Source organism: Diplotaxodon limnothrissa, linkage group LG19, assembly GCF_057381915.1.
Source record: "Diplotaxodon limnothrissa isolate DT_005_m linkage group LG19, D_limnothrissa_male_GT1.1, whole genome shotgun sequence".
Classification (NCBI taxonomy): Eukaryota; Metazoa; Chordata; class Actinopteri; order Cichliformes; family Cichlidae; genus Diplotaxodon; species Diplotaxodon limnothrissa.
The window spans coordinates 3,556,920-3,629,008 of record NC_140614.1 but is presented as its reverse complement, the minus strand read 5'-3'; positions in this window follow the sequence as shown (position 1 = coordinate 3,629,008).

The window sequence follows — 72,089 nt, the reverse complement described above, 5'->3', positions numbered from 1 at the left end:
CATAATGAAAACCTATACTTTGTCTCGGGCCAGTTTCCCATTCAAATGCATGTAACAGTGAGAAACACATTGTCTTGGCGAAATAAAGCGTTTTTGCACAACTTTATATAAATCGGTGCAACTTTTGATAGACGACTCAGACACACATGTCTATGGCTTCATCTTAAAGAATTCAATATCCTCGTGCTGGGCAAACAGGTTTTGCAGCCGATTGAGCTAAGATTTTAAAATTATTCACATAATGAAAACCTATACTTTGTCTCGGGCGAGTTTCCCATTCAAATGCATGTAACAGTGAGAAACGCATTGTCTTGGCGACAGAAAGCGTTTTCGTACAACTTCATATAAATCGCTGTAACTTTTGATAGAAGACTCAGAAACACATGATCATGGCTTTATCTTATAGAACTCAATATCCCCGTTCTGGGCAAACAGGTTTTGCAGCCGTTTGAGCTAAGATTTTAAAATTATTCACATAATGAAAACCTATACTTTGTCTCGGGCGAGTTTCCCATTCAAATGCATGTAACAGTGAGAAACACATTGTCTTGGCGAAATAAAGCGTTTTTGCACAACTTCATATAAATCGCTGTAACTTTTGATAGACGACTCAGAAACACATGTCTATGGCTTCATCTTAAAGAATTCAATATCCTCGTGCTGGGCAAACAGGTTTTGCAGCCGTTTGAGCTAAGATTTTAAAATTATTCACATAATGAAAACCTATACTTTGTCTCGGGCGAGTTTCCCATTCAAATGCATGTAACAGTGAGAAACACATTGTCTTGGCGAAATAAAGCGTTTTTGCACAACTTTATATAAATCGGTGCAACTTTTGATAGACGACTCAGACACACATGTCTATGGCTTCATCTTAAAGAATTCAATATCCTCGTGCTGGGCAAACAGGTTTTGCAGCCAATTGAGCTAAGATTTTGATATTATTCACATAATGAAAACCTGTACTTTGTCTCGGGCGAGTTTCCCATTCAAATGCATGTAACAGTGAGAAACACATTGTCTTGGCGAAATAAAGCGTTTTTGCACAACTTTATATAAATCGGTGCAACTTTTGATAGAAGACTCAGAAACACATGATCATGGCTTTATCTTATAGAACTCAATATCCCCGTGCTGGGCAAACAGGTTTTGCAGCCGTTTGAGCTAAGATTTTAAAATTATTCACATAATGAAAACCTATACTTTGTCTCGGGCGAGTTTCCCATTCAAATGCATGTAACAGTGAGAAACACATTGTCTTGGCGAAATAAAGCGTTTTTGCACAACTTTATATAAATCGGTGCAACTTTTGATAGACGACTCAGACACACATGTCTATGGCTTCATCTTAAAGAATTCAATATCCTCGTGCTGGGCAAACAGGTTTTGCAGCCGATTGAGCTAAGATTTTAAAATTATTCACATAATGAAAACCTGTACTTTGTCTTGGGCGAGTTTCCCATTCAAATGCATGTAACAGTGAGAAACACATTGTCTTGGCGAAATAAAGCGTTTTTGCACAACTTCATATAAATCGCTGTAACTTTTGATAGACGACTCAGAAACACATGTCTATGGCTTCATCTTAAAGAATTCAATATCCTCGTGCTGGGCAAACAGGTTTTGCAGCCGTTTGAGCTAAGATTTTAAAATTATTCACATAATGAAAACCTATACTTTGTCTCGGGCGAGTTTCCCATTCAAATGCATGTAACAGTGAGAAACACATTGTCTTGGCGAAATAAAGCGTTTTTGCACAACTTTATATAAATCGGTGCAACTTTTGATAGACGACTCAGACACACATGTCTATGGCTTCATCTTAAAGAATTCAATATCCTCGTGCTGGGCAAACAGGTTTTGCAGCCGATTGAGCTAAGATTTTAAAATTATTCACATAATGAAAACCTGTACTTTGTCTCGGGCGAGTTTCCCATTCAAATGCATGTAACAGTGAGAAACACATTGTCTTGGCGAAATAAAGGGTTTTTGCACAACTTTATATAAATCGGTGCAACTTTTGATAGACGACTCAGACACACATGTCTATGGCTTCATCTTAAAGAATTCAATATCCTCGTGCTGGGCAAACAGGTTTTGCAGCCGATTGAGCTAAGATTTTAAAATTATTCACATAATGAAAACCTGTACTTTGTCTCGGGCGAGTTTCCCATTCAAATGCATGTAACAGTGAGAAACACATTGTCTTGGCGAAATAAAGCGTTTTTGCACAACTTCATATAAATCGCTGTAACTTTTGATAGACGACTCAGAAACACATGTCTATGGCTTCATCTTAAAGAATTCAATATCCTCGTGCTGGGCAAACAGGTTTTGCAGCCGTTTGAGCTAAGATTTTAAAATTATTCACATAATGAAAACCTATACTTTGTCTCGGGCGAGTTTCCCATTCAAATGCATGTAACAGTGAGAAACACACTGTCTTGGCGAAAGAAAGCATTTTCGTACAACTTCATATAAATCGCTGTAACTTTTGATAGAAGACTCAGAAACACATGTTTATGGCTTTATCTTATAGAACTCAATATCCCCGTGCTGGGCAAACAGGTTTTGCAGCCGATTGAGCTAAGATTTTAAAATTATTCACATAATGAAAACCTATACTTTGTCTCGGGCGAGTTTCCCATTCAAATGCATGTAACAGTGAGAAACGCATTGTCTTGGCGACAGAAAGCGTTTTCGTACAACTTCATATAAATCGCTGTAACTTTTGATAGACGACTCAGAAACACATGTTTATGGCTTTATCTTATAGAACTCAATATCCCCGTGCTGGGCAAACAGGTTTTGCAGCCGTTTGAGCTAAGATTTTAAAATTATTCACATAATGAAAACCTATACTTTGTCTCGGGCGAGTTTCCCATTCAAATGCATGTAACAGTGAGAAACGCATTGTCTTGGCGACAGAAAGCGTTTTTGTACAACTTCATATAAATCGCTGTAACTTTTGATAGACGACTCAGAAACACATGTTTATGGCTTTATCTTATAGAACTCAATATCCCCGTGCTGGGCAAACAGGTTTTGCAGCCGTTTGAGCTAAGATTTTAAAATTATTCACATAATGAAAACCTATACTTTGTCTCGGGCGAGTTTCCCATTCAAATGCATGTAACAGTGAGAAACACATTGTCTTGGCGAAATAAAGCGTTTTTGCACAACTTTATATAAATCGGTGCAACTTTTGATAGACGACTCAGACACACATGTCTATGGCTTCATCTTAAAGAATTCAATATCCTCGTGCTGGGCAAACAGGTTTTGCAGCCAATTGAGCTAAGATTTTAATATTATTCACATAATGAAAACCTGTACTTTGTCTCGGGCGAGTTTCCCATTCAAATGCATGTAACAGTGAGAAACACATTGTCTTGGCGAAAGAAAGCATTTTCGTACAACTTCATATAAATCGCTGTAACTTTTGATAGAAGACTCAGAAACACATGTTTATGGCTTTATCTTATAGAACTCAATATCCCCGTGCTGGGCAAACAGGTTTTGCAGCCGATTGAGCTAAGATTTTAAAATTATTCACATAATGAAAACCTATACTTTGTCTCGGGCGAGTTTCCCATTCAAATGCATGTAACAGTGAGAAACGCATTGTCTTGGCGAAATAAAGCGTTTTTGCACAACTTTATATAAATCGGTGCAACTTTTGATAGACGACTCAGACACACATGTCTATGGCTTCATCTTAAAGAATTCAATATCCTCGTGCTGGGCAAACAGGTTTTGCAGCCGATTGAGCTAAGATTTTAAAATTATTCACATAATGAAAACCTGTACTTTGTCTCGGGCGAGTTTCCCATTCAAATGCATGTAACAGTGAGAAACACATTGTCTTGGCGAAATAAAGCGTTTTTGCACAACTTCATATAAATCGCTGTAACTTTTGATAGACGACTCAGAAACACATGTCTATGGCTTCATCTTAAAGAATTCAATATCCTCGTGCTGGGCAAACAGGTTTTGCAGCCGTTTGAGCTAAGATTTTAAAATTATTCACATAATGAAAACCTATACTTTGTCTCGGGCGAGTTTCCCATTCAAATGTATGTAACAGTGAGAAACGCATTGTCTTGGTGACAGAAAGCGTTTTCGTACAACTTCATATAAATCGCTGTAACTTTTGATAGACGACTCAGAAACACATGTTTATGGCTTTATCTTATAGAACTCAATATCCCCGTGCTGGGCAAACAGGTTTTGCAGCCGATTGAGCTAAGATTTTAAAATTATTCACATAATGAAAACCTATACTTTGTCTCGGGCGAGTTTCCCATTCAAATGCATGTAACAGTGAGAAACACATTGTCTTGGCGAAATAAAGCGTTTTTGCACAACTTTATATAAATCGGTGCAACTTTTGATAGACGACTCAGACACACATGTCTATGGCTTCATCTTAAAGAATTCAATATCCTCGTGCTGGGCAAACAGGTTTTGCAGCCAATTGAGCTAAGATTTTGATATTATTCACATAATGAAAACCTGTACTTTGTCTCGGGCGAGTTTCCCATTCAAATGCATGTAACAGTGAGAAACACATTGTCTTGGCGAAAGAAAGCATTTTCGTACAACTTCATATAAATCGCTGTAACTTTTGATAGAAGACTCAGAAACACATGTTTATGGCTTTATCTTATAGAACTCAATATCCTCGTGCTGGGCAAACAGGTTTTGCAGCCGATTGAGCTAAGATTTTAAAATTATTCACATAATGAAAACCTATACTTTGTCTCGGGCCAGTTTCCCATTCAAATGCATGTAACAGTGAGAAACACATTGTCTTGGCGAAATAAAGCGTTTTTGCACAACTTTATATAAATCGGTGCAACTTTTGATAGACGACTCAGACACACATGTCTATGGCTTCATCTTAAAGAATTCAATATCCTCGTGCTGGGCAAACAGGTTTTGCAGCCGATTGAGCTAAGATTTTAAAATTATTCACATAATGAAAACCTATACTTTGTCTCGGGCGAGTTTCCCATTCAAATGCATGTAACAGTGAGAAACGCATTGTCTTGGCGACAGAAAGCGTTTTCGTACAACTTCATATAAATCGCTGTAACTTTTGATAGAAGACTCAGAAACACATGATCATGGCTTTATCTTATAGAACTCAATATCCCCGTGCTGGGCAAACAGGTTTTGCAGCCGTTTGAGCTAAGATTTTAAAATTATTCACATAATGAAAACCTATACTTTGTCTCGGGCGAGTTTCCCATTCAAATGCATGTAACAGTGAGAAACACATTGTCTTGGCGAAATAAAGCGTTTTTGCACAACTTTATATAAATCGGTGCAACTTTTGATAGACGACTCAGACACACATGTCTATGGCTTCATCTTAAAGAATTCAATATCCTCGTGCTGGGCAAACAGGTTTTGCAGCCGATTGAGCTAAGATTTTAAAATTATTCACATAATGAAAACCTGTACTTTGTCTCGGGCGAGTTTCCCATTCAAATGCATGTAACAGTGAGAAACACATTGTCTTGGCGAAATAAAGCGTTTTTGCACAACTTCATATAAATCGCTGTAACTTTTGATAGACGACTCAGAAACACATGTCTATGGCTTCATCTTAAAGAATTCAATATCCTCGTGCTGGGCAAACAGGTTTTGCAGCCGTTTGAGCTAAGATTTTAAAATTATTCACATAATGAAAACCTATACTTTGTCTCGGGCGAGTTTCCCATTCAAATGCATGTAACAGTGAGAAACACATTGTCTTGGCGAAATAAAGCGTTTTTGCACAACTTTATATAAATCGGTGCAACTTTTGATAGACGACTCAGACACACATGTCTATGGCTTCATCTTAAAGAATTCAATATCCTCGTGCTGGGCAAACAGGTTTTGCAGCCGTTTGAGCTAAGATTTTAAAATTATTCACATAATGAAAACCTGTACTTTGTCTCGGGCGAGTTTCCCATTCAAATGCATGTAACAGTGAGAAACACACTGTCTTGGCGAAAGAAAGCATTTTCGTACAACTTCATATAAATCGCTGTAACTTTTGATAGAAGACTCAGAAACACATGTCTATGGCTTTATCTTATAGAACTCAATATCCCCGTGCTGGGCAAACAGGTTTTGCAGCCGTTTGAGCTAAGATTTTAAAATTATTCACATAATGAAAACCTATACTTTGTCTCGGGCGAGTTTCCCATTCAAATGCATGTAACAGTGAGAAACACATTGTCTTGGCGAAATAAAGCGTTTTTGCACAACTTTATATAAATCGGTGCAACTTTTGATAGACGACTCAGACACACATGTCTATGGCTTCATCTTAAAGAATTCAATATCCTCGTGCTGGGCAAACAGGTTTTGCAGCCAATTGAGCTAAGATTTTGATATTATTCACATAATGAAAACCTGTACTTTGTCTCGGGCGAGTTTCCCATTCAAATGCATGTAACAGTGAGAAACACATTGTCTTGGCGAAATAAAGCGTTTTTGCACAACTTTATATAAATCGGTGCAACTTTTGATAGACGACTCAGACACACATGTCTATGGCTTCATCTTAAAGAATTCAATATCCTCGTGCTGGGCAAACAGGTTTTGCAGCCGTTTGAGCTAAGATTTTAAAATTATTCACATAATGAAAACCTATACTTTGTCTCGGGCGAGTTTCCCATTCAAATGCATGTAACAGTGAGAAACACATTGTCTTGGCGAAATAAAGCGTTTTTGCACAACTTTATATAAATCGGTGCAACTTTTGATAGACGACTCAGACACACATGTCTATGGCTTCATCTTAAAGAATTCAATATCCTCGTGCTGGGCAAACAGGTTTTGCAGCCGTTTGAGCTAAGATTTTAAAATTATTCACATAATGAAAACCTATACTTTGTCTCGGGCGAGTTTCCCATTCAAATGCATGTAACAGTGAGAAACACACTGTCTTGGCGAAAGAAAGCATTTTCGTACAACTTCATATAAATCGCTGTAACTTTTGATAGAAGACTCAGAAACACATGTTTATGGCTTTATCTTATAGAACTCAATATCCCCGTGCTGGGCAAACAGGTTTTGCAGCCGTTTGAGCTAAGATTTTAAAATTATTCACATAATGAAAACCTATACTTTGTCTCGGGCGAGTTTCCCATTCAAATGCATGTAACAGTGAGAAACACATTGTCTTGGCGAAATAAAGCGTTTTTGCACAACTTTATATAAATCGGTGCAACTTTTGATAGACGACTCAGACACACATGTCTATGGCTTCATCTTAAAGAATTCAATATCCTCGTGCTGGGCAAACAGGTTTTGCAGCCGTTTGAGCTAAGATTTTAAAATTATTCACATAATGAAAACCTATACTTTGTCTCGGGCGAGTTTCCCATTCAAATGCATGTAACAGTGAGAAACACACTGTCTTGGCGAAAGAAAGCATTTTCGTACAACTTCATATAAATCGCTGTAACTTTTGATAGAAGACTCAGAAACACATGTTTATGGCTTTATCTTATAGAACTCAATATCCCCGTGCTGGGCAAACAGGTTTTGCAGCCGATTGAGCTAAGATTTTAAAATTATTCACATAATGAAAACCTATACTTTGTCTCGGGCGAGTTTCCCATTCAAATGCATGTAACAGTGAGAAACGCATTGTCTTGGCGACAGAAAGCGTTTTCGTACAACTTCATATAAATCGCTGTAACTTTTGATAGACGACTCAGAAACACATGTTTATGGCTTTATCTTATAGAACTCAATATCCCCGTGCTGGGCAAACAGGTTTTGCAGCCGTTTGAGCTAAGATTTTAAAATTATTCACATAATGAAAACCTATACTTTGTCTCGGGCGAGTTTCCCATTCAAATGCATGTAACAGTGAGAAACGCATTGTCTTGGCGACAGAAAGCGTTTTCGTACAACTTCATATAAATCGCTGTAACTTTTGATAGAAGACTCAGAAACACATGATCATGGCTTTATCTTATAGAACTCAATATCCCCGTGCTGGGCAAACAGGTTTTGCAGCCGTTTGAGCTAAGATTTTAAAATTATTCACATAATGAAAACCTATACTTTGTCTCGGGCGAGTTTCCCATTCAAATGCATGTAACAGTGAGAAACACATTGTCTTGGCGAAATAAAGCGTTTTTGCACAACTTTATATAAATCGGTGCAACTTTTGATAGACGACTCAGACACACATGTCTATGGCTTCATCTTAAAGAATTCAATATCCTCGTGCTGGGCAAACAGGTTTTGCAGCCGATTGAGCTAAGATTTTAAAATTATTCACATAATGAAAACCTGTACTTTGTCTCGGGCGAGTTTCCCATTCAAATGCATGTAACAGTGAGAAACACATTGTCTTGGCGAAATAAAGCGTTTTTGCACAACTTCATATAAATCGCTGTAACTTTTGATAGACGACTCAGAAACACATGTCTATGGCTTCATCTTAAAGAATTCAATATCCTCGTGCTGGGCAAACAGGTTTTGCAGCCGTTTGAGCTAAGATTTTAAAATTATTCACATAATGAAAACCTATACTTTGTCTCGGGCGAGTTTCCCATTCAAATGCATGTAACAGTGAGAAACACATTGTCTTGGCGAAATAAAGCGTTTTTGCACAACTTTATATAAATCGGTGCAACTTTTGATAGACGACTCAGACACACATGTCTATGGCTTCATCTTAAAGAATTCAATATCCTCGTGCTGGGCAAACAGGTTTTGCAGCCGATTGAGCTAAGATTTTAAAATTATTCACATAATGAAAACCTGTACTTTGTCTCGGGCGAGTTTCCCATTCAAATGCATGTAACAGTGAGAAACACATTGTCTTGGCGAAATAAAGGGTTTTTGCACAACTTTATATAAATCGGTGCAACTTTTGATAGACGACTCAGACACACATGTCTATGGCTTCATCTTAAAGAATTCAATATCCTCGTGCTGGGCAAACAGGTTTTGCAGCCGATTGAGCTAAGATTTTAAAATTATTCACATAATGAAAACCTGTACTTTGTCTCGGGCGAGTTTCCCATTCAAATGCATGTAACAGTGAGAAACACATTGTCTTGGCGAAATAAAGCGTTTTTGCACAACTTCATATAAATCGCTGTAACTTTTGATAGACGACTCAGAAACACATGTCTATGGCTTCATCTTAAAGAATTCAATATCCTCGTGCTGGGCAAACAGGTTTTGCAGCCGTTTGAGCTAAGATTTTAAAATTATTCACATAATGAAAACCTATACTTTGTCTCGGGCGAGTTTCCCATTCAAATGCATGTAACAGTGAGAAACACACTGTCTTGGCGAAAGAAAGCATTTTCGTACAACTTCATATAAATCGCTGTAACTTTTGATAGAAGACTCAGAAACACATGTTTATGGCTTTATCTTATAGAACTCAATATCCCCGTGCTGGGCAAACAGGTTTTGCAGCCGTTTGAGCTAAGATTTTAAAATTATTCACATAATGAAAACCTATACTTTGTCTCGGGCGAGTTTCCCATTCAAATGCATGTAACAGTGAGAAACGCATTGTCTTGGCGACAGAAAGCGTTTTCGTACAACTTCATATAAATCGCTGTAACTTTTGATAGAAGACTCAGAAACACATGATCATGGCTTTATCTTATAGAACTCAATATCCCCGTGCTGGGCAAACAGGTTTTGCAGCCGTTTGAGCTAAGATTTTAAAATTATTCACATAATGAAAACCTATACTTTGTCTCGGGCGAGTTTCCCATTCAAATGCATGTAACAGTGAGAAACGCATTGTCTTGGCGACAGAAAGCGTTTTCGTACAACTTCATATAAATCGCTGTAACTTTTGATAGAAGACTCAGAAACACATGATCATGGCTTTATCTTATAGAACTCAATATCCCCGTGCTGGGCAAACAGGTTTTGCAGCCGTTTGAGCTAAGATTTTAAAATTATTCACATAATGAAAACCTATACTTTGTCTCGGGCGAGTTTCCCATTCAAATGCATGTAACAGTGAGAAACGCATTGTCTTGGCGACAGAAAGCGTTTTCGTACAACTTCATATAAATCGCTGTAACTTTTGATAGACGACTCAGAAACACATGTTTATGGCTTTATCTTATAGAACTCAATATCCCCGTGCTGGGCAAACAGGTTTTGCAGCCGTTTGAGCTAAGATTTTAAAATTATTCACATAATGAAAACCTATACTTTGTCTCGGGCGAGTTTCCCATTCAAATGCATGTAACAGTGAGAAACACACTGTCTTGGCGAAAGAAAGCATTTTCGTACAACTTCATATAAATCGCTGTAACTTTTGATAGAAGACTCAGAAACACATGTTTATGGCTTTATCTTATAGAACTCAATATCCCCGTGCTGGGCAAACAGGTTTTGCAGCCGTTTGAGCTAAGATTTTAAAATTATTCACATAATGAAAACCTATACTTTGTCTCGGGCGAGTTTCCCATTCAAATGCATGTAACAGTGAGAAACACATTGTCTTGGCGAAATAAAGCGTTTTTGCACAACTTCATATAAATCGCTGTAACTTTTGATAGACGACTCAGAAACACATGTCTATGGCTTCATCTTAAAGAATTCAATATCCTCGTGCTGGGCAAACAGGTTTTGCAGCCGTTTGAGCTAAGATTTTAAAATTATTCACATAATGAAAACCTATACTTTGTCTCGGGCGAGTTTCCCATTCAAATGCATGTAACAGTGAGAAACACATTGTCTTGGCGAAATAAAGCGTTTTTGCACAACTTCATATAAATCGCTGTAACTTTTGATAGACGACTCAGAAACACATGTCTATGGCTTCATCTTAAAGAATTCAATATCCTCGTGCTGGGCAAACAGGTTTTGCAGCCGTTTGAGCTAAGATTTTAAAATTATTCACATAATGAAAACCTATACTTTGTCTCGGGCGAGTTTCCCATTCAAATGCATGTAACAGTGAGAAACACATTGTCTTGGCGAAATAAAGCGTTTTTGCACAACTTTATATAAATCGGTGCAACTTTTGATAGACGACTCAGACACACATGTCTATGGCTTCATCTTAAAGAATTCAATATCCTCGTGCTGGGCAAACAGGTTTTGCAGCCGTTTGAGCTAAGATTTTAAAATTATTCACATAATGAAAACCTGTACTTTGTCTCGGGCGAGTTTCCCATTCAAATGCATGTAACAGTGAGAAACACACTGTCTTGGCGAAAGAAAGCATTTTCGTACAACTTCATATAAATCGCTGTAACTTTTGATAGAAGACTCAGAAACACATGTCTATGGCTTCATCTTAAAGAATTCAATATCCTCGTGCTGGGCAAACAGGTTTTGCAGCCGTTTGAGCTAAGATTTTAAAATTATTCACATAATGAAAACCTATACTTTGTCTCGGGCGAGTTTCCCATTCAAATGCATGTAACAGTGAGAAACACACTGTCTTGGCGAAAGAAAGCATTTTCGTACAACTTCATATAAATCGCTGTAACTTTTGATAGAAGACTCAGAAACACATGTTTATGGCTTTATCTTATAGAACTCAATATCCCCGTGCTGGGCAAACAGGTTTTGCAGCCGTTTGAGCTAAGATTTTAAAATTATTCACATAATGAAAACCTATACTTTGTCTCGGGCGAGTTTCCCATTCAAATGCATGTAACAGTGAGAAACACATTGTCTTGGCGAAATAAAGCGTTTTTGCACAACTTCATATAAATCGCTGTAACTTTTGATAGACGACTCAAAAACACATGTCTATGGCTTCATCTTAAAGAATTCAATATCCTCGTGCTGGGCAAACAGGTTTTGCAGCCGTTTGAGCTAAGATTTTAAAATTATTCACATAATGAAAACCTATACTTTGTCTCGGGCGAGTTTCCCATTCAAATGCATGTAACAGTGAGAAACACATTGTCTTGGCGAAATAAAGCGTTTTTGCACAACTTCATATAAATCGCTGTAACTTTTGATAGACGACTCAGAAACACATGTCTATGGCTTCATCTTAAAGAATTCAATATCCTCGTGCTGGGCAAACAGGTTTTGCAGCCGTTTGAGCTAAGATTTTAAAATTATTCACATAATGAAAACCTATACTTTGTCTCGGGCGAGTTTCCCATTCAAATGCATGTAACAGTGAGAAACACATTGTCTTGGCGAAATAAAGCGTTTTTGCACAACTTTATATAAATCGGTGCAACTTTTGATAGACGACTCAGACACACATGTCTATGGCTTCATCTTAAAGAATTCAATATCCTCGTGCTGGGCAAACAGGTTTTGCAGCCGTTTGAGCTAAGATTTTAAAATTATTCACATAATGAAAACCTGTACTTTGTCTCGGGCGAGTTTCCCATTCAAATGCATGTAACAGTGAGAAACACACTGTCTTGGCGAAAGAAAGCATTTTCGTACAACTTCATATAAATCGCTGTAACTTTTGATAGAAGACTCAGAAACACATGTCTATGGCTTTATCTTATAGAATTCAATATCCCCGTGCTGGGCAAACAGGTTTTGCAGCCGATTGAGCTAAGATTTTAAAATTATTCACATAATGAAAACCTATACTTTGTCTCGGGCGAGTTTCCCATTCAAATGCATGTAACAGTGAGAAACACATTGTCTTGGCGAAATAAAGCGTTTTTGCACAACTTTATATAAATCGGTGCAACTTTTGATAGACGACTCAGACACACATGTCTATGGCTTCATCTTAAAGAATTCAATATCCTCGTGCTGGGCAAACAGGTTTTGCAGCCGATTGAGCTAAGATTTTAAAATTATTCACATAATGAAAACCTGTACTTTGTCTCGGGCGAGTTTCCCATTCAAATGCATGTAACAGTGAGAAACACATTGTCTTGGCGAAATAAAGCGTTTTTGCACAACTTCATATAAATCGCTGTAACTTTTGATAGACGACTCAGAAACACATGTCTATGGCTTCATCTTAAAGAATTCAATATCCTCGTGCTGGGCAAACAGGTTTTGCAGCCGTTTGAGCTAAGATTTTAAAATTATTCACATAATGAAAACCTATACTTTGTCTCGGGCGAGTTTCCCATTCAAATGCATGTAACAGTGAGAAACGCATTGTCTTGGTGACAGAAAGCGTTTTCGTACAACTTCATATAAATCGCTGTAACTTTTGATAGACGACTCAGAAACACATGTTTATGGCTTTATCTTATAGAACTCAATATCCCCGTGCTGGGCAAACAGGTTTTGCAGCCGTTTGAGCTAAGATTTTAAAATTATTCACATAATGAAAACCTATACTTTGTCTCGGGCGAGTTTCCCATTCAAATGCATGTAACAGTGAGAAACACATTGTCTTGGCGAAATAAAGCGTTTTTGCACAACTTTATATAAATCGGTGCAACTTTTGATAGACGACTCAGACACACATGTCTATGGCTTCATCTTAAAGAATTCAATATCCTCGTGCTGGGCAAACAGGTTTTGCAGCCAATTGAGCTAAGATTTTGATATTATTCACATAATGAAAACCTGTACTTTGTCTCGGGCGAGTTTCCCATTCAAATGCATGTAACAGTGAGAAACACATTGTCTTGGCGAAATAAAGCGTTTTTGCACAACTTTATATAAATCGGTGCAACTTTTGATAGACGACTCAGACACACATGTCTATGGCTTCATCTTAAAGAATTCAATATCCTCGTGCTGGGCAAACAGGTTTTGCAGCCGTTTGAGCTAAGATTTTAAAATTATTCACATAATGAAAACCTATACTTTGTCTCGGGCGAGTTTCCCATTCAAATGCATGTAACAGTGAGAAACGCATTGTCTTGGCGACAGAAAGCGTTTTCGTACAACTTCATATAAATCGCTGTAACTTTTGATAGAAGACTCAGAAACACATGATCATGGCTTTATCTTATAGAACTCAATATCCCCGTGCTGGGCAAACAGGTTGCAGCCGTTTGAGCTAAGATTTTAAAATTATTCACATAATGAAAACCTGTACTTTGTCTCGGGCGAGTTTCCCATTCAAATGCATGTAACAGTGAGAAACACATTGTCTTGGCGAAATAAAGCGTTTTTGTACAACTTCATATAAATCGCTGTAACTTTTGATAGAAGACTCAGACAAACATGTTTATGGCTTTATCTTATAGAACTCAATATCCCCGTGCTGGGCAAACAGGTTTTGCAGCCGTTTGAGCTAAGATTTTAAAATTATTCACATAATGAAAACCTATACTTTGTCTCGGGCGAGTTTCCCATTCAAATGCATGTAACAGTGAGAAACACACTGTCTTGGCGAAAGAAAGCATTTTCGTACAACTTCATATAAATCGCTGTAACTTTTGATAGAAGACTCAGAAACACATGTCTATGGCTTTATCTTATAGAATTCAATATCCCCGTGCTGGGCAAACAGGTTTTGCAGCCGATTGAGCTAAGATTTTAAAATTATTCACATAATGAAAACCTATACTTTGTCTCGGGCGAGTTTCCCATTCAAATGCATGTAACAGTGAGAAACACATTGTCTTGGCGAAATAAAGCGTTTTTGCACAACTTTATATAAATCGGTGCAACTTTTGATAGACGACTCAGACACACATGTCTATGGCTTCATCTTAAAGAATTCAATATCCTCGTGCTGGGCAAACAGGTTTTGCAGCCAATTGAGCTAAGATTTTAAAATTATTCACATAATGAAAACCTGTACTTTGTCTCGGGCGAGTTTCCCATTCAAATGCATGTAACAGTGAGAAACACATTGTCTTGGCGAAATAAAGCGTTTTTGCACAACTTCATATAAATCGCTGTAACTTTTGATAGACGACTCAGAAACACATGTCTATGGCTTCATCTTAAAGAATTCAATATCCTCGTGCTGGGCAAACAGGTTTTGCAGCCGTTTGAGCTAAGATTTTAAAATTATTCACATAATGAAAACCTATACTTTGTCTCGGGCGAGTTTCCCATTCAAATGCATGTAACAGTGAGAAACGCATTGTCTTGGTGACAGAAAGCGTTTTCGTACAACTTCATATAAATCGCTGTAACTTTTGATAGACGACTCAGAAACACATGTTTATGGCTTTATCTTATAGAACTCAATATCCCCGTGCTGGGCAAACAGGTTTTGCAGCCGTTTGAGCTAAGATTTTAAAATTATTCACATAATGAAAACCTATACTTTGTCTCGGGCGAGTTTCCCATTCAAATGCATGTAACAGTGAGAAACACATTGTCTTGGCGAAATAAAGCGTTTTTGCACAACTTTATATAAATCGGTGCAACTTTTGATAGACGACTCAGACACACATGTCTATGGCTTCATCTTAAAGAATTCAATATCCTCGTGCTGGGCAAACAGGTTTTGCAGCCAATTGAGCTAAGATTTTGATATTATTCACATAATGAAAACCTGTACTTTGTCTCGGGCGAGTTTCCCATTCAAATGCATGTAACAGTGAGAAACACATTGTCTTGGCGAAATAAAGCGTTTTTGCACAACTTTATATAAATCGGTGCAACTTTTGATAGACGACTCAGACACACATGTCTATGGCTTCATCTTAAAGAATTCAATATCCTCGTGCTGGGCAAACAGGTTTTGCAGCCGATTGAGCTAAGATTTTAAAATTATTCACATAATGAAAACCTGTACTTTGTCTCGGGCGAGTTTCCCATTCAAATGCATGTAACAGTGAGAAACACATTGTCTTGGCGAAATAAAGCGTTTTTGCACAACTTCATATAAATCGCTGTAACTTTTGATAGACGACTCAGAAACACATGTCTATGGCTTCATCTTAAAGAATTCAATATCCTCGTGCTGGGCAAACAGGTTTTGCAGCCGTTTGAGCTAAGATTTTAAAATTATTCACATAATGAAAACCTATACTTTGTCTCGGGCGAGTTTCCCATTCAAATGCATGTAACAGTGAGAAACGCATTGTCTTGGCGACAGAAAGCGTTTTCGTACAACTTCATATAAATCGCTGTAACTTTTGATAGAAGACTCAGAAACACATGATCATGGCTTTATCTTATAGAACTCAATATCCCCGTGCTGGGCAAACAGGTTTTGCAGCCGTTTGAGCTAAGATTTTAAAATTATTCACATAATGAAAACCTATACTTTGTCTCGGGCGAGTTTCCCATTCAAATGCATGTAACAGTGAGAAACACATTGTCTTGGCGAAATAAAGCGTTTTTGCACAACTTTATATAAATCGGTGCAACTTTTGATAGACGACTCAGACACACATGTCTATGGCTTCATCTTAAAGAATTCAATATCCTCGTGCTGGGCAAACAGGTTTTGCAGCCGATTGAGCTAAGATTTTAAAATTATTCACATAATGAAAACCTGTACTTTGTCTCGGGCGAGTTTCCCATTCAAATGCATGTAACAGTGAGAAACACATTGTCTTGGCGAAATAAAGCGTTTTTGCACAACTTCATATAAATCGCTGTAACTTTTGATAGACGACTCAGAAACACATGTCTATGGCTTCATCTTAAAGAATTCAATATCCTCGTGCTGGGCAAACAGGTTTTGCAGCCGTTTGAGCTAAGATTTTAAAATTATTCACATAATGAAAACCTGTACTTTGTCTCGGGCGAGTTTCCCATTCAAATGCATGTAACAGTGAGAAACACACTGTCTTGGCGAAAGAAAGCATTTTCGTACAACTTCATATAAATCGCTGTAACTTTTGATAGAAGACTCAGAAACACATGTCTATGGCTTTATCTTATAGAATTCAATATCCCCGTGCTGGGCAAACAGGTTTTGCAGCCGTTTGAGCTAAGATTTTAAAATTATTCACATAATGAAAACCTATACTTTGTCTCGGGCGAGTTTCCCATTCAAATGCATGTAACAGTGAGAAACACATTGTCTTGGCGAAATAAAGCGTTTTTGTACAACTTCATATAAATCGCTGTAACTTTTGATAGAAGACTCAGACAAACATGTTTATGGCTTTATCTTATAGAACTCAATATCCCCGTGCTGGGCAAACAGGTTTTGCAGCCGTTTGAGCTAAGATTTTAAAATTATTCACATAATGAAAACCTATACTTTGTCTCGGGCGAGTTTCCCATTCAAATGCATGTAACAGTGAGAAACACATTGTCTTCACGAAATAAAGCGTTTTTGCACAACTTTATATAAATCGGTGCAACTTTTGATAGAAGACTCAGACACACATGTCTATGGCTTCATCTTAAAGAATTCAATATCCTCGTGCTGGGCAAACAGGTTTTGCAGCCGATTGAGCTAAGATTTTAAAATTATTCACATAATGAAAACCTGTACTTTGTCTCGGGCGAGTTTCCCATTCAAATGCATGTAACAGTGAGAAACACACTGTCTTGGCGAAAGAAAGCGTTTTCGTACAACTTCATATAAATCGCTGTAACTTTTGATAGAAGACTCAGAAACACATGATCATGGCTTTATCTTATAGAACTCAATATCCCCGTGCTGGGCAAACAGGTTTTGCAGCCGATTGAGCTAAGATTTTAAAATTATTCACATAATGAAAACCTATACTTTGTCTCGGGCGAGTTTCCCATTCAAATGCATGTAACAGTGAGAAACGCATTGTCTTGGCGACAGAAAGCGTTTTCGTACAACTTCATATAAATCGCTGTAACTTTTGATAGAAGACTCAGAAACACATGATCATGGCTTTATCTTATAGAACTCAATATCCCCGTGCTGGGCAAACAGGTTTTGCAGCCGTTTGAGCTAAGATTTTAAAATTATTCACATAATGAAAACCTATACTTTGTCTCGGGCGAGTTTCCCATTCAAATGCATGTAACAGTGAGAAACACATTGTCTTGGCGAAATAAAGCGTTTTTGCACAACTTTATATAAATCGGTGCAACTTTTGATAGACGACTCAGACACACATGTCTATGGCTTCATCTTAAAGAATTCAATATCCTCGTGCTGGGCAAACAGGTTTTGCAGCCGATTGAGCTAAGATTTTAAAATTATTCACATAATGAAAACCTGTACTTTGTCTCGGGCGAGTTTCCCATTCAAATGCATGTAACAGTGAGAAACACATTGTCTTGGCGAAATAAAGCGTTTTTGCACAACTTCATATAAATCGCTGTAACTTTTGATAGACGACTCAGAAACACATGTCTATGGCTTCATCTTAAAGAATTCAATATCCTCGTGCTGGGCAAACAGGTTTTGCAGCCGTTTGAGCTAAGATTTTAAAATTATTCACATAATGAAAACCTGTACTTTGTCTCGGGCGAGTTTCCCATTCAAATGCATGTAACAGTGAGAAACACACTGTCTTGGCGAAAGAAAGCATTTTCGTACAACTTCATATAAATCGCTGTAACTTTTGATAGAAGACTCAGAAACACATGTCTATGGCTTTATCTTATAGAATTCAATATCCCCGTGCTGGGCAAACAGGTTTTGCAGCCGTTTGAGCTAAGATTTTAAAATTATTCACATAATGAAAACCTATACTTTGTCTCGGGCGAGTTTCCCATTCAAATGCATGTAACAGTGAGAAACACATTGTCTTGGCGAAATAAAGCGTTTTTGTACAACTTCATATAAATCGCTGTAACTTTTGATAGAAGACTCAGACAAACATGTTTATGGCTTTATCTTATAGAACTCAATATCCCCGTGCTGGGCAAACAGGTTTTGCAGCCGTTTGAGCTAAGATTTTAAAATTATTCACATAATGAAAACCTATACTTTGTCTCGGGCGAGTTTCCCATTCAAATGCATGTAACAGTGAGAAACACATTGTCTTGGCGAAATAAAGCGTTTTTGCACAACTTTATATAAATCGGTGCAACTTTTGATAGACGACTCAGACACACATGTCTATGGCTTCATCTTAAAGAATTCAATATCCTCGTGCTGGGCAAACAGGTTTTGCAGCCGATTGAGCTAAGATTTTAAAATTATTCACATAATGAAAACCTATACTTTGTCTCGGGCGAGTTTCCCATTCAAATGCATGTAACAGTGAGAAACACATTGTCTTGGCGAAATAAAGCGTTTTTGCACAACTTTATATAAATCGGTGCAACTTTTGATAGACGACTCAGACACACATGTCTATGGCTTCATCTTAAAGAATTCAATATCCTCGTGCTGGGCAAACAGGTTTTGCAGCCGATTGAGCTAAGATTTTAAAATTATTCACATAATGAAAACCTGTACTTTGTCTCGGGCGAGTTTCCCATTCAAATGCATGTAACAGTGAGAAACACATTGTCTTGGCGAAATAAAGCGTTTTTGCACAACTTCATATAAATCGCTGTAACTTTTGATAGACGACTCAGAAACACATGTCTATGGCTTCATCTTAAAGAATTCAATATCCTCGTGCTGGGCAAACAGGTTTTGCAGCCGTTTGAGCTAAGATTTTAAAATTATTCACATAATGAAAACCTGTACTTTGTCTCGGGCGAGTTTCCCATTCAAATGCATGTAACAGTGAGAAACACACTGTCTTGGCGAAAGAAAGCATTTTCGTACAACTTCATATAAATCGCTGTAACTTTTGATAGAAGACTCAGAAACACATGTCTATGGCTTTATCTTATAGAATTCAATATCCCCGTGCTGGGCAAACAGGTTTTGCAGCCGTTTGAGCTAAGATTTTAAAATTATTCACATAATGAAAACCTATACTTTGTCTCGGGCGAGTTTCCCATTCAAATGCATGTAACAGTGAGAAACACATTGTCTTGGCGAAATAAAGCGTTTTTGTACAACTTCATATAAATCGCTGTAACTTTTGATAGAAGACTCAGACAAACATGTTTATGGCTTTATCTTATAGAACTCAATATCCCCGTGCTGGGCAAACAGGTTTTGCAGCCGTTTGAGCTAAGATTTTAAAATTATTCACATAATGAAAACCTATACTTTGTCTCGGGCGAGTTTCCCATTCAAATGCATGTAACAGTGAGAAACACATTGTCTTGGCGAAATAAAGCGTTTTTGCACAACTTTATATAAATCGGTGCAACTTTTGATAGACGACTCAGACACACATGTCTATGGCTTCATCTTAAAGAATTCAATATCCTCGTGCTGGGCAAACAGGTTTTGCAGCCGATTGAGCTAAGATTTTAAAATTATTCACATAATGAAAACCTGTACTTTGTCTCGGGCGAGTTTCCCATTCAAATGCATGTAACAGTGAGAAACACATTGTCTTGGCGAAATAAAGCGTTTTTGCACAACTTCATATAAATCGCTGTAACTTTTGATAGACGACTCAGAAACACATGTCTATGGCTTCATCTTAAAGAATTCAATATCCTCGTGCTGGGCAAACAGGTTTTGCAGCCGTTTGAGCTAAGATTTTAAAATTATTCACATAATGAAAACCTGTACTTTGTCTCGGGCGAGTTTCCCATTCAAATGCATGTAACAGTGAGAAACACACTGTCTTGGCGAAAGAAAGCATTTTCGTACAACTTCATATAAATCGCTGTAACTTTTGATAGAAGACTCAGAAACACATGTCTATGGCTTTATCTTATAGAATTCAATATCCCCGTGCTGGGCAAACAGGTTTTGCAGCCGTTTGAGCTAAGATTTTAAAATTATTCACATAATGAAAACCTATACTTTGTCTCGGGCGAGTTTCCCATTCAAATGCATGTAACAGTGAGAAACACATTGTCTTGGCGAAATAAAGCGTTTTTGTACAACTTCATATAAATCGCTGTAACTTTTGATAGAAGACTCAGACAAACATGTTTATGGCTTTATCTTATAGAACTCAATATCCCCGTGCTGGGCAAACAGGTTTTGCAGCCGTTTGAGCTAAGATTTTAAAATTATTCACATAATGAAAACCTATACTTTGTCTCGGGCGAGTTTCCCATTCAAATGCATGTAACAGTGAGAAACACATTGTCTTGGCGAAATAAAGCGTTTTTGCACAACTTTATATAAATCGGTGCAACTTTTGATAGACGACTCAGACACACATGTCTATGGCTTCATCTTAAAGAATTCAATATCCTCGTGCTGGGCAAACAGGTTTTGCAGCCGATTGAGCTAAGATTTTAAAATTATTCACATAATGAAAACCTGTACTTTGTCTCGGGCGAGTTTCCCATTCAAATGCATGTAACAGTGAGAAACACATTGTCTTGGCGAAATAAAGCGTTTTTGCACAACTTCATATAAATCGCTGTAACTTTTGATAGACGACTCAGAAACACATGTCTATGGCTTCATCTTAAAGAATTCAATATCCTCGTGCTGGGCAAACAGGTTTTGCAGCCGTTTGAGCTAAGATTTTAAAATTATTCACATAATGAAAACCTGTACTTTGTCTCGGGCGAGTTTCCCATTCAAATGCATGTAACAGTGAGAAACACACTGTCTTGGCGAAAGAAAGCATTTTCGTACAACTTCATATAAATCGCTGTAACTTTTGATAGAAGACTCAGAAACACATGTCTATGGCTTTATCTTATAGAATTCAATATCCCCGTGCTGGGCAAACAGGTTTTGCAGCCGTTTGAGCTAAGATTTTAAAATTATTCACATAATGAAAACCTATACTTTGTCTCGGGCGAGTTTCCCATTCAAATGCATGTAACAGTGAGAAACACATTGTCTTGGCGAAATAAAGCGTTTTTGTACAACTTCATATAAATCGCTGTAACTTTTGATAGAAGACTCAGACAAACATGATCATGGCTTTATCTTATAGAACTCAATATCCCCGTGCTGGGCAAACAGGTTTTGCAGCCGTTTGAGCTAAGATTTTAAAATTATTCACATAATGAAAACCTATACTTTGTCTCGGGCGAGTTTCCCATTCAAATGCATGTAACAGTGAGAAACACATTGTCTTGGCGAAATAAAGCGTTTTTGCACAACTTTATATAAATCGGTGCAACTTTTGATAGACGACTCAGACACACATGTCTATGGCTTCATCTTAAAGAATTCAATATCCTCGTGCTGGGCAAACAGGTTTTGCAGCCGATTGAGCTAAGATTTTAAAATTATTCACATAATGAAAACCTGTACTTTGTCTCGGGCGAGTTTCCCATTCAAATGCATGTAACAGTGAGAAACACATTGTCTTGGCGAAATAAAGCGTTTTTGCACAACTTCATATAAATCGCTGTAACTTTTGATAGACGACTCAGAAACACATGTCTATGGCTTCATCTTAAAGAATTCAATATCCTCGTGCTGGGCAAACAGGTTTTGCAGCCGTTTGAGCTAAGATTTTAAAATTATTCACATAATGAAAACCTGTACTTTGTCTCGGGCGAGTTTCCCATTCAAATGCATGTAACAGTGAGAAACACACTGTCTTGGCGAAAGAAAGCATTTTCGTACAACTTCATATAAATCGCTGTAACTTTTGATAGAAGACTCAGAAACACATGTCTATGGCTTTATCTTATAGAATTCAATATCCCCGTGCTGGGCAAACAGGTTTTGCAGCCGTTTGAGCTAAGATTTTAAAATTATTCACATAATGAAAACCTATACTTTGTCTCGGGCGAGTTTCCCATTCAAATGCATGTAACAGTGAGAAACACATTGTCTTGGCGAAATAAAGCGTTTTTGTACAACTTCATATAAATCGCTGTAACTTTTGATAGAAGACTCAGACAAACATGTTTATGGCTTTATCTTATAGAACTCAATATCCCCGTGCTGGGCAAACAGGTTTTGCAGCCGTTTGAGCTAAGATTTTAAAATTATTCACATAATGAAAACCTATACTTTGTCTCGGGCGAGTTTCCCATTCAAATGCATGTAACAGTGAGAAACACATTGTCTTGGCGAAATAAAGCGTTTTTGCACAACTTTATATAAATCGGTGCAACTTTTGATAGACGACTCAGACACACATGTCTATGGCTTCATCTTAAAGAATTCAATATCCTCGTGCTGGGCAAACAGGTTTTGCAGCCGATTGAGCTAAGATTTTAAAATTATTCACATAATGAAAACCTATACTTTGTCTCGGGCGAGTTTCCCATTCAAATGCATGTAACAGTGAGAAACACATTGTCTTGGCGAAATAAAGCGTTTTTGCACAACTTTATATAAATCGGTGCAACTTTTGATAGACGACTCAGACACACATGTCTATGGCTTCATCTTAAAGAATTCAATATCCTCGTGCTGGGCAAACAGGTTTTGCAGCCGATTGAGCTAAGATTTTAAAATTATTCACATAATGAAAACCTGTACTTTGTCTCGGGCGAGTTTCCCATTCAAATGCATGTAACAGTGAGAAACACATTGTCTTGGCGAAATAAAGCGTTTTTGCACAACTTCATATAAATCGCTGTAACTTTTGATAGACGACTCAGAAACACATGTCTATGGCTTCATCTTAAAGAATTCAATATCCTCGTGCTGGGCAAACAGGTTTTGCAGCCGTTTGAGCTAAGATTTTAAAATTATTCACATAATGAAAACCTGTACTTTGTCTCGGGCGAGTTTCCCATTCAAATGCATGTAACAGTGAGAAACACACTGTCTTGGCGAAAGAAAGCATTTTCGTACAACTTCATATAAATCGCTGTAACTTTTGATAGAAGACTCAGAAACACATGTCTATGGCTTTATCTTATAGAATTCAATATCCCCGTGCTGGGCAAACAGGTTTTGCAGCCGTTTGAGCTAAGATTTTAAAATTATTCACATAATGAAAACCTATACTTTGTCTCGGGCGAGTTTCCCATTCAAATGCATGTAACAGTGAGAAACACATTGTCTTGGCGAAATAAAGCGTTTTTGTACAACTTCATATAAATCGCTGTAACTTTTGATAGAAGACTCAGACAAACATGTTTATGGCTTTATCTTATAGAACTCAATATCCCCGTGCTGGGCAAACAGGTTTTGCAGCCGTTTGAGCTAAGATTTTAAAATTATTCACATAATGAAAACCTATACTTTGTCTCGGGCGAGTTTCCCATTCAAATGCATGTAACAGTGAGAAACACATTGTCTTGGCGAAATAAAGCGTTTTTGCACAACTTTATATAAATCGGTGCAACTTTTGATAGACGACTCAGACACACATGTCTATGGCTTCATCTTAAAGAATTCAATATCCTCGTGCTGGGCAAACAGGTTTTGCAGCCGATTGAGCTAAGATTTTAAAATTATTCACATAATGAAAACCTGTACTTTGTCTCGGGCGAGTTTCCCATTCAAATGCATGTAACAGTGAGAAACACATTGTCTTGGCGAAATAAAGCGTTTTTGCACAACTTCATATAAATCGCTGTAACTTTTGATAGACGACTCAGAAACACATGTCTATGGCTTCATCTTAAAGAATTCAATATCCTCGTGCTGGGCAAACAGGTTTTGCAGCCGTTTGAGCTAAGATTTTAAAATTATTCACATAATGAAAACCTGTACTTTGTCTCGGGCGAGTTTCCCATTCAAATGCATGTAACAGTGAGAAACACACTGTCTTGGCGAAAGAAAGCATTTTCGTACAACTTCATATAAATCGCTGTAACTTTTGATAGAAGACTCAGAAACACATGTCTATGGCTTTATCTTATAGAATTCAATATCCCCGTGCTGGGCAAACAGGTTTTGCAGCCGTTTGAGCTAAGATTTTAAAATTATTCACATAATGAAAACCTATACTTTGTCTCGGGCGAGTTTCCCATTCAAATGCATGTAACAGTGAGAAACACATTGTCTTGGCGAAATAAAGCGTTTTTGTACAACTTCATATAAATCGCTGTAACTTTTGATAGAAGACTCAGACAAACATGTTTATGGCTTTATCTTATAGAACTCAATATCCCCGTGCTGGGCAAACAGGTTTTGCAGCCGTTTGAGCTAAGATTTTAAAATTATTCACATAATGAAAACCTATACTTTGTCTCGGGCGAGTTTCCCATTCAAATGCATGTAACAGTGAGAAACACATTGTCTTGGCGAAATAAAGCGTTTTTGCACAACTTTATATAAATCGGTGCAACTTTTGATAGACGACTCAGACACACATGTCTATGGCTTCATCTTAAAGAATTCAATATCCTCGTGCTGGGCAAACAGGTTTTGCAGCCGATTGAGCTAAGATTTTAAAATTATTCACATAATGAAAACCTGTACTTTGTCTCGGGCGAGTTTCCCATTCAAATGCATGTAACAGTGAGAAACACATTGTCTTGGCGAAATAAAGCGTTTTTGCACAACTTCATATAAATCGCTGTAACTTTTGATAGACGACTCAGAAACACATGTCTATGGCTTCATCTTAAAGAATTCAATATCCTCGTGCTGGGCAAACAGGTTTTGCAGCCGTTTGAGCTAAGATTTTAAAATTATTCACATAATGAAAACCTGTACTTTGTCTCGGGCGAGTTTCCCATTCAAATGCATGTAACAGTGAGAAACACACTGTCTTGGCGAAAGAAAGCATTTTCGTACAACTTCATATAAATCGCTGTAACTTTTGATAGAAGACTCAGAAACACATGTCTATGGCTTTATCTTATAGAATTCAATATCCCCGTGCTGGGCAAACAGGTTTTGCAGCCGTTTGAGCTAAGATTTTAAAATTATTCACATAATGAAAACCTATACTTTGTCTCGGGCGAGTTTCCCATTCAAATGCATGTAACAGTGAGAAACACATTGTCTTGGCGAAATAAAGCGTTTTTGTACAACTTCATATAAATCGCTGTAACTTTTGATAGAAGACTCAGACAAACATGTTTATGGCTTTATCTTATAGAACTCAATATCCCCGTGCTGGGCAAACAGGTTTTGCAGCCGTTTGAGCTAAGATTTTAAAATTATTCACATAATGAAAACCTATACTTTGTCTCGGGCGAGTTTCCCATTCAAATGCATGTAACAGTGAGAAACACATTGTCTTGGCGAAATAAAGCGTTTTTGCACAACTTTATATAAATCGGTGCAACTTTTGATAGACGACTCAGACACACATGTCTATGGCTTCATCTTAAAGAATTCAATATCCTCGTGCTGGGCAAACAGGTTTTGCAGCCGATTGAGCTAAGATTTTAAAATTATTCACATAATGAAAACCTATACTTTGTCTCGGGCGAGTTTCCCATTCAAATGCATGTAACAGTGAGAAACACACTGTCTTGGCGAAAGAAAGCATTTTCGTACAACTTCATATAAATCGCTGTAACTTTTGATAGAAGACTCAGAAACACATGTCTATGGCTTTATCTTATAGAATTCAATATCCCCGTGCTGGGCAAACAGGTTTTGCAGCCGTTTGAGCTAAGATTTTAAAATTATTCACATAATGAAAACCTATACTTTGTCTCGGGCGAGTTTCCCATTCAAATGCATGTAACAGTGAGAAACACATTGTCTTGGCGAAATAAAGCGTTTTTGTACAACTTCATATAAATCGCTGTAACTTTTGATAGAAGACTCAGACAAACATGATCATGGCTTTATCTTATAGAACTCAATATCCCCGTGCTGGGCAAACAGGTTTTGCAGCCGTTTGAGCTAAGATTTTAAAATTATTCACATAATGAAAACCTATACTTTGTCTCGGGCGAGTTTCCCATTCAAATGCATGTAACAGTGAGAAACACATTGTCTTGGCGAAATAAAGCGTTTTTGCACAACTTTATATAAATCGGTGCAACTTTTGATAGACGACTCAGACACACATGTCTATGGCTTCATCTTAAAGAATTCAATATCCTCGTGCTGGGCAAACAGGTTTTGCAGCCGATTGAGCTAAGATTTTAAAATTATTCACATAATGAAAACCTGTACTTTGTCTCGGGCGAGTTTCCCATTCAAATGCATGTAACAGTGAGAAACACATTGTCTTGGCGAAATAAAGCGTTTTTGCACAACTTCATATAAATCGCTGTAACTTTTGATAGACGACTCAGAAACACATGTCTATGGCTTCATCTTAAAGAATTCAATATCCTCGTGCTGGGCAAACAGGTTTTGCAGCCGTTTGAGCTAAGATTTTAAAATTATTCACATAATGAAAACCTGTACTTTGTCTCGGGCGAGTTTCCCATTCAAATGCATGTAACAGTGAGAAACACACTGTCTTGGCGAAAGAAAGCATTTTCGTACAACTTCATATAAATCGCTGTAACTTTTGATAGAAGACTCAGAAACACATGTCTATGGCTTTATCTTATAGAATTCAATATCCCCGTGCTGGGCAAACAGGTTTTGCAGCCGTTTGAGCTAAGATTTTAAAATTATTCACATAATGAAAACCTATACTTTGTCTCGGGCGAGTTTCCCATTCAAATGCATGTAACAGTGAGAAACACATTGTCTTGGCGAAATAAAGCGTTTTTGTACAACTTCATATAAATCGCTGTAACTTTTGATAGAAGACTCAGACAAACATGTTTATGGCTTTATCTTATAGAACTCAATATCCCCGTGCTGGGCAAACAGGTTTTGCAGCCGTTTGAGCTAAGATTTTAAAATTATTCACATAATGAAAACCTATACTTTGTCTCGGGCGAGTTTCCCATTCAAATGCATGTAACAGTGAGAAACACATTGTCTTGGCGAAATAAAGCGTTTTTGCACAACTTTATATAAATCGGTGCAACTTTTGATAGACGACTCAGACACACATGTCTATGGCTTCATCTTAAAGAATTCAATATCCTCGTGCTGGGCAAACAGGTTTTGCAGCCGATTGAGCTAAGATTTTAAAATTATTCACATAATGAAAACCTGTACTTTGTCTCGGGCGAGTTTCCCATTCAAATGCATGTAACAGTGAGAAACACATTGTCTTGGCGAAATAAAGCGTTTTTGCACAACTTCATATAAATCGCTGTAACTTTTGATAGACGACTCAGAAACACATGTCTATGGCTTCATCTTAAAGAATTCAATATCCTCGTGCTGGGCAAACAGGTTTTGCAGCCGTTTGAGCTAAGATTTTAAAATTATTCACATAATGAAAACCTGTACTTTGTCTCGGGCGAGTTTCCCATTCAAATGCATGTAACAGTGAGAAACACATTGTCTTGGCGAAAGAAAGCATTTTCGTACAACTTCATATAAATCGCTGTAACTTTTGATAGAAGACTCAGAAACACATGTCTATGGCTTTATCTTATAGAATTCAATATCCCCGTGCTGGGCAAACAGGTTTTGCAGCCGTTTGAGCTAAGATTTTAAAATTATTCACATAATGAAAACCTATACTTTGTCTCGGGCGAGTTTCCCATTCAAATGCATGTAACAGTGAGAAACACATTGTCTTGGCGAAATAAAGCGTTTTTGTACAACTTCATATAAATCGCTGTAACTTTTGATAGAAGACTCAGACAAACATGTTTATGGCTTTATCTTATAGAACTCAATATCCCCGTGCTGGGCAAACAGGTTTTGCAGCCGTTTGAGCTAAGATTTTAAAATTATTCACATAATGAAAACCTATACTTTGTCTCGGGCGAGTTTCCCATTCAAATGCATGTAACAGTGAGAAACACATTGTCTTCACGAAATAAAGCGTTTTTGCACAACTTTATATAAATCGGTGCAACTTTTGATAGAAGACTCAGACACACATGTCTATGGCTTCATCTTAAAGAATTCAATATCCTCGTGCTGGGCAAACAGGTTTTGCAGCCGATTGAGCTAAGATTTTAAAATTATTCACATAATGAAAACCTGTACTTTGTCTCGGGCGAGTTTCCCATTCAAATGCATGTAACAGTGAGAAACACACTGTCTTGGCGAAAGAAAGCGTTTTCGTACAACTTCATATAAATCGCTGTAACTTTTGATAGAAGACTCAGAAACACATGATCATGGCTTTATCTTATAGAACTCAATATCCCCGTGCTGGGCAAACAGGTTTTGCAGCCGATTGAGCTAAGATTTTAAAATTATTCACATAATGAAAACCTATACTTTGTCTCGGGCGAGTTTCCCATTCAAATGCATGTAACAGTGAGAAACGCATTGTCTTGGCGACAGAAAGCGTTTTCGTACAACTTCATATAAATCGCTGTAACTTTTGATAGAAGACTCAGAAACACATGATCATGGCTTTATCTTATAGAACTCAATATCCCCGTGCTGGGCAAACAGGTTTTGCAGCCGATTGAGCTAAGATTTTAAAATTATTCACATAATGAAAACCTATACTTTGTCTCGGGCGAGTTTCCCATTCAAATGCATGTAACAGTGAGAAACGCATTGTCTTGGCGACAGAAAGCGTTTTCGTACAACTTCATATAAATCGCTGTAACTTTTGATAGAAGACTCAGAAACACATGATCATGGCTTTATCTTATAGAACTCAATATCCCCGTGCTGGGCAAACAGGTTTTGCAGCCGTTTGAGCTAAGATTTTAAAATTATTCACATAATGAAAACCTATACTTTGTCTCGGGCGAGTTTCCCATTCAAATGCATGTAACAGTGAGAAACACATTGTCTTGGCGAAATAAAGCGTTTTTGTACAACTTCATATAAATCGCTGTAACTTTTGATAGAAGACTCAGACAAACATGTTTATGGCTTTATCTTATAGAACTCAATATCCCCGTGCTGGGCAAACAGGTTTTGCAGCCGTTTGAGCTAAGATTTTAAAATTATTCACATAATGAAAACCTATACTTTGTCTCGGGCGAGTTTCCCATTCAAATGCATGTAACAGTGAGAAACACATTGTCTTGGCGAAATAAAGCGTTTTTGCACAACTTTATATAAATCGGTGCAACTTTTGATAGACGACTCAGACACACATGTCTATGGCTTCATCTTAAAGAATTCAATATCCTCGTGCTGGGCAAACAGGTTTTGCAGCCGATTGAGCTAAGATTTTAAAATTATTCACATAATGAAAACCTATACTTTGTCTCGGGCGAGTTTCCCATTCAAATGCATGTAACAGTGAGAAACACATTGTCTTGGCGAAATAAAGCGTTTTTGCACAACTTTATATAAATCGGTGCAACTTTTGATAGACGACTCAGACACACATGTCTATGGCTTCATCTTAAAGAATTCAATATCCTCGTGCTGGGCAAACAGGTTTTGCAGCCGATTGAGCTAAGATTTTAAAATTATTCACATAATGAAAACCTGTACTTTGTCTCGGGCGAGTTTCCCATTCAAATGCATGTAACAGTGAGAAACACATTGTCTTGGCGAAATAAAGCGTTTTTGCACAACTTCATATAAATCGCTGTAACTTTTGATAGACGACTCAGAAACACATGTCTATGGCTTCATCTTAAAGAATTCAATATCCTCGTGCTGGGCAAACAGGTTTTGCAGCCGTTTGAGCTAAGATTTTAAAATTATTCACATAATGAAAACCTGTACTTTGTCTCGGGCGAGTTTCCCATTCAAATGCATGTAACAGTGAGAAACACACTGTCTTGGCGAAAGAAAGCATTTTCGTACAACTTCATATAAATCGCTGTAACTTTTGATAGAAGACTCAGAAACACATGTCTATGGCTTTATCTTATAGAATTCAATATCCCCGTGCTGGGCAAACAGGTTTTGCAGCCGTTTGAGCTAAGATTTTAAAATTATTCACATAATGAAAACCTATACTTTGTCTCGGGCGAGTTTCCCATTCAAATGCATGTAACAGTGAGAAACACATTGTCTTGGCGAAATAAAGCGTTTTTGTACAACTTCATATAAATCGCTGTAACTTTTGATAGAAGACTCAGACAAACATGTTTATGGCTTTATCTTATAGAACTCAATATCCCCGTGCTGGGCAAACAGGTTTTGCAGCCGTTTGAGCTAAGATTTTAAAATTATTCACATAATGAAAACCTATACTTTGTCTCGGGCGAGTTTCCCATTCAAATGCATGTAACAGTGAGAAACACATTGTCTTGGCGAAATAAAGCGTTTTTGCACAACTTTATATAAATCGGTGCAACTTTTGATAGACGACTCAGACACACATGTCTATGGCTTCATCTTAAAGAATTCAATATCCTCGTGCTGGGCAAACAGGTTTTGCAGCCGATTGAGCTAAGATTTTAAAATTATTCACATAATGAAAACCTGTACTTTGTCTCGGGCGAGTTTCCCATTCAAATGCATGTAACAGTGAGAAACACATTGTCTTGGCGAAATAAAGCGTTTTTGCACAACTTCATATAAATCGCTGTAACTTTTGATAGACGACTCAGAAACACATGTCTATGGCTTCATCTTAAAGAATTCAATATCCTCGTGCTGGGCAAACAGGTTTTGCAGCCGTTTGAGCTAAGATTTTAAAATTATTCACATAATGAAAACCTGTACTTTGTCTCGGGCGAGTTTCCCATTCAAATGCATGTAACAGTGAGAAACACACTGTCTTGGCGAAAGAAAGCGTTTTCGTACAACTTCATATAAATCGCTGTAACTTTTGATAGAAGACTCAGAAACACATGATCATGGCTTTATCTTATAGAACTCAATATCCCCGTGCTGGGCAAACAGGTTTTGCAGCCGATTGAGCTAAGATTTTAAAATTATTCACATAATGAAAACCTATACTTTGTCTCGGGCGAGTTTCCCATTCAAATGCATGTAACAGTGAGAAACGCATTGTCTTGGCGACAGAAAGCGTTTTCGTACAACTTCATATAAATCGCTGTAACTTTTGATAGAAGACTCAGAAACACATGATCATGGCTTTATCTTATAGAACTCAATATCCCCGTGCTGGGCAAACAGGTTTTGCAGCCGTTTGAGCTAAGATTTTAAAATTATTCACATAATGAAAACCTATACTTTGTCTCGGGCGAGTTTCCCATTCAAATGCATGTAACAGTGAGAAACACATTGTCTTGGCGAAATAAAGCGTTTTTGTACAACTTCATATAAATCGCTGTAACTTTTGATAGAAGACTCAGACAAACATGTTTATGGCTTTATCTTATAGAACTCAATATCCCCGTGCTGGGCAAACAGGTTTTGCAGCCGTTTGAGCTAAGATTTTAAAATTATTCACATAATGAAAACCTATACTTTGTCTCGGGCGAGTTTCCCATTCAAATGCATGTAACAGTGAGAAACACATTGTCTTGGCGAAATAAAGCGTTTTTGCACAACTTTATATAAATCGGTGCAACTTTTGATAGACGACTCAGACACACATGTCTATGGCTTCATCTTAAAGAATTCAATATCCTCGTGCTGGGCAAACAGGTTTTGCAGCCGATTGAGCTAAGATTTTAAAATTATTCACATAATGAAAACCTATACTTTGTCTCGGGCGAGTTTCCCATTCAAATGCATGTAACAGTGAGAAACACATTGTCTTGGCGAAATAAAGCGTTTTTGCACAACTTTATATAAATCGGTGCAACTTTTGATAGACGACTCAGACACACATGTCTATGGCTTCATCTTAAAGAATTCAATATCCTCGTGCTGGGCAAACAGGTTTTGCAGCCGATTGAGCTAAGATTTTAAAATTATTCACATAATGAAAACCTGTACTTTGTCTCGGGCGAGTTTCCCATTCAAATGCATGTAACAGTGAGAAACACATTGTCTTGGCGAAATAAAGCGTTTTTGCACAACTTCATATAAATCGCTGTAACTTTTGATAGACGACTCAGAAACACATGTCTATGGCTTCATCTTAAAGAATTCAATATCCTCGTGCTGGGCAAACAGGTTTTGCAGCCGTTTGAGCTAAGATTTTAAAATTATTCACATAATGAAAACCTGTACTTTGTCTCGGGCGAGTTTCCCATTCAAATGCATGTAACAGTGAGAAACACACTGTCTTGGCGAAAGAAAGCATTTTCGTACAACTTCATATAAATCGCTGTAACTTTTGATAGAAGACTCAGAAACACATGTCTATGGCTTTATCTTATAGAATTCAATATCCCCGTGCTGGGCAAACAGGTTTTGCAGCCGTTTGAGCTAAGATTTTAAAATTATTCACATAATGAAAACCTATACTTTGTCTCGGGCCAGTTTCCCATTCAAATGCATGTAACAGTGAGAAACACATTGTCTTGGCGAAATAAAGCGTTTTTGCACAACTTTATATAAATCGGTGCAACTTTTGATAGACGACTCAGACACACATGTCTATGGCTTCATCTTAAAGAATTCAATATCCTCGTGCTGGGCAAACAGGTTTTGCAGCCGATTGAGCTAAGATTTTAAAATTATTCACATAATGAAAACCTGTACTTTGTCTCGGGCGAGTTTCCCATTCAAATGCATGTAACAGTGAGAAACACATTGTCTTGGCGAAATAAAGCGTTTTTGCACAACTTTATATAAATCGGTGCAACTTTTGATAGACGACTCAGAAACACATGTCTATGGCTTCATCTTAAAGAATTCAATATCCTCGTGCTGGGCAAACAGGTTTTGCAGCCGATTGAGCTAAGATTTTAAAATTATTCACATAATGAAAACCTGTACTTTGTCTCGGGCGAGTTTCCCATTCAAATGCATGTAACAGTGAGAAACACATTGTCTTGGCGAAATAAAGCGTTTTTGCACAACTTTATATAAATCGCTGTAACTTTTGATAGAAGACTCAGAAACACATGTTTATGGCTTTATTTTATAGAAGTCAATATCCCCGTGCTGGGCAAACAGGTTTTGCAGCCGTTTGAGCTAAGATTTTAAAATTATTCACATAATGAAAACCTATACTTTGTCTCGGGCGAGTTTCCCATTCAAATACATGTAACAGTGAGAAACACACTGTCTTGGCGAAAGAAAGCGTTTTCGTACAACTTCATATAAATCGCTGTAACTTTTGATAGAAGACTCAGAAACACATGATCATGGCTTTATCTTATAGAACTCAATATCCCCGTGCTGGGCAAACAGGTTTTGCAGCCGTTTGAGCTAAGATTTTAAAATTATTCACATAATGAAAACCTATACTTTGTCTCGGGCGAGTTTCCCATTCAAATGCATGTAACAGTGAGAAACGCATTGTCTTGGCGACAGAAAGCGTTTTCGTACAACTTCATATAAATCGCTGTAACTTTTGATAGAAGACTCAGAAACACATGATCATGGCTTTATCTTATAGAACTCAATATCCCCGTGCTGGGCAAACAGGTTTTGCAGCCGTTTGAGCTAAGATTTTAAAATTATTCACATAATGAAAACCTATACTTTGTCTCGGGCGAGTTTCCCATTCAAATGCATGTAACAGTGAGAAACAAATTGTCTTGGCGAAATAAAGCGTTTTTGCACAACTTTATATAAATCGGTGCAACTTTTGATAGACGACTCAGACACACATGTCTATGGCTTCATCTTATAGAACTCAATATCCCCGTGCTGGGCAAACAGGTTTTGCAGCCGTTTGAGCTAAGATTTTAAAATTATTCACATAATGAAAACCTATACTTTGTCTCGGGCGAGTTTCCCATTCAAATGCATGTAACAGTGAGAAACACACTGTCTTGGCGAAATAAAGCGTTTTTGCACAACTTTATATAAATCGGTGCAACTTTTGATAGACGACTCAGACACACATGTCTATGGCTTCATCTTAAAGAATTCAATATCCTCGTGCTGGGCAAACAGGTTTTGCAGCCGTTTGAGCTAAGATTTTAAAATTATTCACATAATGAAAACCTATACTTTGTCTCGGGCGAGTTTCCCATTCAAATGCATGTAACAGTGAGAAACACACTGTCTTGGCGAAAGAAAGCGTTTTTGAACAACTTCATATAAATCGCTGTAACTTTTGATAGAAGACTCAGAAACACATGTTTATGGCTTTATCTTATAGAACTCAATATCCTCGTGCTGGGCAAACAGGTTTTGCAGCCGTTTGAGCTAAGATTTTAAAATTATTCACATAATGAAAACCTGTACTTTGTCTCGGGCGAGTTTCCCATTCAAATGCATGTAACAGTGAGAAACACATTGTCTTGGCGAAATAAAGCGTTTTTGCACAACTTTATATAAATCGGTGCAACTTTTGATAGACGACTCAGAAACACATGTCTATGGCTTCATCTTAAAGAATTCAATATCCTCGTGCTGGGCAAACAGGTTTTGCAGCCGTTTGAGCTAAGATTTTAAAATTATTCACATAATGAAAACCTATACTTTGTCTCGGGCGAGTTTCCCATTCAAATGCATGTAACAGTGAGAAACGCACTGTCTTGGCGAAATAAAGCATTTTCGTACAACTTCATATAAATCGCTGTAACTTTTGATAGAAGACTCAGAAACACATGTTTATGGCTTTATCTTATAGAACTCAATATCCTCGTGCTGGGCAAACAGGTTTTGCAGCCGATTGAGCTAAGATTTTAAAATTATTCACATAATGAAAACCTGTACTTTGTCTCGGGCGAGTTTCCCATTCAAATGCATGTAACAGTGAGAAACACATTGTCTTGGCGAAATAAAGCGTTTTTGCACAACTTCATATAAATCGCTGTAACTTTTGATAGACGACTCAGAAACACATGTCTATGGCTTTATCTTATAGAATTCAATATCCCCGTGCTGGGCAAACAGGTTTTGCAGCCGTTTGAGCTAAGATTTTAAAATTATTCACATAATGAAAACCTATACTTTGTCTCGGGCGAGTTTCCCATTCAAATGCATGTAACAGTGAGAAACACATTGTCTTGGCGAAATAAAGCGTTTTTGTACAACTTCATATAAATCGCTGTAACTTTTGATAGAAGACTCAGACAAACATGTTTATGGCTTTATCTTATAGAACTCAATATCCCCGTGCTGGGCAAACAGGTTTTGCAGCCGTTTGAGCTAAGATTTTAAAATTATTCACATAATGAAAACCTATACTTTGTCTCGGGCGAGTTTCCCATTCAAATGCATGTAACAGTGAGAAACACATTGTCTTCACGAAATAAAGCGTTTTTGCACAACTTTATATAAATCGGTGCAACTTTTGATAGAAGACTCAGACACACATGTCTATGGCTTCATCTTAAAGAATTCAATATCCTCGTGCTGGGCAAACAGGTTTTGCAGCCGATTGAGCTAAGATTTTAAAATTATTCACATAATGAAAACCTATACTTTGTCTCGGGCGAGTTTCCCATTCAAATGCATGTAACAGTGAGAAACGCATTGTCTTGGCGACAGAAAGCGTTTTCGTACAACTTCATATAAATCGCTGTAACTTTTGATAGAAGACTCAGAAACACATGATCATGGCTTTATCTTATAGAACTCAATATCCCCGTGCTGGGCAAACAGGTTTTGCAGCCGTTTGAGCTAAGATTTTAAAATTATTCACATAATGAAAACCTGTACTTTGTCTCGGGCGAGTTTCCCATTCAAATGCATGTAACAGTGAGAAACACACTGTCTTGGCGAAATAAAGCGTTTTTGCACAACTTTATATAAATCGGTGCAACTTTTGATAGACGACTCAGACACACATGTCTATGGCTTCATCTTAAAGAATTCAATATCCTCGTGCTGGGCAAACAGGTTTTGCAGCCGTTTGAGCTAAGATTTTAAAATTATTCACATAATGAAAACCTATACTTTGTCTCGGGCGAGTTTCCCATTCAAATGCATGTAACAGTGAGAAACGCATTGTCTTGGCGACAGAAAGCGTTTTCGTACAACTTCATATAAATCGCTGTAACTTTTGATAGAAGACTCAGAAACACATGATCATGGCTTTATCTTATAGAACTCAATATCCCCGTGCTGGGCAAACAGGTTTTGCAGCCGTTTGAGCTAAGATTTTAAAATTATTCACATAATGAAAACCTATACTTTGTCTCGGGCGAGTTTCCCATTCAAATGCATGTAACAGTGAGAAACGCATTGTCTTGGCGACAGAAAGCGTTTTCGTACAACTTCATATAAATCGCTGTAACTTTTGATAGAAGACTCAGAAACACATGATCATGGCTTTATCTTATAGAACTCAATATCCCCGTGCTGGGCGAACAGGTTTTGCAGCCGTTTGAGCTAAGATTTTAAAATTATTCACATAATGAAAACCTGTACTTTGTCTCGGGCGAGTTTCCCATTCAAATGCATGTAACAGTGAGAAACACACCGTCTTGGCGAAAGAAAGCATTTTCGTACAACTTTATATAAATCGGTGCAACTTTTGATAGACGACTCAGAAACACATGTCTATGGCTTCATCTTAAAGAATTCAATATCCTCGTGCTGGGCAAACAGGTTTTGCAGCCGTTTGAGCTAAGATTTTAAAATTATTCACATAATGAAAACCTATACTTTGTCTCGGGCGAGTTTCCCATTCAAATGCATGTAACAGTGAGAAACACACTGTCTTGGCGAAATAAAGCGTTTTTGCACAACTTTATATAAATCGGTGCAACTTTTGATAGACGACTCAGACACACATGTCTATGGCTTCATCTTAAAGAATTCAATATCCTCGTGCTGGGCAAACAGGTTTTGCAGCCGTTTGAGCTAAGATTTTAAAATTATTCACATAATGAAAACCTATACTTTGTCTCGGGCGAGTTTCCCATTCAAATGCATGTAACAGTGAGAAACACACCGTCTTGGCGAAAGAAAGCATTTTCGTACAACTTCATATAAATCGGTGCAACTTTTGATAGACGACTCAGAAACACATGTCTATGGCTTCATCTTAAAGAATTCAATATCCTCATGCTGGGCAAACAGGTTTTGCAGCCGTTTGAGCTAAGATTTTAAAATTATTCACATAATGAAAACCTATACTTTGTCTCGGGCGAGTTTCCCATTCAAATGCATGTAACAGTGAGAAACACACTGTCTTGGCGAAATAAAGCGTTTTTGCACAACTTTATATAAATCGGTGCAACTTTTGATAGACGACTCAGACACACATGTCTATGGCTTCATCTTAAAGAATTCAATATCCTCGTGCTGGGCAAACAGGTTTTGCAGCCGTTTGAGCTAAGATTTTAAAATTATTCACATAATGAAAACCTATACTTTGTCTCGGGCGAGTTTCCCATTCAAATGCATGTAACAGTGAGAAACGCATTGTCTTGGCGACAGAAAGCGTTTTCGTACAACTTCATATAAATCGCTGTAACTTTTGATAGAAGACTCAGAAACACATGATCATGGCTTTATCTTATAGAACTCAATATCCCCGTGCTGGGCGAACAGGTTTTGCAGCCGTTTGAGCTAAGATTTTAAAATTATTCACATAATGAAAACCTGTACTTTGTCTCGGGCGAGTTTCCCATTCAAATGCATGTAACAGTGAGAAACACACCGTCTTGGCGAAAGAAAGCATTTTCGTACAACTTTATATAAATCGGTGCAACTTTTGATAGACGACTCAGAAACACATGTCTATGGCTTCATCTTAAAGAATTCAATATCCTCGTGCTGGGCAAACAGGTTTTGCAGCCGTTTGAGCTAAGATTTTAAAATTATTCACATAATGAAAACCTATACTTTGTCTCGGGCGAGTTTCCCATTCAAATGCATGTAACAGTGAGAAACACACTGTCTTGGCGAAATAAAGCGTTTTTGCACAACTTTATATAAATCGCTGTAACTTTTGATAGAAGACTCAGAAACACATGTTTATGGCTTTATCTTATAGAACTCAATATCCCCGTGCTGGGCAAACAGGTTTTGCAGCCGTTTGAGCTAAGATTTTAAAATTATTCACATAATGAAAACCTGTACTTTGTCTCGGGCGAGTTTCCCATTCAAATGCATGTAACAGTGAGAAACACACCGTCTTGGCGAAAGAAAGCATTTTCGTACAACTTCATATAAATCGGTGCAACTTTTGATAGACGACTCAGAAAGAAATGTCTATGGCTTCATCTTAAAGAATTCAATATCCTCGTGCTGGGCAAACAGGTTTTGCAGCCGTTTGAGCTAAGATTTTAAAATTATTCACATAATGAAAACCTATACTTTGTCTCGGGCGAGTTTCCCATTCAAATGCATGTAACAGTGAGAAACACACTGTCTTGGCGAAATTAAGCGTTTTTGCACAACTTTATATAAATCGGTGCAACTTTTGATAGACGACTCAGACACACATGTCTATGGCTTCATCTTAAAGAATTCAATATCCTCGTGCTGGGCAAACAGGTTTTGCAGCCGTTTGAGCTAAGATTTTAAAATTATTCACATAATGAAAACCTATACTTTGTCTCGGGCGAGTTTCCCATTCAAATGCATGTAACAGTGAGAAACACACTGTCTTGGCGAAATAAAGCGTTTTTGAACAACTTCATATAAATCGCTGTAACTTTTGATAGAAGACTCAGAAACACATGTTTATGGCTTTATCTTATAGAACTCAATATCCCCGTGCTGGGCAAACAGGTTTTGCAGCCGTTTGAGCTAAGATTTTAAAATTATTCACATAATGAAAACCTGTACTTTGTCTCGGGCGAGTTTCCCATTCAAATGCATGTAACAGTGAGAAACACACCGTCTTGGCGAAAGAAAGCATTTTCGTACAACTTTATATAAATCGGTGCAACTTTTGATAGACGACTCAGAAACACATGTCTATGGCTTCATCTTAAAGAATTCAATATCCTCGTGCTGGGCAAACAGGTTTTGCAGCCGTTTGAGCTAAGATTTTAAAATTATTCACATAATGAAAACCTATACTTTGTCTCGGGCGAGTTTCCCATTCAAATGCATGTAACAGTGAGAAACACACTGTCTTGGCGAAATAAAGCGTTTTTGCACAACTTTATATAAATCGGTGCAACTTTTGATAGACGACTCAGACACACATGTCTATGGCTTCATCTTAAAGAATTCAATATCCTCGTGCTGGGCAAACAGGTTTTGCAGCCGTTTGAGCTAAGATTTTAAAATTATTCACATAATGAAAACCTATACTTTGTCTCGGGCGAGTTTCCCATTCAAATGCATGTAACAGTGAGAAACACACTGTCTTGGCGAAATAAAGCGTTTTTGAACAACTTCATATAAATCGCTGTAACTTTTGATAGAAGACTCAGACAAACATGTTTATGGCTTTATCTTATAGAACTCAATATCCCCGTGCTGGGCGAACAGGTTTTGCAGCCGTTTGAGCTAAGATTTTAAAATTATTCACATAATGAAAACCTGTACTTTGTCTCGGGCGAGTTTCCCATTCAAATGCATGTAACAGTGAGAAACACACCGTCTTGGCGAAAGAAAGCATTTTCGTACAACTTTATATAAATCGGTGCAACTTTTGATAGACGACTCAGAAACACATGTCTATGGCTTCATCTTAAAGAATTCAATATCCTCGTGCTGGGCAAACAGGTTTTGCAGCCGTTTGAGCTAAGATTTTAAAATTATTCACATAATGAAAACCTATACTTTGTCTCGGGCGAGTTTCCCATTCAAATGCATGTAACAGTGAGAAACACACTGTCTTGGCGAAATAAAGCGTTTTTGCACAACTTTATATAAATCGGTGCAACTTTTGATAGACGACTCAGACACACATGTCTATGGCTTCATCTTAAAGAATTCAATATCCTCGTGCTGGGCAAACAGGTTTTGCAGCCGTTTGAGCTAAGATTTTAAAATTATTCACATAATGAAAACCTATACTTTGTCTCGGGCGAGTTTCCCATTCAAATGCATGTAACAGTGAGAAACACACTGTCTTGGCGAAATAAAGCGTTTTTGAACAACTTCATATAAATCGCTGTAACTTTTGATAGAAGACTCAGAAACACATGTTTATGGCTTTATCTTATAGAACTCAATATCCCCGTGCTGGGCAAACAGGTTTTGCAGCCGTTTGAGCTAAGATTTTAAAATTATTCACATAATGAAAACCTATACTTTGTCTCGGGCGAGTTTCCCATTCAAATGCATGTAACAGTGAGAAACACACCGTCTTGGCGAAAGAAAGCATTTTCGTACAACTTCATATAAATCGGTGCAACTTTTGATAGACGACTCAGAAACACATGTCTATGGCTTCATCTTAAAGAATTCAATATCCTCATGCTGGGCAAACAGGTTTTGCAGCCGTTTGAGCTAAGATTTTAAAATTATTCACATAATGAAAACCTATACTTTGTCTCGGGCGAGTTTCCCATTCAAATGCATGTAACAGTGAGAAACACACTGTCTTGGCGAAATAAAGCGTTTTTGCACAACTTTATATAAATCGGTGCAACTTTTGATAGACGACTCAGACACACATGTCTATGGCTTCATCTTAAAGAATTCAATATCCTCGTGCTGGGCAAACAGGTTTTGCAGCCGTTTGAGCTAAGATTTTAAAATTATTCACATAATGAAAACCTATACTTTGTCTCGGGCGAGTTTCCCATTCAAATGCATGTAACAGTGAGAAACGCATTGTCTTGGCGACAGAAAGCGTTTTCGTACAACTTCATATAAATCGCTGTAACTTTTGATAGAAGACTCAGAAACACATGATCATGGCTTTATCTTATAGAACTCAATATCCCCGTGCTGGGCGAACAGGTTTTGCAGCCGTTTGAGCTAAGATTTTAAAATTATTCACATAATGAAAACCTGTACTTTGTCTCGGGCGAGTTTCCCATTCAAATGCATGTAACAGTGAGAAACACACCGTCTTGGCGAAAGAAAGCATTTTCGTACAACTTTATATAAATCGGTGCAACTTTTGATAGACGACTCAGAAACACATGTCTATGGCTTCATCTTAAAGAATTCAATATCCTCGTGCTGGGCAAACAGGTTTTGCAGCCGTTTGAGCTAAGATTTTAAAATTATTCACATAATGAAAACCTATACTTTGTCTCGGGCGAGTTTCCCATTCAAATGCATGTAACAGTGAGAAACACACTGTCTTGGCGAAATAAAGCGTTTTTGCACAACTTTATATAAATCGCTGTAACTTTTGATAGAAGACTCAGAAACACATGTTTATGGCTTTATCTTATAGAACTCAATATCCCCGTGCTGGGCAAACAGGTTTTGCAGCCGTTTGAGCTAAGATTTTAAAATTATTCACATAATGAAAACCTGTACTTTGTCTCGGGCGAGTTTCCCATTCAAATGCATGTAACAGTGAGAAACACACCGTCTTGGCGAAAGAAAGCATTTTCGTACAACTTCATATAAATCGGTGCAACTTTTGATAGACGACTCAGAAACACATGTCTATGGCTTCATCTTAAAGAATTCAATATCCTCGTGCTGGGCAAACAGGTTTTGCAGCCGTTTGAGCTAAGATTTTAAAATTATTCACATAATGAAAACCTATACTTTGTCTCGGGCGAGTTTCCCATTCAAATGCATGTAACAGTGAGAAACACACTGTCTTGGCGAAATAAAGCGTTTTTGAACAACTTCATATAAATCGCTGTAACTTTTGATAGAAGACTCAGAAACACATGTTTATGGCTTTATCTTATAGAACTCAATATCCCCGTGCTGGGCGAACAGGTTTTGCAGCCGTTTGAGCTAAGATTTTAAAATTATTCACATAATGAAAACCTGTACTTTGTCTCGGGCGAGTTTCCCATTCAAATGCATGTAACAGTGAGAAACACACCGTCTTGGCGAAAGAAAGCATTTTCGTACAACTTTATATAAATCGGTGCAACTTTTGATAGACGACTCAGAAACACATGTCTATGGCTTCATCTTAAAGAATTCAATATCCTCGTGCTGGGCAAACAGGTTTTGCAGCCGTTTGAGCTAAGATTTTAAAATTATTCACATAATGAAAACCTATACTTTGTCTCGGGCGAGTTTCCCATTCAAATGCATGTAACAGTGAGAAACACTGTCTTGGCGAAATAAAGCGTTTTTGCACAAGTTTATATAAATCGGTGCAACTTTTGATAGACGACTCAGACACACATGTCTATGGCTTCATCTTAAAGAATTCAATATCCTCGTGCTGGGCAAACAGGTTTTGCAGCCGTTTGAGCTAAGATTTTAAAATTATTCACATAATGAAAACCTATACTTTGTCTCGGGCGAGTTTCCCATTCAAATGCATGTAACAGTGAGAAACACACTGTCTTGGCGAAATAAAGCGTTTTTGCACAACTTTATATAAATCGGTGCAACTTTTGATAGACGACTCAGAAACACATGTTTATGGCTTTATCTTATAGAACTCAATATCCCCGTGCTGGGCAAACAGGTTTTGCAGCCGTTTGAGCTAAGATTTTAAAATTATTCACATAATGAAAACCTGTACTTTGTCTCGGGCGAGTTTCCCATTCAAATGCATGTAACAGTGAGAAACACACCGTCTTGGCGAAAGAAAGCATTTTCGTACAACTTCATATAAATCGGTGCAACTTTTGATAGACGACTCAGAAACACATGTCTATGGCTTCATCTTAAAGAATTCAATATCCTCGTGCTGGGCAAACAGGTTTTGCAGCCGTTTGAGCTAAGATTTTAAAATTATTCACATAATGAAAACCTATACTTTGTCTCGGGCGAGTTTCCCATTCAAATGCATGTAACAGTGAGAAACACACTGTCTTGGCGAAATAAAGCGTTTTTGCACAACTTTATATAAATCGGTGCAACTTTTGATAGACGACTCAGACACACATGTCTATGGCTTCATCTTAAAGAATTCAATATCCTCGTGCTGGGCAAACAGGTTTTGCAGCCGTTTGAGCTAAGATTTTAAAATTATTCACATAATGAAAACCTATACTTCGTTTCAGGCGAGTTTCCCATTCAAATGCATGTAACAGTGAGAAACACACTGTCTTGGCGAAAGAAAGCATTTTCGTACAACTTTATATAAATCGGTGCAACTTTTGATAGACGACTCAGACACACATGTCTATGGCTTCATCTTAAAGAATTCAATATCCTCGTGCTGGGCAAACAGGTTTTGCAGCCGTTTGAGCTAAGATTTTAAAATTATTCACATAATGAAAACCTATACTTTGTTTCAGGCGAGTTTCCCATTCAAATGCATGTAACAGTGAGAAACACACTGTCTTGGCGAAAGAAAGCATTTTCGTACAACTTCATATAAATCGCTGTAACTTTTGATAGAAGACTCAGAAACACATGTTTATGGCTTTATCTTATAGAACTCAATATCCTCGTGCTGGGCAAACAGGTTTTGCAGCCGTTTGAGCTAAGATTTTAAAATTATTCACATAATGAAAACCTATACTTTGTCTCGGGCGAGTTTCCCATTCAAATGCATGTAACAGTGAGAAACGCATTGTCTTGGCGACAGAAAGCGTTTTTGTACAACTTCATATAAATCGCTGTAACTTTTGATAGAAGACTCAGAAACACATGATCATGGCTTTATCTTATAGAACTCAATATCCTCGTGCTGGGCAAACAGGTTTTGCAGCCGTTTGAGCTAAGATTTTAAAATTATTCACATAATGAAAACCTATACTTTGTCTCGGGCGAGTTTCCCATTCAAATGCATGTAACAGTGAGAAACACACCGTCTTGGCGAAAGAAAGCATTTTCGTACAACTTCATATAAATCGGTGCAACATTTGATAGACGACTCAGAAACATGTACAAAAGGGTTAGGGTTGTGTATGGGATTTCCTATGCCCCCTGAATGCACCATCGGGGTGCATGTCCGCAACTTTAGTTCAGAGACAAACGGCAGCCAAACAACGGACAGTGTGTGCGTTCATAAGACCGTAAGTTAATGTTTTACTTCACTCAGTTGTGTTGGTGTTCAGCCATGAGTGTATTTGATGACTTACCAGCAGTTTCTGCTTCTGTTTATGTGACATTATGTACAAGTGGTAGTTCGCTAGCATAACAGATTTGTTTACTAATTAGCTTCTAGGAGAGAGATTCGTTGTTATCGTGTTGTTGATTCTGTGCTCCGTGTAACAGATGATAAACCAATGTACAGTTGCCTTCAGTGCATAGTTGTATGCGGTGTGTTAATGCATAATGTCTGACTTTAAGTTTATGTAACCAGGCTGAAGTATAATGTCAGCTTATTTAGCTATATACTGTACTTGAGTACACCTCAGTTGTATCTTTATGTTTATTATGTAATCTGATTCCTAATTGATTGTATTATTATGCTTTGTCTGCAGAAACCACACATACACACACACACTCTATTTCGCCCAGCTGCGGGCACATTCTCAATTGAAAATACAAAGAATGACAACTTTATTCCTGGACTCTGCCTGTTTGTTCCTCTCACATCTGAACATTTGCAAGTGTCCTGACCCGACACTCTGAAGTGATTGCTGCCAGCTCAGATTTCTTTAACCCTTCTGAACATTGGTCCTTCGAGCCGGATGTGAGCAACTGCTTCAGCCTTATATGTTCAGAATGGAAGGCCGATACCCATACAGAGAGTCTGACCGTCCGCACAGACATAGCAAGCTGCCATCATACCTCCAGAACTATGAAGTGGATGACCTCACTAAGAACCGACTCTCACATGATGATCAGGGCAAGCATTCTACTCATCCTGAAATTCTCCAATATATTCATCATATGAAAGAGGAACACAATCAACTCCGACTAGATGTGCAACGCCTGACAGATTTGATCTCTAGCTCACCTGTACTAGCTCCACAGCATGCCACATCACGGTCTGAGGATGGGACGTCAACCACACCTGCCCACACTAGTAAGCTGGTGCCAATCGAAGGTCAGAAGAGCCCACATCATCCTGAAAGTGCTCCACAGGTGCCTTTTGGGGATGAGTCTCAACATCCAAAGGACAGCCAGCATGGCCTGATTGAGGAGCTCACCCACAGTCTAAATGACGCAGATCTTGACAGGGAGCACAGCGCACAGTCACCATCACCTTCAGTCGACTCATGCCCTGAATCTCAAGATTTTCTTTCACCAATGACACCAGGTGAGAGGCCCTCTCCACTTCCAGTGTCAGCAGCAAGGGGACGATCACCATATCATGCAGAACAAAGAAGGGTTGATGAGGTGTATGCTCGTCGCCACAGGAACTGCAGTCAGCCTGCCACTCCTCCTAGATTGCCAAGGCTAGGGGCCTGCTATGAAGATGATCCATACTACAGACAAGATGACAGGCATCCTACCCCTGGTCACCCAAGCTGCCCTGACAGTCACTATCGTTCTCCTTATGGATATGGGTATCAGGATTCGAGTTATCCGTACAGGCGCTGTGGTAACTATCCAGATGACCGCCGACAGTGTCCAACCGATCGCCTGCAACCAGGTGGGTGCCCTCAGACACCACTCTCTCTCAGCAGAGCCCAACCGATAGAGACTTATCGTGGACCTCAACCAACGATCCCCGACCTTGTGCACGAGGACCCACGTGAGTTTGCAAGATTAAAGCTAGCTCTAGATAACATACTTCCACTTGATGCTCCTGAACACTTCAAGTTCCAAATCTTGACAGATCACCTTAAGTGTGAAGATGCACTACTTGTAGCTGACTCATACAGTAACAGTCCATTCTCATTTGCTGACACCATGAGAGCACTTACAGAAATGTATGGGCAACCTCAACATCTGGCCTTAAAAAGGATTACCAAACTGATGGATGGACCCAACATTAGGAGTGGTGACATCAGAGCCTTCAAGTCTTTTGCACTACAAGTCCGTGCGCTAGTCGGTATGTTACACCAGTTGGGAGAACAAGGTCGGACAGAGTTGAGGTGTGGCTCACACGTATCTCGCCTCTTAGCTAAGCTACCTTATGACCTAAGAGCAAATTTCCAGAGATTTGTCAATCCCATCAACACTCCTATACCAACACTGCTTCATCTTGCTGAATGGCTTGAGTATGAGGTGCGTGTCCAGGTAATTGGAGACCAATATTGCGGCCACTCTGACAGGGAGAGGCAAGTTTCACGAAAGGAAAGACGTCCTGAGCATAAGTTTCAGAAGGTTGCCACCATTCTCCATGGTAGTGAGCCCAGGAGAAAGATGGAAGGTGACATGTCAGCGGCACAAGAAAGGCCCAAGAAGTACTGTCCATTCTGTAATACAGTGCAGCATTACCTGAATCAGTGCAGTAACTTCAAACTCTTGTCGAAGGAGCAGAAGACAGAGTGGATCAAGGTGAATAAGAGGTGCTGGCGATGCGCCCGTGATCATCAAGCAGCTAAGTGTAACCTCAAAGCCAAGTGTAAACCATGTGGGCGCCGACATCTTGAAGTTCTTCATGATGTCAATACCAGCCCAGATGCTACAGCCTCTGATTCAACCAGTGCACCAGAGGAAAGCACATGCTTAGTAAGTTCCACCTCTGAGACACTGTACGTAGACCGGCAAACCAATAGCAGTCAGGTGTTACTCAAGCTAAGTCGTGTCATCATTAGGAGCAGTACAAAGATGGTTGAAACCTATGCTATACTGGATGATGGATCAGAGCGTACCATACTTCTGCACGAAGCGGCTGATTGCTTGGGGCTGCACGGGGAAGCAGAGGACCTAGCACTCCGCACTGTCCGTCAAGATAGCTGTACCATCCATGGTGCTGCTGTGTCATTCTCCATTTCTCCTGCCTCACAGCCGAACAAGTCCTTCCAGATCCACCGAGCCTTCACAGCAAAGGAACTTGGCCTAGCATGCCATAGTTACCCGATAAGAGCATTACAGGAGCGGTACCGTCACCTTAAGCACCTGCCACTGCCAGACATAAAGGAAGTACAGCCCCTTCTGCTTATTGGGTCAGATAATCCACATCTTCTCACTCCTGTGGAGCCAGTACGTCTAGGTCCTCCAGGTGGACCTGCAGCTGTGCACACCCGACTTGGATGGACTTTACAGGGTCCATCGAGATTCCTACGTCAGCGGCTAACCCCACAGCAGTGTCTCTTCACCTCTGGGGCCTCACCAGAAGCTGAGCTCTTCAGCCATGTGGAGAGACTCTGGAAGATGGATACCTTGCCATACCGGAGTGAGCGGCTCATTACTAGGTCCCGACAAGACGCTGAGGCCATTCAGAGACTTGAGGAAAGGACAATTCGAGTAACAATTGATGGAGTAAATCGCTACGCCACTCCACTACTGTGGAAGAAGAATCTTCCCCCTCTTCGTGCTACACCAGAGGCAGTTTTGGCCCAGCTTCGTGGTACAGAGAAACGACTTGCCAGAGAACCACAGAAGGCAGCTGCCTACTCTCGGGAAATCCAAAAACTGCTGCAGGCTGGCTTCGTCACAGCTGTTGCACCGGAAGAGGCCGCAGTGAGTAACTGTTCGTGGTTTATCCCCCATCACATGGTGCACCACAACGGGAAGGACAGGATAGTGTTCAACTGTTCCTTCACCTACAAGGGTCAGAGCCTGAACGACTGCCTTCTTCCAGGGCCTACACTGGGAGCTAGCCTGTTGGGAGTCCTTCTCAGGTTCAGGGAACACCCAGTCGCCTTCAGCAGTGACATAAAAGGGATGTTCCATCAGGTCCGTCTGCTAGATGAGGACAAACCCTTTCTCTGTTTCCTGTGGCGAGACATGAAGGTAGACGAAAAACCCACCATCTACCAATGGCAGGTGCTTCCCTTTGGGACTACATGCAGTCCGTGCTGCGCTACCTTTGCACTTCAAGATCATGTCCAGAAACACACTGAGCCAGGAGAGGATGCTCGTCTGTCCATAGAACGTAATTTCTATGTTGACAACTGTTTGCAGAGCCTCCCATCAGAAGGCCAAGCCAAGGAGTTGGTGGATCGCCTGCAGTCTCTCCTCTTGGAGGGTGGATTTGAACTACGACAATGGGCTAGCAATGTCCACACGGTCATCAGCCACCTACCAGTTGAATCCCAGTCAGAGGGTAGCGTTCTCTGGCTCTCCCAGGAGTCAGCCGATCCGCAAGAGCGCACTCTAGGACTCGTATGGCACTGTAAGACTGATGCACTCCGGTACAAGCATCAGCAGAGTGTCAGTTCGGAGCCAGCAATGCGCAGCGTTTGTCGGCTGCTCGCCCAGCGGTGTGATCCTCTCGGGTTTCTTGTTCCGTGTACGGCCAGGGCGGGGGTCGTCGTGCAGCACCTCTGGGACGGGGGGGGGGGAAGATGGGATGATCCTCACTTGCCTGGGAGTCTGCTCCGCGCCTGGCGTTTGTGGGGGGGTGGACTCGGCCAGCTCTCACGGGTGGCGCTGCCGGGGTGCTGCACTGACTCGCGCTCGGATTGTGGTCGCAGCCATCGGAGCCTTCGTGTGTTCTGTGGTGCCTCTGGGCGTGCCTATGGGTCTGTGGCGTATCTGCGCGCCGACCAGGGGGAGGAAGAGGTCCGGGTGGCTTTCTTGGCTGCGGGGTCGAGGGTTGCACCCGAGGGGCGGCTCTCGGTTCCGGGGCTGGAGTTGTGTGGAGCCCTTGCAGGAGCGCGGCTGGCTTCTGTTCTGGGGAGGGAACTGACCCTTGGCGTCCAGGATGTGGTGTTCTGGACGGACTCGACTACAGTGCTTGACTGGCTCCGTTCGGATTCATGCAGATATGGGGTCTTTGTGGGAACCGGAGTTGCAGGGGTGCAAGAACTCTCTGCTGCGGCATCTTGGCGGTGCGTGGACTCAGGAACCAATCCGGCAGACGATATCACAGGAGGGAGGACTGTGGCTCAGCTTGCTGGTGCGGGTCGCTGGAGCCGGGGGCCACCATTTCTTCGGCTGCCGCCCAGCCTTTGGCCGCAAGCACCGGTGGGAGAAGCTGGGGAGGAGGTGGAGGAGCTGGGGAGGCCAGTGTTCTGTGGTCTGCTTGCTGGATCCGCTGGTCCAGCGATGCCTGACATCAAACGGTTCAGCACATATGAGGGGCTCCTGAGGGCCACTGCTCGGGTGATGCACGGGGCGGCTGGTGACACCAGTCGCCCTGATGCTGATGACTTTAAAGGGGCAGAGCTGGCCCTGCTTGGACATTCTCGGATGGAGAGCTTCCCGAGAGAATTCACATTACTTAAATCAGAGAAGCTGATTCCATCCAGTAGCAGGCTAATTACCCTCGCTCCTGAGTATGACAGGGCTTCTGACTTGGTTGGAGTTGGAGGTCGACTCCGCGGGTGCGAGGGCCTGGGCCCTGGGGTGCTGCACCCTGTGCTTCTGGAGCCTGCTCACCCGGTTGCGAGGCTTCTGGTCCAGCGATGTGACGGTGGGCTCAGCCACCCGGGAGCTGGGCGTGTTTTCGCTGGGTTGCGCCGGAGGTGCTGGATCTTGGGGGGGAGAGGGGCAGTCGGAGGACATCGGCATTGCTGTCCCGGGTGCGGGAGGTGGAGAGGTCGACCGGAGGTCCCGGGGATGGCGGATTTGCCGCCCTCGGGTTTGGGGCTCTTCCGACCTGCTTTCTATTCGACTGGAATGGACTGCTTCGGCCCTATGCTCATTAAAGTGGGTCGGCACACAGAAAAGAGGTGGGGCATCCTTTTCAAGTGTCTTACTACTCGAGCAGTTCACCTGGATCTGCTGGTAAACATGGATGTTGACTCCTTCTTGATGTCACTCAGACGGTTCATAGCCCGTAGAGGGAAGCCGTTTGAACTCCGTTCGGACCAGGGTACTAACTTTCGAGGTGCAAGTAAGGAACTACAAGAAGCATTCATTGCCCTAACGCCAGATCTTAGACAGCAACTGGCAGCAGAACAGATCCGATTCTGTTTCAATCCCCCTAGTGCTCCACACTTTGGAGGGTCTTGGGAGAGAGAGGTGCGATCTGTGAAAACCGCTCTGCGCACCACGTTGGGAGCGCAGATAGTGTCAGAGGAAGTGCTGAGGACTGTCCTGCTTGAGGTGGAGAGTATACTCAACTCCAGGCCTTTGGGTTATGTTTCTTCAGACATCGCAGACCCAGATCCCATCACGCCCTACTCTTTGTTGATGGGGCGGCCAGATTGCTCTCTACCCCAAGTGTTCTATCCAGAATCCGAGCTGCTCAGTCGTAAGAGGTGGAGACACACTCAAGTCCTGGCTGACCAATTCTGGAAGCACTTCATACGGCATTTTATGCCCACCTTGCAACCACGGCAGAAATGGCACAAGGACACAGACAACATTGCAGTTGGATCTGTGGTTCTCATTGTTGATCAGCAGACCCCACGAGCGCTCTGGCAAGTAGGAACTGTGAAAACTATCCTACCGGGGGCCGATGATCGTGTCAGAGCTGCAGTCGTTCGAGTAAAGGACCGAACTTACACTCGCCCGGTGGCCCGGCTCATCAGGTTGCCTGTTCTACCCCAGGATTCTGCTTAGGTGCAGAGGACATTCCATCAAGGTCAAATTTGTACACCAAATTTGGGGGCGGCTGTACAAAAGGGTTAGGGTTGTGTATGGGATTTCCTATGCCCCCTGAATGCACCATCGGGGTGCATGTCCGCAACTTTAGTTCAGAGACAAACGGCAGCCAAACAACGGACAGTGTGTGCGTTCATAAGACCGTAAGTTAATGTTTTACTTCACTCAGTTGTGTTGGTGTTCAGCCATGAGTGTATTTGATGACTTACCAGCAGTTTCTGCTTCTGTTTATGTGACATTATGTACAAGTGGTAGTTTGCTAGCATAACAGATTTGTTTACTAATTAGCTTCTAGGAGAGAGATTCGTTGTTATCGTGTTGTTGATTCTGTGCTCCGTGTAACAGATGATAAACCAATGTACAGTTGCCTTCAGTGCATAGTTGTATGCGGTGTGTTAATGCATAATGTCTGACTTTAAGTTTATGTAACCAGGCTGAAGTATAATGTCAGCTTATTTAGCTATATACTGTACTTGAGTACACCTCAGTTGTATCTTTATGTTTATTATGTAATCTGATTCCTAATTGATTGTATTATTATGCTTTGTCTGCAGAAACCACACATACACACACACACTCTATTTCGCCCAGCTGCGGGCACATTCTCAATTGAAAATACAAAGAATGACAACTTTATTCCTGGACTCTGCCTGTTTGTTCCTCTCACATCTGAACATTTGCAAGTGTCCTGACCCGACACTCTGAAGTGATTGCTGCCAGCTCAGATTTCTTTAACTTCTGAACAAACACATGTCTATGGCTTCATCTTAAAGAATTCAATATCCTCGTGCTGGGCAAACAGGTTTTGCAGCCGTTTGAGCTAAGATTTTAAAATTATTCACATAATGAAAACCTATACTTTGTCTCGGGCGAGTTTCCCATTCAAATGCATGTAACAGTGAGAAACACACTGTCTTGGCGAAATAAAGCGTTTTTGCACAACTTTATATAAATCGGTGCAACTTTTGATAGACGACTCAGACACACATGTCTATGGCTTCATCTTAAAGAATTCAATATCCTCGTGCTGGGCAAACAGGTTTTGCAGCCGTTTGAGCTAAGATTTTAAAATTATTCACATAATGAAAACCTATACTTTGTCTCGGGCGAGTTTCCCATTCAAATGCATGTAACAGTGAGAAACACACTGTCTTGGCGAAATAAAGCGTTTTTGCACAACTTTATATAAATCGGTGCAACTTTTGATAGACGACTCAGACACACATGTCTATGGCTTCATCTTAAAGAATTCAATATCCTCGTGCTGGGCAAACAGGTTTTGCAGCCGTTTGAGCTAAGATTTTAAAATTATTCACATAATGAAAACCTATACTTTGTCTCGGGCGAGTTTCCCATTCAAATGCATGTAACAGTGAGAAACGCATTGTCTTGGCGACAGAAAGCGTTTTCGTACAACTTCATATAAATCGCTGTAACTTTTGATAGAAGACTCAGAAACACATGATCATGGCTTTATCTTAAAGAATTCAATATCCTCGTGCTGGGCAAACAGGTTTTGCAGCCGTTTGAGCTAAGATTTTAAAATTATTCACATAATGAAAACCTATACTTTGTCTCGGGCGAGTTTCCCATTCAAATGCATGTAACAGTGAGAAACACACTGTCTTGGCGAAAGAAAGCATTTTCGTACAACTTCATATAAATCGCTGTAACTTTTGATAGAAGACTCAGAAACACATGTTTATGGCTTTATCTTATAGAACTCAATATCCCCGTGCTGGGCAAACAGGTTTTGCAGCCGTTTGAGCTAAGATTTTAAAATTATTCACATAATGAAAACCTATACTTTGTCTCGGGCGAGTTTCCCATTCAAATGCATGTAACAGTGAGAAACACACTGTCTTGGCGAAATAAAGCGTTTTTGAACAACTTCATATAAATCGCTGTAACTTTTGATAGAAGACTCAGACAAACATGTTTATGGCTTTATCTTATAGAACTCAATATCCCCGTGCTGGGCAAACAGGTTTTGCAGCCGTTTGAGCTAAGATTTTAAAATTATTCACATAATGAAAACCTATACTTTGTCTCGGGCGAGTTTCCCATTCAAATGCATGTAACAGTGAGAAACACATTGTCTTGGCGAAATAAAGCGTTTTTGCACAACTTTATATAAATCGGTGTAACTTTTGATAGACGACTCAGACACACATGTCTATGGCTTCATCTTAAAGAATTCAATATCCTCGTGCTGGGCAAACAGGTTTTGCAGCCGTTTGAGCTAAGATTTTAAAATTATTCACATAATGAAAACCTATACTTTGTCTCGGGCGAGTTTCCCATTCAAATGCATGTAACAGTGAGAAACACACTGTCTTGGCGAAATAAAGCGTTTTTGCACAACTTTATATAAATCGGTGTAACTTTTGATAGACGACTCAGACACACATGTCTATGGCTTCATCTTAAAGAATTCAATATCCTCGTGCTGGGCAAACAGGTTTTGCAGCCGTTTGAGCTAAGATTTTAAAATTATTCACATAATGAAAACCTATACTTTGTCTCGGGCGAGTTTCCCATTCAAATGCATGTAACAGTGAGAAACACACTGTCTTGGCGAAATAAAGCATTTTCGTACAACTTCATATAAATCGCTGTAACTTTTGATAGAAGACTCAGAAACACATGTTTATGGCTTTATCTTATAGAACTCAATATCCCCGTGCTGGGCAAACAGGTTTTGCAGCCGTTTGAGCTAAGATTTTAAAATTATTCACATAATGAAAACCTATACTTTGTCTCGGGCGAGTTTCCCATTCAAATGCATGTAACAGTGAGAAACACATTGTCTTGGCGAAATAAAGCGTTTTTGCACAACTTTATATAAATCGGTGCAACTTTTGATAGACGACTCAGAAACACATGTCTATGGCTTCATCTTAAAGAATTCAATATCCTCGTGCTGGGCAAACAGGTTTTGCAGCCGTTTGAGCTAAGATTTTAAAATTATTCACATAATGAAAACCTATACTTTGTTTCAGGCGAGTTTCCCATTCAAATGCATGTAACAGTGAGAAACACACTGTCTTGGCGAAAGAAAGCATTTTCGTACAACTTCATATAAATCGCTGTAACTTTTGATAGAAGACTCAGAAACACATGTTTATGGCTTTATCTTATAGAACTCAATATCCCCGTGCTGGGCAAACAGGTTTTGCAGCCGTTTGAGTTAAGATTTTAAAATTATTCACATAATGAAAACCTATACTTTGTCTCGGGCGAGTTTCCCATTCAAATGCATGTAACAGTGAGAAACACACTGTCTTGGCGAAATAAAGCGTTTTTGCACAACTTTATATAAATCGGTGTAACTTTTGATAGACGACTCAGACACACATGTCTATGGCTTCATCTTAAAGAATTCAATATCCTCGTGCTGGGCAAACAGGTTTTGCAGCCGTTTGAGCTAAGATTTTAAAATTATTCACATAATGAAAACCTATACTTTGTCTCGGGCGAGTTTCCCATTCAAATGCATGTAACAGTGAGAAACACACTGTCTTGGCGAAATAAAGCATTTTCGTACAACTTCATATAAATCGCTGTAACTTTTGATAGAAGACTCAGAAACACATGTTTATGGCTTTATCTTATAGAACTCAATATCCCCGTGCTGGGCAAACAGGTTTTGCAGCCGTTTGAGCTAAGATTTTAAAATTATTCACATAATGAAAACCTATACTTTGTCTCGGGCGAGTTTCCCATTCAAATGCATGTAACAGTGAGAAACACATTGTCTTGGCGAAATAAAGCGTTTTTGCACAACTTTATATAAATCGGTGCAACTTTTGATAGACGACTCAGACAAACATGTTTATGGCTTTATCTTATAGAACTCAATATCCCCGTGCTGGGCAAACAGGTTTTGCAGCCGTTTGAGCTAAGATTTTGATATTATTCACATAATGAAAACCTATACTTTGTCTCGGGCGAGTTTCCCATTCAAATGCATGTAACAGTGAGAAACACATTGTCTTGGCGAAATAAAGTGTTTTTGCACAACTTTATATAAATCGGTGTAACTTTTGATAGACGACTCAGACACACATGTCTATGGCTTCATCTTAAAGAATTCAATATCCTCGTGCTGGGCAAACAGGTTTTGCAGCCGTTTGAGCTAAGATTTTAAAATTATTCACATAATGAAAACCTATACTTTGTCTCGGGCGAGTTTCCCATTCAAATGCATGTAACAGTGAGAAACACACTGTCTTGGCGAAAGAAAGCATTTTCGTACAACTTCATATAAATCGCTGTAACTTTTGATAGAAGACTCAGAAACACATGTTTATGGCTTTATCTTATAGAACTCAATATCCCCGTGCTGGGCAAACAGGTTTTGCAGCCGTTTGAGCTAAGATTTTAAAATTATTCACATAATGAAAACCTATACTTTGTCTCGGGCGAGTTTCCCATTCAAATGCATGTAACAGTGAGAAACACATTGTCTTGGCGAAATAAAGCGTTTTTGCACAACTTTATATAAATCGGTGCAACTTTTGATAGACGACTCAGAAACACATGTCTATGGCTTCATCTTAAAGAATTCAATATCCTTGTGCTGGGCAAACAGGTTTTGCAGCCGTTTGGGCTAAGATTTTAAAATTATTCACATAATGAAAACCTATACTTTGTCTCGGGCGAGTTTCCCATTCAAATGCATGTAACAGTGAGAAACGCATTGTCTTGGCGACAGAAAGCGTTTTTGAACAACTTCATATAAATCGGTGTAACTTTTGATAGACGACTCAGACACACATGTCTATGGCTTCATCTTAAAGAATTCAATATCCTCGTGCTGGGCAAACAGGTTTTGCAGCCGTTTGAGCTAAGATTTTAAAATTATTCACATAATGAAAACCTATACTTTGTCTCGGGCGAGTTTCCCATTCAAATGCATGTAACAGTGAGAAACACACTGTCTTGGCGAAAGAAAGCATTTTCGTACAACTTCATATAAATCGCTGTAACTTTTGATAGAAGACTCAGAAACACATGTTTATGGCTTTATCTTATAGAACTCAATATCCCCGTGCTGGGCAAACAGGTTTTGCAGCCGTTTGAGCTAAGATTTTAAAATTATTCACATAATGAAAACCTATACTTTGTCTCGGGCGAGTTTCCCATTCAAATGCATGTAACAGTGAGAAACACATTGTCTTGGCGAAATAAAGCGTTTTTGCACAACTTTATATAAATCGGTGCAACTTTTGATAGACGACTCAGAAACACATGTCTATGGCTTCATCTTAAAGAATTCAATATCCTTGTGCTGGGCAAACAGGTTTTGCAGCCGTTTGGGCTAAGATTTTAAAATTATTCACATAATGAAAACCTATACTTTGTCTCGGGCGAGTTTCCCATTCAAATGCATGTAACAGTGAGAAACGCATTGTCTTGGCGACAGAAAGCGTTTTTGAACAACTTCATATAAATCGGTGTAACTTTTGATAGACGACTCAGACACACATGTCTATGGCTTCATCTTAAAGAATTCAATATCCTCGTGCTGGGCAAACAGGTTTTGCAGCCGATTGAGCTAAGATTTTAAAATTATTCACATAATGTCTCGGGCGAGTTTCCCATTCAAATGCATGTAACAGTGAGAAACGCATTGTCTTGGCGACAGAAAGCGTTTTTGAACAACTTCATATAAATCGCTGTAACTTTTGATAGAAGACTCAGAAACACATGTTTATGGCTTTATCTTATAGAACTCAATATCCCCGTGCTGGGCAAACAGGTTTTGCAGCCGTTTGAGCTAAGATTTTAAAATTATTCACATAATGAAAACCTATACTTTGTCTCGGGCGAGTTTCCCATTCAAATGCATGTAACAGTGAGAAACGCATTGTCTTGGCGACAGAAAGCGTTTTCGTACAACTTCATATAAATCGCTGTAACTTTTGATAGAAGACTCAGAAACACATGATCATGGCTTTATCTTATAGAACTCAATATCCCCGTGCTGGGCAAACAGGTTTTGCAGCCGATTGAGCTAAGATTTTAAAATTATTCACATAATGAAAACCTATACTTAGTTTCAGGCGAGTTTCCCATTCAAATGCATGTAACAGTGAGAAACACATTGTCTTGGCGAAATAAAGCGTTTTTGCACAACTTTATATAAATCGGTGCAACTTTTGATAGACGACTCAGAAACACATGTCTATGGCTTCATCTTAACCCTCCTCTCGTGTTAGGGTCGGCACCGACCCATTTTAAATTTCAAATGCATAAAAAAATCACATACATTTGTTTATTGTATCAAGGCTTTTTGACTTTGTCAGGAACCTCTATTTCTACAAAATAAAATAAAAAAAATTATTTTCACTAAATTATAAAATGCCCTAGTTGAAATTATGACCTTTGTGTTGTTAGGGTCGGTTTCGACCCAGGTATAATATTATGAGTATAAAGCAATAATTAAAGCCAAAACTGAAATCATAAGTGCACTGTCAGCTAAAACACTTACAGCAAGCGCCTCTCCTAATCATATGAGCTTTAGGGGATTCTTATTTTGCATGTTTTTTGCAGTATACCTGCACAAAAACAAAACAAAATAAACACGGGCATGTGAGGTGAATTCACTATTTGAGTGGCCATTTGACTTCCAGAGTGCACATTTACAATTTGCAGCATACAAAAAATGAGAAGAAGATTCACAGTGAGCTAAGTTCTGGATCATATTTTTGGTGAAAATGAAGGAGAGGACACAGAGCAGCATAGCGATTCAGATGGGCAGGTTTCTAAGGAGGAAGACAATGTGGACTATCATCCAGAAGACACAGACACATCTGATCAGAGGTGGAGGTCGCTGGTGCTGAAGCTACTCCTGCTGAAAGATTCAAGTCCAAAAATGGTAAGATCTTTTGGAGCTCAGTACCTCATGATGTACATGGCAGGGCAGCTGCTGCAAATGTCATCAAAATGACCCCTGGAATCACAAGGTTTGCTCTGACCAAAGTCAGTGACATCAAGAGATGTTTTGAGATATTTATGCCATTGTCACTAGAAAGAATCATCATTACTATGATAAACCTTGAAGGAAAAAAAGTCAATGGCGACATGATGAGGAATACCTGGATGCTTTCATTGTTCTTGCTGGAGTGTACAGATGCTGCAATGAGGCCACTGATCGTCTATGGGATGCATCGACAGGCAGAAACATTTTCTGGGCAACGATGTCACTTCACACATTTGATATCATTTTGATTCAAGAGTCCTCAGATTTGACAACAGAGAGACCAGACCGAGGTCTGACAAACTTGCTCCCATCAGGGATGTCTGGGAGAGATGGGTGCAGCTTCTTCCACTGATGTTCATCCCAGGGCCAGTGACAGTGGATGAATGTCTTGTCCACTTTTTGAGGAAAATGCCCCTTCCGGCAATATATACCCAGTAAGCAAGGGAAAAACGGCAGAAAAATCTGGGAAGCCTGTGATGCAAAAACCAACTATGCCTGGAATGTACAGATTTTCACAGTCAAAGCTGCGAGTGGCACCCCTGAGAAGAAACAATGAAAATGTGTGGTCCTCCATATGACCACTGGACTGCAGGATCACAATATCAGCTGTGATATTTTATTTTATTTTATTTTTTACCAGATATGACCTTGGACAAGAACTTCACAAAGGAAACTGAGGTGAAGCTGTATCATTGGGAAGTGATAAAAAGCCCACAATTACCCACGGCTATAACCAAAACAAAGGAGGAGAGGACTTTTTCTTTTTTTCAGTTTATATTAAAGGTCTACTGCTGAAAAAAAACAAACTTTTTTTGTCTTTTCTTGATGTAAATGTCTATGGGTCGAAATTGACCCGTAACACCATCGATGTCATTTTAGTTATTAATCTTAAAATGAAAAAAATCAATAAAACAGATTTATTTAAGAGATGTGTCCTATACCCCTCAGTAATACTCAGGTAACACAGAAACCTTTTATTTATTAATATGATTCTCTTGAGGTTAATTTTACAATTTTTTTTTAATTGAAATCGAGGGGTATAGTGACAAAAAAAGACCCAGAGGCCCACACCAAAAGTATTAAAACCAACATTTTCATGGATAAGGAAGCCTAACAAGGTAACCAAGAGATGAGAAACAAATTGGATGATAACTTATTGTTTTTAGTATATTTTATAGCTGATTTAATTCACGGGTCAAAACCGACCCGCTAACATAAGAGATGATAACAGAAAGCTAACACGAGAGGAAGGTTAAAGAATTCAATATCCTCGTGCTGGGCAAACAGGTTTTGCAGCCGTTTGAGCTAAGATTTTAAAATTATTCACATAATGTCTCGGGCGAGTTTCCCATTCAAATGCATGTAACAGTGAGAAACACATTGTCTTGGCGAAATAAAGCGTTTTTGCACAACTTCATATAAATCGGTGCAACTTTTGATAGACGACTCAGACACACATGTCTATGGCTTCATCTTAAAGAATTCAATATCCTCGTGCTGGGCAAACAGGTTTTGCAGCCGTTTGAGCTAAGATTTTAAAATTATTCACATAATGAAAACCTATACTTTGTCTCGGGCGAGTTTCCCATTCAAATGCATGTAACAGTGAGAAACACACTGTCTTGGCGAAATAAAGCGTTTTTGAACAACTTCATATAAATCGCTGTAACTTTTGATAGAAGACTCAGAAACACATGTTTATGGCTTTATCTTATAGAACTCAATATCCCCGTGCTGGGCAAACAGGTTTTGCAGCCGTTTGAGCTAAGATTTTAAAATTATTCACATAATGAAAACCTGTACTTTGTCTCGGGCGAGTTTCCCATTCAAATGCATGTAACAGTGAGAAACACATTGTCTTGGCGAAATAAAGCGTTTTTGCACAACTTTATATAAATCGGTGCAACTTTTGATAGACGACTCAGAAACACATGTCTATGGCTTCATCTTAAAGAATTCAATATCCTCGTGCTGGGCAAACAGGTTTTGCAGCCGTTTGAGCTAAGATTTTAAAATTATTCACATAATGAAAACCTATACTTTGTCTCGGGCGAGTTTCCCATTCAAATGCATGTAACAGTGAGAAACACACTGTCTTGGCGAAATAAAGCGTTTTTGAACAACTTCATATAAATCGCTGTAACTTTTGATAGAAGACTCAGAAACACATGTTTATGGCTTTATCTTATAGAACTCAATATCCCCGTGCTGGGCAAACAGGTTTTGCAGCCGTTTGAGCTAAGATTTTAAAATTATTCACATAATGAAAACCTATACTTTGTCTCGGGCGAGTTTCCCATTCAAATGCATGTAACAGTGAGAAACACATTGTCTTGGCGAAATAAAGCGTTTTTGAACAACTTCATATAAATCGCTGTAACTTTTGATAGAAGACTCAGAAACACATGTTTATGGCTTTATCTTATAGAACTCAATATCCCCGTGCTGGGCAAACAGGTTTTGCAGCCGTTTGAGCTACGATTTTAAAATTATTCACATAATGAAAACCTATACTTTGTCTCGGGCGAGTTTCCCATTCAAATGCATGTAACAGTGAGAAACACACTGTCTTGGCGAAAGAAAGCATTTTCGTACAACTTCATATAAATCGCTGTAACTTTTGATAGAAGACTCAGACAAACATGTTTATGGCTTTATCTTATAGAACTCAATATCCCCGTGCTGGGCAAACAGGTTGCAGCCGATTGAGCTAAGATTTTAAAATTATTCACATAATGTCTCGGGCGAATTTCCCATTCAAATGCATGTAACAGTGAGAAACGCATTGTCTTGGCGACAGAAAGCGTTTTTGAACAACTTCATATAAATCGCTGTAACTTTTGATAGAAGACTCAGACAAACATGTTTATGGCTTTATCTTATAGAACTCAATATCCCCGTGCTGGGCAAACAGGTTGCAGCCGATTGAGCTAAGATTTTAAAATTATTCACATAATGAAAACCTATACTTTGTTTTGGGCGAGTTTACCATTCAAATGTATGTAATAGCGAGAAACGCACTAACGTGGTCAAATAAAGCGTTTTTAATGGTCTTCATAAAGACAGCTGTAACTTTTGATAGAAGACTCAGACAAACATGTTTATGGCTTTATCTTATAGAACTCAATATCCCCGTGCTGGGCAAACAGGTCTTTGCAGCCGTTTGAGCTAAGATTTTAAAATTATTCACATAATGTCTCGGGCGAATTTCCCATTCAAATGCATGTAACAGTGAGAAACGCATTGTCTTGGCGACAGAAAGCGTTTTTGAACAACTTCATATAAATCGCTGTAACTTTTGATAGAAGACTCAGACAAACATGTTTATGGCTTTATCTTATAGAACTCAATATCTCCGTGCTGGGCAAACAGGTTTTGCAGCCGTTTGAGCTAAGATTTTAAAATTATTCACATAATGAAAACTACTTTGTTTCGGTCGAGTTCCCCATTCAAATGCATGTAACAGTGAGAAACGCATTGTCTTGGCGAAATAAAGCGTTTTTGAACAACTTCATATAAATCGCTGTAACTTTTGATAGAAGACTCAGACACACATGTTTATGGCTTTATCTTATAGAACTCAATATCCCCGTGCTGGGCAAACAGGTTTTGCAGCCGTTTGAGCTAAGATTTTAAAATTATTCACATAATGAAAACCTATACTTTGTCTTGGGCGAGTTTCCCATTCAAATGCATGTAACAGTGAGAAACACACTGTCTTGGCGAAAGAAAGCATTTTCGTACAACTTCATATAAATCGCTGTAACTTTTGATAGAAGACTCAGAAACACATGTCTATGGCTTTATCTTATAGAACTCAATATCCCCGTGCTGGGCAAACAGGTTTTGCAGCTGTTTGAGCTAAGATTTTAAAATTATTCACATAATGAAAACCTATACTTTGTCTCGGGCGAGTTTCCCATTCAAATGCATGTAACAGTGAGAAACACACTGTCTTGGCGAAATAAAGCGTTTTTGAACAACTTCATATAAATCGCTGTAACTTTTGATAGAAGACTCAGACAAACATGTTTATGGCTTTATCTTATAGAACTCAATATCCCCGTGCTGGGCAAACAGGTTTTGCAGCCGTTTGAGCTAAGATTTTAAAATTATTCACATAATGAAAACCTGTACTTTGTCTCGGGCGAGTTTCCCATTCAAATGCACGTAACAGTGAGAAACACACTGTCTTGGCGAAATAAAGCGTTTTTGAACAACTTCATATAAATCGCTGTAACTTTTGATAGAAGACTCAGAAACACATGTTTATGGCTTTATCTTATAGAACTCAATATCCCCGTGCTGGGCAAACAGGTTTTGCAGCCGTTTGAGCTAAGATTTTAAAATTATTCACATAATGAAAACCTATACTTTGTCTCGGGCGAGTTTCCCATTCAAATGCATGTAACAGTGAGAAACACATTGTCTTGGCGAAATAAAGCGTTTTTGCACAACTTTATATAAATCGCTGTAACTTTTGATAGACGACTCAGACACATGTCTATGGCTTCATCTTAAAGAATTCAATATCCTCGTGCTGGGCAAACAGGTTTTGCAGCCGTTTGAGCTAAGATTTTAAAATTATTCACATAATGAAAACCTATACTTTGTCTCGGGCGAGTTTCCCATTCAATGCATGTAACAGTGAGAAACACATTGTCTTGGCGAAATAAAGCGTTTTTGAACAACTTCATATAAATCGGTGTAACTTTTGATAGACGACTCAGACACACATGTCTATGGCTTCATCTTAAAGAATTCAATATCCTTGTGCTGGGCAAACAGGTTTTGCAGCCGTTTGGGCTAAGATTTTAAAATTATTCACATAATGAAAACCTATACTTTGTCTCGGGCGAGTTTCCCATTCAAATGCATGTAACAGTGAGAAACGCATTGTCTTGGCGACAGAAAGCGTTTTTGAACAACTTCATATAAATCGGTGTAACTTTTGATAGACGACTCAGACACACATGTCTATGGCTTCATCTTAAAGAATTCAATATCCTCGTGCTGGGCAAACAGGTTTTGCAGCCGATTGAGCTAAGATTTTAAAATTATTCACATAATGTCTCGGGCGAGTTTCCCATTCAAATGCATGTAACAGTGAGAAACGCATTGTCTTGGCGACAGAAAGCGTTTTTGAACAACTTCATATAAATCGCTGTAACTTTTGATAGAAGACTCAGAAACACATGATCATGGCTTTATCTTATAGAACTCAATATCCCCGTGCTGGGCAAACAGGTTTTGCAGCCGATTGAGCTAAGATTTTAAAATTATTCACATAATGAAAACCTATACTTAGTTTCAGGCGAGTTTCCCATTCAAATGCATGTAACAGTGAGAAACACATTGTCTTGGCGAAATAAAGCGTTTTTGCACAACTTTATATAAATCGGTGCAACTTTTGATAGACGACTCAGAAACACATGTCTATGGCTTCATCTTAACCCTCCTCTCGTGTTAGGGTCGGCACCGACCCATTTTAAATTTCAAATGCATAAAAAAATCACATACATTTGTTTATTGTATCAAGGCTTTTTGACTTTGTCAGGAACCTCTATTTCTACAAAATAAAATAAAAAAAATTATTTTCACTAAATTATAAAATGCCCTAGTTGAAATTATGACCTTTGTGTTGTTAGGGTCGGTTTCGACCCAGGTATAATATTATGAGTATAAAGCAATAATTAAAGCCAAAACTGAAATCATAAGTGCACTGTCAGCTAAAACACTTACAGCAAGCGCCTCTCCTAATCATATGAGCTTTAGGGGATTCTTATTTTGCATGTTTTTTGCAGTATACCTGCACAAAAACAAAACAAAATAAACACGGGCATGTGAGGTGAATTCACTATTTGAGTGGCCATTTGACTTCCAGAGTGCACATTTACAATTTGCAGCATACAAAAAATGAGAAGGAGATTCACAGTGAGCTAAGTTCTGGATCATATTTTTGGTGAAAATGAAGGAGAGGACACAGAGCAGCATAGCGATTCAGATGGGCAGGTTTCTAAGGAGGAAGACAATGTGGACTATCATCCAGAAGACACAGACACATCTGATCAGAGGTGGAGGTCGCTGGTGCTGAAGCTACTCCTGCTGAAAGATTCAAGTCCAAAAATGGTAAGATCTTTTGGAGCTCAGTACCTCATGATGTACATGGCAGGGCAGCTGCTGCAAATGTCATCAAAATGACCCCTGGAATCACAAGGTTTGCTCTGACCAAAGTCAGTGACATCAAGAGATGTTTTGAGATATTTATGCCATTGTCACTAGAAAGAATCATCATTACTATGATAAACCTTGAAGGAAAAAAAGTCAATGGCGACATGATGAGGAATACCTGGATGCTTTCATTGTTCTTGCTGGAGTGTACAGATGCTGCAATGAGGCCACTGATCGTCTATGGGATGCATCGACAGGCAGAAACATTTTCTGGGCAACGATGTCACTTCACACATTTGATATCATTTTGATTCAAGAGTCCTCAGATTTGACAACAGAGAGACCAGACCGAGGTCTGACAAACTTGCTCCCATCAGGGATGTCTGGGAGAGATGGGTGCAGCTTCTTCCACTGATGTTCATCCCAGGGCCAGTGACAGTGGATGAATGTCTTGTCCACTTTTTGAGGAAAATGCCCCTTCCGGCAATATATACCCAGTAAGCAAGGGAAAAACGGCAGAAAAATCTGGGAAGCCTGTGATGCAAAAACCAACTATGCCTGGAATGTACAGATTTTCACAGTCAAAGCTGCGAGTGGCACCCCTGAGAAGAAACAATGAAAATGTGTGGTCCTCCATATGACCACTGGACTGCAGGATCACAATATCAGCTGTGATATTTTATTTTATTTTATTTTTTACCAGATATGACCTTGGACAAGAACTTCACAAAGGAAACTGAGGTGAAGCTGTATCATTGGGAAGTGATAAAAAGCCCACAATTACCCACGGCTATAACCAAAACAAAGGAGGAGAGGACTTTTTCTTTTTTTCAGTTTATATTAAAGGTCTACTGCTGAAAAAAAACAAACTTTTTTTGTCTTTTCTTGATGTAAATGTCTATGGGTCGAAATTGACCCGTAACACCATCGATGTCATTTTAGTTATTAATCTTAAAATGAAAAAAATCAATAAAACAGATTTATTTAAGAGATGTGTCCTATACCCCTCAGTAATACTCAGGTAACACAGAAACCTTTTATTTATTAATATGATTCTCTTGAGGTTAATTTTACAATTTTTTTTTAATTGAAATCGAGGGGTATAGTGACAAAAAAAGACCCAGAGGCCCACACCAAAAGTATTAAAACCAACATTTTCATGGATAAGGAAGCCTAACAAGGTAACCAAGAGATGAGAAACAAATTGGATGATAACTTATTGTTTTTAGTATATTTTATAGCTGATTTAATTCACGGGTCAAAACCGACCCGCTAACATAAGAGATGATAACAGAAAGCTAACACGAGAGGAAGGTTAAAGAATTCAATATCCTCGTGCTGGGCAAACAGGTTTTGCAGCCGTTTGAGCTAAGATTTTAAAATTATTCACATAATGTCTCGGGCGAGTTTCCCATTCAAATGCATGTAACAGTGAGAAACACATTGTCTTGGCGAAATAAAGCGTTTTTGCACAACTTCATATAAATCGGTGCAACTTTTGATAGACGACTCAGACACACATGTCTATGGCTTCATCTTAAAGAATTCAATATCCTCGTGCTGGGCAAACAGGTTTTGCAGCCGTTTGAGCTAAGATTTTAAAATTATTCACATAATGAAAACCTATACTTTGTCTCGGGCGAGTTTCCCATTCAAATGCATGTAACAGTGAGAAACACACTGTCTTGGCGAAATAAAGCGTTTTTGAACAACTTCATATAAATCGCTGTAACTTTTGATAGAAGACTCAGAAACACATGTTTATGGCTTTATCTTATAGAACTCAATATCCCCGTGCTGGGCAAACAGGTTTTGCAGCCGTTTGAGCTAAGATTTTAAAATTATTCACATAATGAAAACCTGTACTTTGTCTCGGGCGAGTTTCCCATTCAAATGCATGTAACAGTGAGAAACACATTGTCTTGGCGAAATAAAGCGTTTTTGCACAACTTTATATAAATCGGTGCAACTTTTGATAGACGACTCAGAAACACATGTCTATGGCTTCATCTTAAAGAATTCAATATCCTCGTGCTGGGCAAACAGGTTTTGCAGCCGTTTGAGCTAAGATTTTAAAATTATTCACATAATGAAAACCTATACTTTGTCTCGGGCGAGTTTCCCATTCAAATGCATGTAACAGTGAGAAACACACTGTCTTGGCGAAATAAAGCGTTTTTGAACAACTTCATATAAATCGCTGTAACTTTTGATAGAAGACTCAGAAACACATGTTTATGGCTTTATCTTATAGAACTCAATATCCCCGTGCTGGGCAAACAGGTTTTGCAGCCGTTTGAGCTAAGATTTTAAAATTATTCACATAATGAAAACCTATACTTTGTCTCGGGCGAGTTTCCCATTCAAATGCATGTAACAGTGAGAAACACATTGTCTTGGCGAAATAAAGCGTTTTTGAACAACTTCATATAAATCGCTGTAACTTTTGATAGAAGACTCAGAAACACATGTTTATGGCTTTATCTTATAGAACTCAATATCCCCGTGCTGGGCAAACAGGTTTTGCAGCCGTTTGAGCTACGATTTTAAAATTATTCACATAATGAAAACCTATACTTTGTCTCGGGCGAGTTTCCCATTCAAATGCATGTAACAGTGAGAAACACACTGTCTTGGCGAAAGAAAGCATTTTCGTACAACTTCATATAAATCGCTGTAACTTTTGATAGAAGACTCAGACAAACATGTTTATGGCTTTATCTTATAGAACTCAATATCCCCGTGCTGGGCAAACAGGTTGCAGCCGATTGAGCTAAGATTTTAAAATTATTCACATAATGTCTCGGGCGAATTTCCCATTCAAATGCATGTAACAGTGAGAAACGCATTGTCTTGGCGACAGAAAGCGTTTTTGAACAACTTCATATAAATCGCTGTAACTTTTGATAGAAGACTCAGACAAACATGTTTATGGCTTTATCTTATAGAACTCAATATCCCCGTGCTGGGCAAACAGGTTGCAGCCGATTGAGCTAAGATTTTAAAATTATTCACATAATGAAAACCTATACTTTGTTTTGGGCGAGTTTACCATTCAAATGTATGTAATAGCGAGAAACGCACTAACGTGGTCAAATAAAGCGTTTTTAATGGTCTTCATAAAGACAGCTGTAACTTTTGATAGAAGACTCAGACAAACATGTTTATGGCTTTATCTTATAGAACTCAATATCCCCGTGCTGGGCAAACAGGTCTTTGCAGCCGTTTGAGCTAAGATTTTAAAATTATTCACATAATGTCTCGGGCGAATTTCCCATTCAAATGCATGTAACAGTGAGAAACGCATTGTCTTGGCGACAGAAAGCGTTTTTGAACAACTTCATATAAATCGCTGTAACTTTTGATAGAAGACTCAGACAAACATGTTTATGGCTTTATCTTATAGAACTCAATATCTCCGTGCTGGGCAAACAGGTTTTGCAGCCGTTTGAGCTAAGATTTTAAAATTATTCACATAATGAAAACTACTTTGTTTCGGTCGAGTTCCCCATTCAAATGCATGTAACAGTGAGAAACGCATTGTCTTGGCGAAATAAAGCGTTTTTGAACAACTTCATATAAATCGCTGTAACTTTTGATAGAAGACTCAGACACACATGTTTATGGCTTTATCTTATAGAACTCAATATCCCCGTGCTGGGCAAACAGGTTTTGCAGCCGTTTGAGCTAAGATTTTAAAATTATTCACATAATGAAAACCTATACTTTGTCTTGGGCGAGTTTCCCATTCAAATGCATGTAACAGTGAGAAACACACTGTCTTGGCGAAAGAAAGCATTTTCGTACAACTTCATATAAATCGCTGTAACTTTTGATAGAAGACTCAGAAACACATGTCTATGGCTTTATCTTATAGAACTCAATATCCCCGTGCTGGGCAAACAGGTTTTGCAGCTGTTTGAGCTAAGATTTTAAAATTATTCACATAATGAAAACCTATACTTTGTCTCGGGCGAGTTTCCCATTCAAATGCATGTAACAGTGAGAAACACACTGTCTTGGCGAAATAAAGCGTTTTTGAACAACTTCATATAAATCGCTGTAACTTTTGATAGAAGACTCAGACAAACATGTTTATGGCTTTATCTTATAGAACTCAATATCCCCGTGCTGGGCAAACAGGTTTTGCAGCCGTTTGAGCTAAGATTTTAAAATTATTCACATAATGAAAACCTGTACTTTGTCTCGGGCGAGTTTCCCATTCAAATGCACGTAACAGTGAGAAACACACTGTCTTGGCGAAATAAAGCGTTTTTGAACAACTTCATATAAATCGCTGTAACTTTTGATAGAAGACTCAGAAACACATGTTTATGGCTTTATCTTATAGAACTCAATATCCCCGTGCTGGGCAAACAGGTTTTGCAGCCGTTTGAGCTAAGATTTTAAAATTATTCACATAATGAAAACCTATACTTTGTCTCGGGCGAGTTTCCCATTCAAATGCATGTAACAGTGAGAAACACATTGTCTTGGCGAAATAAAGCGTTTTTGCACAACTTTATATAAATCGGTGTAACTTTTGATAGACGACTCAGACACATGTCTATGGCTTCATCTTAAAGAATTCAATATCCTCGTGCTGGGCAAACAGGTTTTGCAGCCGTTTGAGCTAAGATTTTAAAATTATTCACATAATGAAAACCTATACTTTGTCTCGGGCGAGTTTCCCATTCAATGCATGTAACAGTGAGAAACACATTGTCTTGGCGAAATAAAGCGTTTTTGAACAACTTCATATAAATCGGTGTAACTTTTGATAGACGACTCAGACACACATGTCTATGGCTTCATCTTAAAGAATTCAATATCCTTGTGCTGGGCAAACAGGTTTTGCAGCCGTTTGGGCTAAGATTTTAAAATTATTCACATAATGAAAACCTATACTTTGTCTCGGGCGAGTTTCCCATTCAAATGCATGTAACAGTGAGAAACGCATTGTCTTGGCGACAGAAAGCGTTTTTGAACAACTTCATATAAATCGGTGTAACTTTTGATAGACGACTCAGACACACATGTCTATGGCTTCATCTTAAAGAATTCAATATCCTCGTGCTGGGCAAACAGGTTTTGCAGCCGATTGAGCTAAGATTTTAAAATTATTCACATAATGTCTCGGGCGAGTTTCCCATTCAAATGCATGTAACAGTGAGAAACGCATTGTCTTGGCGACAGAAAGCGTTTTTGAACAACTTCATATAAATCGCTGTAACTTTTGATAGAAGACTCAGAAACACATGATCATGGCTTTATCTTATAGAACTCAATATCCCCGTGCTGGGCAAACAGGTTTTGCAGCCGATTGAGCTAAGATTTTAAAATTATTCACATAATGAAAACCTATACTTAGTTTCAGGCGAGTTTCCCATTCAAATGCATGTAACAGTGAGAAACACATTGTCTTGGCGAAATAAAGCGTTTTTGCACAACTTTATATAAATCGGTGCAACTTTTGATAGACGACTCAGAAACACATGTCTATGGCTTCATCTTAACCCTCCTCTCGTGTTAGGGTCGGCACCGACCCATTTTAAATTTCAAATGCATAAAAAAATCACATACATTTGTTTATTGTATCAAGGCTTTTTGACTTTGTCAGGAACCTCTATTTCTACAAAATAAAATAAAAAAAATTATTTTCACTAAATTATAAAATGCCCTAGTTGAAATTATGACCTTTGTGTTGTTAGGGTCGGTTTCGACCCAGGTATAATATTATGAGTATAAAGCAATAATTAAAGCCAAAACTGAAATCATAAGTGCACTGTCAGCTAAAACACTTACAGCAAGCGCCTCTCCTAATCATATGAGCTTTAGGGGATTCTTATTTTGCATGTTTTTTGCAGTATACCTGCACAAAAACAAAACAAAATAAACACGGGCATGTGAGGTGAATTCACTATTTGAGTGGCCATTTGACTTCCAGAGTGCACATTTACAATTTGCAGCATACAAAAAATGAGAAGGAGATTCACAGTGAGCTAAGTTCTGGATCATATTTTTGGTGAAAATGAAGGAGAGGACACAGAGCAGCATAGCGATTCAGATGGGCAGGTTTCTAAGGAGGAAGACAATGTGGACTATCATCCAGAAGACACAGACACATCTGATCAGAGGTGGAGGTCGCTGGTGCTGAAGCTACTCCTGCTGAAAGATTCAAGTCCAAAAATGGTAAGATCTTTTGGAGCTCAGTACCTCATGATGTACATGGCAGGGCAGCTGCTGCAAATGTCATCAAAATGACCCCTGGAATCACAAGGTTTGCTCTGACCAAAGTCAGTGACATCAAGAGATGTTTTGAGATATTTATGCCATTGTCACTAGAAAGAATCATCATTACTATGATAAACCTTGAAGGAAAAAAAGTCAATGGCGACATGATGAGGAATACCTGGATGCTTTCATTGTTCTTGCTGGAGTGTACAGATGCTGCAATGAGGCCACTGATCGTCTATGGGATGCATCGACAGGCAGAAACATTTTCTGGGCAACGATGTCACTTCACACATTTGATATCATTTTGATTCAAGAGTCCTCAGATTTGACAACAGAGAGACCAGACCGAGGTCTGACAAACTTGCTCCCATCAGGGATGTCTGGGAGAGATGGGTGCAGCTTCTTCCACTGATGTTCATCCCAGGGCCAGTGACAGTGGATGAATGTCTTGTCCACTTTTTGAGGAAAATGCCCCTTCCGGCAATATATACCCAGTAAGCAAGGGAAAAACGGCAGAAAAATCTGGGAAGCCTGTGATGCAAAAACCAACTATGCCTGGAATGTACAGATTTTCACAGTCAAAGCTGCGAGTGGCACCCCTGAGAAGAAACAATGAAAATGTGTGGTCCTCCATATGACCACTGGACTGCAGGATCACAATATCAGCTGTGATATTTTATTTTATTTTATTTTTTACCAGATATGACCTTGGACAAGAACTTCACAAAGGAAACTGAGGTGAAGCTGTATCATTGGGAAGTGATAAAAAGCCCACAATTACCCACGGCTATAACCAAAACAAAGGAGGAGAGGACTTTTTCTTTTTTTCAGTTTATATTAAAGGTCTACTGCTGAAAAAAAACAAACTTTTTTTGTCTTTTCTTGATGTAAATGTCTATGGGTCGAAATTGACCCGTAACACCATCGATGTCATTTTAGTTATTAATCTTAAAATGAAAAAAATCAATAAAACAGATTTATTTAAGAGATGTGTCCTATACCCCTCAGTAATACTCAGGTAACACAGAAACCTTTTATTTATTAATATGATTCTCTTGAGGTTAATTTTACAATTTTTTTTTAATTGAAATCGAGGGGTATAGTGACAAAAAAAGACCCAGAGGCCCACACCAAAAGTATTAAAACCAACATTTTCATGGATAAGGAAGCCTAACAAGGTAACCAAGAGATGAGAAACAAATTGGATGATAACTTATTGTTTTTAGTATATTTTATAGCTGATTTAATTCACGGGTCAAAACCGACCCGCTAACATAAGAGATGATAACAGAAAGCTAACACGAGAGGAAGGTTAAAGAATTCAATATCCTCGTGCTGGGCAAACAGGTTTTGCAGCCGTTTGAGCTAAGATTTTAAAATTATTCACATAATGTCTCGGGCGAGTTTCCCATTCAAATGCATGTAACAGTGAGAAACACATTGTCTTGGCGAAATAAAGCGTTTTTGCACAACTTCATATAAATCGGTGCAACTTTTGATAGACGACTCAGACACACATGTCTATGGCTTCATCTTAAAGAATTCAATATCCTCGTGCTG